The sequence below is a fragment of the Boleophthalmus pectinirostris genome, unplaced genomic scaffold (genome assembly GCF_026225935.1).
Source record: "Boleophthalmus pectinirostris isolate CB_2022bp ecotype Guang Dong unplaced genomic scaffold, ASM2622593v1 HiC_scaffold_4, whole genome shotgun sequence".
NCBI classification, from domain to species: Eukaryota; Metazoa; Chordata; class Actinopteri; order Gobiiformes; family Gobiidae; genus Boleophthalmus; species Boleophthalmus pectinirostris.
The window spans coordinates 18,119,497-18,180,444 of NW_026571353.1; the positions used below are offsets into that span (position 1 = coordinate 18,119,497).

Here is a 60,948-nt window from a genome sequence, read left to right on the forward strand (position 1 = left end):
CAAGTGTAAACTAAAACAATAGATTTACCCAGAGGCAAATTAAATCTGTAATTATGCCTTCCAACATACTAAAAGAATACAGTAATATCAGTAGTATGCTATAGTTAATATAAAGTAAAGTTAAGTTAATACAGCTAAGACATACACAAGTGCTGCTAAGCATCTTATATCTGTGGCAACTGAGTGCAGTGAGAGACTCCTGATGCTTCACTCAAACTAAGGCACTTGTCCAGCTCTTAATATTTCAAGTGTGGAATAATGACAAGACTACAGTACAGTTTGGATGTGTGATGCATTTCCTTAATTTGACTTTAATGTTATCAAAAGGTGTACTGTGTACCTTACATTTCTTCATGGAGCTGTTGTTGTTGTTTTGCTTGGCATAAAACAAAGCTATCTCCATGGAGACAAGCAAGTGACACGACTAATTTCAAGTCTTTTTGGAAAAAAGAAACTGAATAAATGGAAGATAGAACATTCCTGGCAAAGCAATGACATCGCCATGTGACAAACAAATGATGGGCCCTCCACCAGATAAACTTTTTAGCACCTTCAAACCTTTATAGAATAGACAAGCACACTAAAATTAATCATTTGCTCCTTAATGATCCCTAGTGGCTGACCCTAGGCTTCCAATTACCCAAATCATCAGATTTATATCTAGGGAATAAATGCTAAATTCTTTGTGTTACAACAAATAAAGTGAATTATAAACCTGTTTTTTTCTGTCCAAAACACTAGCATAATCTGGTAACAATGAGCAGAGAATAACCAGTCACATCCTTAGTAAAGGCAGTGGAGGCTAATTGCTTCCCAGTGTGCACCCATCCTCCGCTTTCATCTCGCAGCATATCACTGCACACAGAGGATGTGCAGTTAGACTAATAGACAGGGTCAGTGCTAGAGTCAGTATAGAGAGCTTGGAGTGTACCCATTGGGCTACATGACAGACAAACCCATTTCAAAGGCCATAATATGTTCCCCACACAGCAAGATCATTACAAACCTAAAAAGGATTACAGCTAGTGTAGTGCAACGATCTCACCGCTTTTAAAATGAGAAAAAAATAAATAAAAATGCTGTGATTCAGGCAGTGCAGAGAAAAATAAATTAGAAGGCATTTGTGTTAAATTAATTAGTGAGTGGGAAGGATGATTCACTCATATTTAATAAGTTTTGGTCACACTTTGCAGTCTGACACTGTTCATCAGACCAGTGCCAGAATAACCTCAGTCTGACAATCAAAGTGAACTTCTTATTCATTACTGTCAAGACAAAATCATAGTAGTTAATATTATCATGTGGTCTTATACTAGATCAGATCTAGATCATATCCAATCATATTCAAATGAGTATCACTGTTTTTGCACATTTTATAGTTTTGACCACTACTCCTATTTAAATGCTATAATAAAATTTCTATAACAACACAATAGCTGACATTTTAATTTTAACAGCACAGACAATAGACAACATGAGCCAATCAGGTTCTAGAATAAATTATTCTGATTTAGTGCAAAAGCTACATACATTCTGGTGTTTAAGTCATCATTTTAACACCAATATATTTATAATCAAAATGTTGAACTGTCTACAAAGATACGCACATGCAGTAACCGCCATCTGATTTTAAGAAGTATGACTTGACTTGGCACATTTGAAGAGCCATGATAAAAAGTGTGTTTGCCAACTCACCACAAAAGGACACAATATGGCTACTATCTTCATGAACAAATTTCCTGGTGACAGCTTCTTCCATAATCTGCTTCACCTGTCAGAGAGAGACGCTGGTGAGTCACTCTTTAATATGCAAACACTACACACACAGGTCAGAGCAATAGAAACAATAAAAGATAATTAGCAGGAAGTGTGTGTGAGTGAAATTATGAGACATATTGAGAGTGGCTCAGATTCAAAAGTGATGGCAACACAAGAGGAACAAGTGTGTGACAAGTGAAGTTGGAGGATGAGTCATCAGCTCTTAGCAACTCTACGGGAAAGTGCAGAACATCACATGGATCTCATCCTTCAACACAGTCTGTGTCAGGAGAAGGCATTTTATAGAATGTGTATATGTAAATTATTTATTTATTCATGAATCATTTGATGCATCTAATTTATATATATATATATATATATATATAGATATGTAGCAGATCTGGGCCTCTATTGCCCGGGTGCTGGATATATGATCACTGGCAGGGCATAGCTGTTTATTGCCTGGGCGACATCTTGCCATTGAGCTGGCTTCTTAGAACTTGCCTCACTCGTTGGGCCTTTCCTTGTTTTCTCTTCGAGGTTGCCATTTGCTAGTGGGCTACCAAGGTACTTGTGCCTCAGTGTCTGCTATTGTTCCCTCTCGGAGTGAGACCCCCTTTGTGTGGACTACATTCCCTCATGATTTACCATGTTGTGGAGAGAGACAGGTTATTGGCCGATAGTAGGAAGGGACTTTGACGGTATCAGGATCAGGATTGTACGCCCTTTGTGGATCTGCTCTGGTGTTATTACCATGCCATTAAGCATACATTTTAGCAAGTTGGGTTGTGACCTGGCTAAGGCTTGGAGCCTTTGTTTGGCAGTTTCCAGTGCTTCAGGTATGGGCATCTGTTTTTCATTGCACCTTTCAGGGCCTCTGAGAGTTGGCTCACTTCTCTCTGTGCTTCCTTGATTTTTGCCTCCATGGTGGGTATTGCTTCTCACAGCTCCCATGGTTGCTCTTATAACTCAACACCTCCAGGATTACTGCTGCTTAAGTGTGTGCTCATTAATGGTTGTGGTAGGTTGCGGCAGGTTGTAGTAGGTTGTGATGGCATATGCTCATTGATGGTTGTGGTAGGGATCGCACATCATGTGGGAGGGATTCACATCTTCTGGGATACTTTCAGATGGTACTTCACTTAGCCGCTGTAACTGTCTGTTCATCTGTTCATTCATGATCTTCATCATCTTATCTTTCAGGTTAGTCACTGGTGAGCATGATACTTATTGGGGCTTTGTACCCAATCTCTCTCCAACAGAGGTGACGCAGACCTTGTTTGGCCGGGCGATGTCTGAGCCAGTATCTCATAACTTTCATTGTCTCTCATCAATGTATGAGGTGGGCAGTAGTGTGAATGACCCACACTGGCTTGCTCATTGTGCCCTCAGTGGGGGGTTCAAACTTCAACTTCGATTTACCAGGTTGATGTATTTATTTATTTATTTATCATGTGTACATTTTCTTTGTACTTTTTACTTTTTACTGGGACATTTGTATAATTTTTTTGGCTTTTTGATAAAATTTAAGCCATAAAAACTTAAATTAATAACTTCTATGACTTCTTACAGATGCAAATTATTTGTTCAAGTGTTTTATTCTGTTATTTATTTATCATGATTATTTAACCACATTGTACATTTAGAACAGTTTCTGCTCTTGGGTTATTGTGTCAGTGGCATAAATTAGTTTCAATATTATTGTTTATCGTCTATATTTTCTTCAGCAGTATATCGCACTTCAAAATTTATTATTGTGACGGGCCTACTATTTGGCTGATTCAAAGAGAATGAGTGAGGATGACTGATCTATGGAGACTGTGCTCTTGCAGCCTGTTTGGGGACTATTAACCTCCGGACACAGATAGCTGTAATATCCTGCTGTCCAAATTAGTCGGTCCACAATGTCCCATTACACTGGCCCAACAAAAACATCCATCTTCACCTGTCGCATTCACAGCTGTTTAGAGTGTACTCAACCTCAGACCTCACAGATTGTATTCTGAAACAAGTACTATTAAATATGCTGATCTGATGTAATTCATTATGCTGTTTTGAACAATGGAGGGTGTGTTCGGTTGTTAGCACGCGCAGTATGAAAACTCAGAAAATAATAGCAAACTAATATGTTTGTGTGTTTGTTAGGGATTAGTGGATTAATGGACTTTTATCAGTCCATCTGACCGCTGTGCTACAGTTAGTGAAAGTTTTTTGTATTGTATTTACTCGACTAAACCAAATAAATAAAACTAAAACATTACATATGAGACCACTCAAGCCCATTTTACTTAACGGTGTACACCACTGAAGTTGTGTGTAAAAACCATTGTCACTAAGAGAGACATGATGAGATGAGTCATCCTTATTGACTGTTAGGAGACTACTGGGCAAGCAGATAGAGCCACCACAACAGTATAACAGCACACATCGGAGCACTTGTCCCTGGCAGCTTAGATGGGGAATACTGCAGTGAGAAAGACCTGTTATTTTAAACCAACATGAACATTTTTCTCTTGATGAGAAAAAACTATTATGGCTGGCAATACAAAAGGACCTTTTTGTGTTGACAGCCTGTTTGTGACTCTAGTTCAGTTCACAGAGAGGATGTGGCTCATTTAGTTCATTTGTCACCTGTCACTGTATTGACTTGGTGGCTGCTAGCGTCAAACATAAAGGAAAAACACAGACAATTTATGCAAAAGAAATCCACAAATCTGCTACATTATAATATTTTAGGTGCTTCTGTTAAGCTGCTTCTGAGGGATATTCTACTCATTATGCAGAGTTGAGGGTCCAGACAGGAATCTCTGATTTATCATGAGAACACAAAGCTACTTGTTTATGCGAAGGTGCTGAGAATAGTCTGCTCACTGAGTACTGATTGCACCTCAGCTGTTGAAACAGGGTAAAACCTAAGCTGACTCATCTCTCACAGCTGGGAAAGAAACACAATGAATGAACAGAATTGAAAATAGTTGGAAGTATTAATTCACAAATTAATAGGGATGTGATATACTGAGCAAATGTATTGTATAGCAAATATCACATTATAAAACGTCAATGTATTGCAATAATGCTAGGCATAATAGCTAGTCTATTGATCTATTTATTTAATTAATTCATACAGAATTCTTGCTTAGTTTAATTGTTATGGTTAGGGTATTAACTAAGTAGTTACTAATCCTGAATCATTCCTACTAATCTATTTGTTTATTGTGAATCAACTTTCATCATGCTCATTATTGTATAGTTATTTTAGTGTTTGTCAATGTTGTTTGGTGTTTGTTACTTGAAAAAAAAAGACAAAATATAAAATTTAAATTATTTTGTACTAATTAATTGCAAAATTTATACATTAAGTCATGCTTTAGTTTTGAGAGCTCCAGTTTTCTTTTGGTACTGATTTAGTTTAGTTCATTTTTATACTTCAGACTTTTTATTTAGTCCCAATTTAACCTCAGATTGGGTTTGGTAAATTCTATGGTTGATTTTACCTTTGACCCACAAGAATATTATTTATGTGCTTTTGAACACACCGATATTGTCATTTTTTAATATAACTTCAATATTATCAGTATACAACAGTGATTTACTATCACAGCATGTGTCTAATGTGTCTGGTCAATACGGCATATACATTTAATCAGTTCTGTTCAGCCCCTGAGCATCTTGTGTGAGAATATGCAAAAAGTCTCATATTATCATTAATGACTGCCGTTTCTCACCCAAATGATAAGGACTACAGATCCATCCTCTAAGGAATTTTTATAGTCAAGTGTCTCGGCTCAGACAACCTGTGCGTTTCTATGGAGACCGCATGTGTCACACGCTGTATCACTTCCACCTAAGAAGACACGTCAACAACATTTACTCATGGACACAATAAGGAGAGTATGGTCACATTTAACAATGCATTATGAGCTGAATACAATAATGAAGGCATCATAAATGATACTGTGTTTTGTGTTTTATACCTGAGTTAACATATATAACATAGATTCCCATGAATGTCTCAAGGCACAAAGCATGATTAATGTTCTCAATCAAACCACTATAGCCTAAAGGAACTATCCACAGTAATATGGGATCTTGTGAGTCGTCCAGTTAACTTCCAGAACAGCAGAAAAAGAGGCATCCAGGCAGAGGTGGGCAGATTATCAAAATATCAATAATATTGCGCATGTTGTTTTGAAGATGCCATGTGATTTTTTAGTAAATAAAAAGATAATGAAACCAAAATGCTGCAAACAGAGTTGATTAAAAATAAAGGTATAAATTATATAATCTTAGTAATTTCATATTTAAATTATATTTTATGTTTATGATATTTTCATAGCTTTATTTGGTTATTCTGAATCCTCTCTATTTATCCAGGCTCAGTCAAAGTCACTTTTCTCTGCTCTATCTGCATTAAACACTGAAACATCAATGTTAGGGGCATAAGTACAATATTATGTATGTTCTCAGAGATAGATGTTATAGCTATTGATTTTCTTGTCTGTACATGTGAGTATTTTATTAATTTATATAGAATATTCCTGAAAAGCATTGGGACCAGTGAAGATACTTATTTTTCCTGCTCTCAAATGCAACTACCGGTAAGTCAGATTTATATAGGCTATATATCTTCTATTATATTTGAAAAACTGGTTTAGGCTGGTTATATCTTTTGATTTTGATTTGAAGCAATTACTAACTGGTACATATAAATATGTCTTTTCCATTTCCATCATGTAAATATTTATCAAATCCTGAACCTTAACAATAATCACCTGGAAGCATTCGTATTGGTCTCCTACAAGCACACTCTGTAATAACTAATAGCTAATATCAGACCATCAGACCATGAAAAAACTCAATATGTTACATAGCATGAAACCTAATCCTGAAGATATAGCCATTTTATAAGAAACACTAAATGAGCAGCAGAGATGTCAGATAGCTCTATGAAATTGCCTTTTTTTTCCTTTTCTTTGGTTTAATGAACAAACACAGGTGTTCATGCATTTGCATTCACCATTCATGAAAAAGGCACATTTATAAATGAATGAGCTAGACATGGACAGATAGAGTCCAAGGATGAGACCTAATTCAAAGCTATTTTGTGCCAGAAGGTAATTGTGGTTCCAGACGTCCTGTGCTTTCTGGATAATGGCCCGTGTTCAGGTGAGAAGACCATGGCACCAAACCAGCTGGGCAAGCCAAGCGTGAGAAAACACCGGCTAGAGGCACCATATGGTGCATCCCACACACTCATCATAGCACAAATCTGAGGAAAATGACACTTGATTGATTTTAGATTTCTCTTTACAAAACATAGAGACATCCACTAGTGTGTAGATTAACTTAATCTGCACAACATGTAATTATGTCCAAACATATCTTCATGGCATATTTTGTCATATTGTTCTGTACTCTGAAGGTACAAAATATAAGATGAAATCATTGGGTTGATTTGGCCATGCTTTGGCAAAAAGGCGCAAGGGTAATAGGGAGTCCCCAAACCCTGTTAGAGGAGGCGGGGCCAGTATTGGGAAGGGTCTGGTCTCCACTGATAAGAGGTCTCAAGGGAAAACAAATCACAGCCCAGACTCTATGCTGTTCTCTTTTTACAAGATGAAGTGATCATATCTGTGTACACAAAGAACTAGAAGAAGTGTAGGAACAGCTGACCAGATTGTAATACCATAAGCTAAATATAGGCCTAGACTTTGATAACATAGCTTAAAATTATTTTCCAGTCTGTTCCTAATACCCTACCTTTTTCAGATTTTGCTTCATAATCCATTATAAGGCAGGCACACCTCTATGACACTACAAAAGGTCTGGTTAAATGTGGAGAGAAAAAAAAAGGGGGAAAAACAGGTCGCAAAAATAAATTGGAAAATGCAACATCACACAGCGCGCACAAAGGCTTTGCGTATGACACAATACGTGAGTGGATAAGCATGACCAGTTGGGTGACCAGTTTAGGCTAAGCAACACTACAAACAATATGTACAATACACTTAATCGTAGATACCAGGATAATAGTTTAAAATCAATGGCATTTAAGACATTGAAACAAACATAGCTCTGGATAGAACATTAAAATGGTGATAAGTTTCAATGGATTGTGGCTAGCCTACATGTGGGCTGAGCTCTAGTGCTTAATAACACAAAGTGTTTGTTTTTCCATCTCGATAACTGCTGAAGTGAAAACACCCACCTCCTTCTTGACGGTGCGCACCAGCCGCTGACGAGTCTCCGCTTCTGAAACACGCACAAACATCACTGTTACACACGGTGCATTCAAACAAACGCATTTAACAGTTACGGGAATCTAGATGTGCTATTCTTTTCTATATTTTTTGCTCCCACCTGCCATGGTGGTTGCCATGGATGTCGTCCCTTATCTTCGGCGGCACTGCTCCCATCCGCTGAGTCCGGCTCGTGCGCTCAAGCTCAGACTCCACCTCCAAGCCACACACTCCCCTTAAAGACAGACACCTCCTCTGCATTAGGCTACGTGTATGATCTACCCGTAAACGTCTACCCTATGGAGGCAATTTAAACTCAGCTATTGTACACTAGCTTTTGGCACATTCATTGTTTGAGTTGAGACCATTTAATTTCCACGGCATGGGTTAAGCAGCAAAAAAATAAATTAAAAAATAAAATAAAACCACTTGGACTATAAAATACTTTTATGAACATACTTTTAAAATAGGTTACTATGAGAATCTGAAAAAAATCATTATCTACTTTGTGCTTTGTGCTGGGCTATCGAATTTAGGTTACTACGTGAGCGTCTTTTTTATGCCACCTTATGGCGGATCTGGGCAATGAAGTTTCTGTTCCTAAATCAAGGACACAAGATCGTCTTCTATGATAATTGTCTTTTAGGGTACTTACATACATCTTGATGTGTATATGTTGTCACTCCACTAGATCAAAACGTTTAGATGTTTTTTAACTATTCACAATATGATATGAGTCAAATGAGGAAAATACGAGAGACAACTGACTTAATTTAATCCTGAAACATCTGTAACTACAAGGTTTGTCCAGAAGATGGCAATGCAAGTAAATAACCTAATACCAGGGCCTTGGCTCCTTGCTAACTCAGATGAAAAGGAAGTTGTTGGGATGTTTGTTGGAATGCTGCTCCAGATGCCCACAAGACTTTTACCACTTGAAGGCGAGAGCTGTCAGGTAAATTTGGTGGTGAAAGGAATAGAACCAACCAATATGACAGACTGAAGTCATCTCCACTGGTCTCTGTAACACAATCAAAGTTCCTCAGGACTAACACAGAAGACATCTCAGTGTTTTTAGTCAAAAAGAATGTATAACTTTAACAGATTAGGTTAGGCCTATATTTATTTTACTTTTTTATTTTAAATTTTCAATCCAGTGGTCTCTACATCCATATTGATTCTACAAGACCATGACAAAATTTATACTTGACGTACATTAGAAAATATCTCAAGCAGATGAGATGAAGATAAAATAGAGAGAAATCTGCATGAATATGCAAGAAAAAAAACATCTGATGACAATCTAGCCACTACAGTGATGTTTATCACACCCATGAAGACCTTTGTGTGTTAGGAATTATACAGATTAGTAAAACTGGGCCTGACACTGAGTTTGGTCTGTGTGCTGTGTCATAAGCATGTACTTGTTCTCACTGGAGTGAGGCCCACAGGTCTTTATGTGATTGGAGTCGACAGGCTCCACACTGTGATTGAAGCTGCTGTCAGTCTGATGTGCTTCTGCCCATGTGTGCCAATGAACACTGACAGGGTTGTATGTTAGAAAAAGCTGGAGCCATGATTTGTTGTTATGTTTGTTTTGGCCCTCAGGGACCCCACTCACCTTGGCTGAGCAATCAGACTTTCTAACCGTTTACTTGTTTTGGGCAACAGCAACAAGATGAAACTGATGTAACTGGCACTCTAAATGGGACCTCTACTATTGAGAATATGAGACGCATAATCCCTACGACTAGAAAATAATAAGTTCCTGTGTTAGTAGTTTTTCTAATTCATCTAAACTAAACAAATCGGTCGATTTTCCCCAATAACCAGTGCGTGTACGCATGCTTTCCCATGGTGCCCTGTAGCAAACAGGTCCGTGCGCAGTGTTTTCAGATGCCGCCAGGAGCAAAAAAGAGTTCACTGTGGCGTGACGTAGCCTTACATAGGGTAGTCACAGCCTTCCTCTGCATTACTGTATAATATTATTGTATAAGATTGTATAATATATTTGACTAAAGTATTATACAGTAATAGAGAGGAAACCTGTAACTACACATAGAGCAGTGACAGCCTACTTTAGTCAAATACTGATTAGCATAACCATTATGCTAATTTAATGTTATAGTTTTTATTTAGTCTAAATAGGCCTACGGTGCAGTGACAAATCTCAACAACTGTAAGTTAAAGCAATCACGTGACTTGCAAACACTGAATAGGCTAATCACTTATGATTAAAATGTTAAGGCCTTTTATCCGGTTTCACTGTAATAAAGAGAAAAGTGATGTTGAACGAGTGGGTTCAAGCAGGTCCCTATATCAGCCCCTCCCACTGGGCCTGTCTTCAATATAGAAGACCTCAGCTCCGTGAAGCTGGTCCTCTCTCTGACTTTTCCACGGTCATGGCTGGCAGCGTGACCCAGCATGGGTCTTCTCACCCTGGATACAGCCCTCATAGTGCCCCGGTGCCAGTGCCCACGCAAACAGACTCTAGGGACAAATGGAGCAAAAAGATGGATTTTCTTTTATCTGTTATTGGCTTTGCAGTGGACTTAGGCAACGTTTGGCGCTTCCCTTATATTTGTTATCAAAACGGCGGAGGTAAGTATACATAAATGCAATCTATAATAAATATAACTTACTCTAACTTAAAACTTTGAGAATACAATTTGGACCGACATTTCTTGCGACATGAACTGTCCGTGGTGCTGAAAACATCTTCTTGAAGCTTTTCTCAATTATATACGTTTTACTCACTTTACGGGGACATATTATTGTTATATTATTATTCATATAATTCATATTATTCATTGTTTTTACTTTAATATGTGACAAATAACGCATTTAAAAAGTAAAAACACCGACATTGCTTTTTGGGATGGCAGATAAAAATTATTTTCAGATTTGCTTTGACTTTGTTTAGCATATATAGTATATTGACAATTGAGTATTTGTTCTTATTTGGGCAGGAGCGTTCCTGATTCCCTACATCCTCATGGCTATCTTTGGAGGTGTGCCTCTCTTTTACATGGAGCTGGCTCTAGGGCAGTTTCACAGAACTGGAGCTATATCCATCTGGAAACACATCTGTCCCATTTTCAAAGGTACAAATATGTTATATGTGTGTCCTGTGTGAAAAAATGTATGTTATTTGGCCCATGCTACTCGCATAGTATTAGATTTCAAAGTAATCCAGTGGTAACAATTGATATGATTTCTGTGTCCTAGGTATTGGCTATGCCATATGTATAATTGCCCTGTATGTGTCCTTCTACTACAACACTATTATCGCTTGGGCCCTCTTCTATTTCTACTCCTCTTTCTCCACAACCCTGCCATGGACAAACTGTGACAATGTATGGAATACCCCTAACTGCACCAACTACTTTGGCCTGAACAACGTCACCTGGACCAACTTTTCCCGTTCTCCTGCGGAGGAATTTTACACGTAAGTGTGTGTGAATGTGACTAAGCGTTGACATGTATATGATCATAGTGTTGCTTTTGTATAACACCCTTCTCTTATGATTAATTGAATATTTCTGACTCAAACAGGAGAAATGTTCTGGAGATCCAAGAGTCTACAGGCCTCAGAAATGTTGGCGGCATTCGCTGGCAGCTCGTGCTCTGTCTGTTTCTTATTTTTACAATTGTGTACTTCAGCCTGTGGAAGGGAGTGAAAACATCAGGGAAGGTAACGCAGCTCTATTTGCCCCATGAAAGCATGTACAGTTTTATGATGCCCACTCTGGCTCTAAAGGTAGTGTGGGTGACTGCCACCCTGCCCTACATTGTGCTCTTCATCCTGCTGATTCGTGGGGCCACTCTGCCTGGAGCCTGGAGAGGTGTAGTCTTCTACCTCAAGCCCCAGTGGGATAAACTGCTTGAGACCAGTGTAAGTTAAACAAACCTTATAGTAAAGTTTAATACTACTTGTGGATTGTGCTAATCATTTATAATGACCCTGTATCCTTGTTCCTTACACAGCAATGCTTAAATGCTATGTGTGTCTGAGTGCTTGGTTTGAATGGGAATATGGATGAGTTGAAATGAGATGCATAAATAAGCCACAGAGGTGAATAATAAGATGAATAATTAGTTTAGATTTTCTACCCATTAACAAAGGGCTCCCTTTTTGTGGCCCTCACCAGCATCCAGCACTCTTTCTTCTCTTGTAATGCCGAATGTGCGCAGCTCTTCAGATCTCCATGTGGACAGCTGTGTGGCAACAACTCTGTACACTGGCCAGTACTGCCTAACAAATAATGCTATAATATTGTATTCGCTTAAGATTGGCTTTTGGTATATTTTGTTACCTTTGGACAAATGTGATAGTAACCAATTTATTCCGAAATGAGACCATCTGTCTTTTTATAGGTATGGGTGGATGCTGCTGCTCAGATATTTTTCTCTTTGGGGCCTGGTTTTGGGGTTCTTTTGGCTCTATCCAGTTACAATCCTTTTACAAACAATTGCTATAGGTAAGACCCAAGCCTCCAACATGAGTCTTAACCTTTGATATAATAAAGATTTTAAAATAAGTTTTGTTGTTTTTTGCCCAAGAGATGCCATTGTAACTAGCTTGGTGAACTGTTTCACAAGCTTTGTGTCAGGTTTTGTCATCTTCACTGTTTTGGGTTACATGGCAGAGATGAGAGAGGTAGAGGTGGAGGAGGTAGCCAGAGACAAAGGTAGGTTGATTCCAAAATAAATACAAAATCTGTTAAAATAAAACACTAAAATCTGTTATGTTTTGTTATGTTATGTCAGCTATGTTCATGTTTTATTTTCTAGGGCCAAGTTTGCTGTTTATTACCTATCCAGAAGCCATTGCCAACATGATGGGTTCAACATTTTTTGCTATCATCTTTTTTGTGATGATGATAACATTGGGTCTTGACAGTACAGTATGTACATTTTAACTAAAGTCACATAAAATATAAGCTTGTTAATGCATAACAATGAAACAAATCTATGCTGGTACTTGTTTCAGTTTGGTGGACTGGAGGCTATCATAACTGCCGTCTTAGATGAATATCCAGAACATTTCTCTCACAGACGGGAGCTTTTTGTGCTGGGATTAGTAATTGTCTGTTTTTTGGGCTCTCTTAGTACACTTACAAATGTAAGTGCATGACATTATTTTCATCAAAAAAAGTTTGACCAATGATTTACAACAGATCTCTCCACACAGGGTGGGGCCTATGTGGTTAAACTGCTGGAGGAGTTTGGAGTTGGCTGCTCCATTATTGCAGTTGGTTTTCTGGAAGCTATTGCTGTTTCATGGTTTTATGGTAAGTTATCAGTAATCATTATTTCTCTATGAAGAAATGGTGCATGTGCATGAAAACGTCTTTTATTTTCAGGTATTCAGAGATTTAGCAGTGATGTCCAGGCTATGCTGGGCACAGCTCCAGGTTTATTTTGGAAGGTTTGCTGGGTGGCCATCAGTCCAGCATTTCTAGCAGTAAGAAAATTGATTGATGTTTTATGTAATGTAAAATAAACTCAGCTACATTCAGCATTATGCATATTGCTTGTGAAGTAAAGCATATCTCTTAACCTAAAGCGTTAGTTTGGCTTGTAACAAATGACTTCACTGCCTGTCTCTCTGTGTTTACCCAGTACATTATAGTGAGTTCGCTGCTAAAACCTCCATCCCCCACACTTTTCAACTACATGTACCCCCCATGGAGCATCACGGTGGGCTACATTATTGGGCTTTCCTCTTTTATATGGGTGCCAATGTACATGGTCTATAAGCTCGTGTGGACTCCTGGGTCACTCAAACAGGTCAGTAGCTACATTTCACAAGGTAACTATGACAGTAATAGTGCTACATCACACTAAACTCTGAACTGGTTATAATCTACAGAGACTGGCTGTGTGCTTGAGACCAGAACGGACCATCCCAGACATTCACACCGACAACTTGCACATGGTCAATGTACCATAGCAATTCACATGAGCAAAAGGTACACTGTTGCTTTGTATTTATTTATTTATTCATTAATAAGTAGATAAAATCTTGTTTCATTATGGCTGACATCATGTTTTTACATTCTTTGTTGATGGCAATAATCATTTGAAGTTACCAGAATGCTAACTGTTGATAAATTCAGCTAATCATGTGACAGTAAGAAGAAGGCAAAATTGTGATTTATTGAACTGTGAAAGAAATATCGTTTTACCATGTAGTGCTGGGAAGCACTAAATATGAAGTCAATATAGGAAATGTTATTTCTAAATGATTAATTATTCCTCAATACAAATGTAATAATTATTTTATGTGATACAGGATGTTCCACAAATGGCACACTACACTAGATTTTTCCTTTGTCTGTATGTAACAGTATTACAATAAGGTCAGGTCAAATTTTGTTCTATCAAGCACAAAAGAGTCAAGGCTATTGGGTAGGTGAAAATGTGGTGGTTTGATTTAAGTATCTTTTGCCTTAATTTATCAGCTTTACTTGTGAAGAGGTTGTTAAGGTTGTATTAATATTGTGCCTCCAAATAATGAGGACTGTTACACTGTTTTGTGTTTGTTACACTATTGAAAACTAAATGTATGTTTAGTGGATATGATTATGTAATACACACAGCAGAAAATTAAATTTTGTAATCTAATATAAGATTGCATAATTGCCTTTGTATGCTTTTTGTAAAGTTTTTGTATAGGATCGATCTACTGTGGTCACATGTGTGAATGTGAGACACTTGATCAATAGGCATTTTAACAAACCAGTCCGTTACGAAGAAATGTGTTGTTATTTTTGCAGTCTTTTGGAGGGAAGTTCATTTAGGTTCCTATTATGTAATGTTTGTCTGATGCTCACATGCTGATTTTATGACTGATGAAGACAAACAAATGACATCATAGCACCAAGTATAAATGTATACAAGACCATCAAGTGGCAAGCTACAATTACTCATTGAGCAACTATAGGACTGATCAAAGGCCTTTTGTGTTAGTGGCTACCATTGAAGTGGAGAAGCAGGGAACCCTCAGAGGCACATGAAAGAGATGCTGCTAAGCGTGTGTACTGGGTGAACTGCTAATAAGAATTATATAAGAATAAATAATTATTATTTTATAGTATATTATTTATATACAATCATGTGGACAGTCATTTGAGCTTCTATTATAATAAAATTGCTTGGAATTATCCATGAGCAGAGAGCAAACTGTTATTTTCTGATATTTAAATGTCATTGCAAAGTCAAAGATCCTAAGGTTAGAAGTGATTTGAGGTTCACCATTTCTGAAAAGCTTCTTATGTAATGCTCTGTACATAATCAGAAGTAAACAAAATAAAACAAAAGCATGAGTGATAATGGATTACACACTCTGTTAAAGCACATGGCAAAATCTTCTACTTTCCACTGTTACACTAATCTTCTGCTTTTCTTTGGAGCTTAACGTGAGTGACATTTGTCAACACTCATTAAGTTTTCCGGGCAAATAATTAGCAGCAGTAAGTGTTGGTAATTGTTTTCACCCTTAAGTTGTGTAGAGTCGTGAAGTAAAGGCCATAAACATCAGTCACGCAGTAAATACAGTATATAAGAATATAACCTTAAGGATCATGACCTTTCATTCATTGCACTTTGACATTTGAGAAATGGAAATGTGATAACAGCTCTATACTTTTTCTTTAATGTTTCCCAGTAAGGGACACTTGATTTGATTTGCGACATACAAGCAGAGCTATAAGGTCTATAGCACAGGTTGGCTTCTTTGGTGATATATAGAACATGGAGAAGCTCAGCCAACTCCATACATAGTGATTTAGCTGTAAAGCAAGCAAAGAAGTGAAAATACTACTAGATCTACTTCAAACAAAAAACACCTTAAACACACATCACCTGCAACACAATTTTCAAGAAAAAAGGATAGACAGATCAAACAATCACCACTCTGTAGCATGTGTTCCAAAACTGAGTGAAGGTTTTAAGGTGCTAAAATATATATTAAAAAAAAATCTAAAAATTTATAAAATTGGGTACATATTCATGTAAATTAGGTTTTTCAGGATTTCGTCTCCACAGATCTGCAAATCTGCCAGGTGCTGTCACTCACTTATGTCCATGGAGATAGGTAAGTTTAATGCCATACTGGGGAACATGCCAGGTAAGACAATAACATGTTCACAGAGCAGTGATTCCCAAAGTGGGGTCTGGGGCCCCCAGGGGGTCTCAGAGGCACAGCAAAAGGGCCCCCAAAGCATAAAAGAAAGAAAATTGAGTTTTGAAATGAACTTTACATAATTATTAATTAACTACTTTCAATCAGTATTAAGCCTACAGGGATTAATATGTACATTTGAGAGGAAATCATTACATATTGTTTTAAATTGAGGTATATATATATATATATATATATATATATATATATACACACACACAAACACACACACATATTGGCCGATGGTGATGGTGAACCAACCAGACATAGCGGTGGTGGATACGAAACAGACATCACAATACCATCACAATACCAAGCAATGGTAATATCAGAAAAAAGGAACACGAGAAACTAGAGAAATACCAGGGGCTCAAGGAGGAGCTGGAGAGAGCCTGGAAAATGAAGGCATCAGTGGTGCCTGTGGTGATCGGATCACTTGGGGACACAACCCCCAAACTGGAAGAGTGGCTACAACAGATGCCGGGAAAAACAACAGACAGAGGCTAAGTGAAGTACCATCTGAAAGTCTCCTAGACGATGTGAATGCAGCAATGAGAGCAATCCCTACCACAACCATCACTGAAACTAATGAGCTGATATACACTTCAGCAGCAGTGATCCTAGAGGTGCTGGGCTATAAGAGCAACCATGGGCACCATGAGATACGATACCCACCATGGAAAAGACGGTTAGAGGCTAAAATCAAGGAGGCGAGGAGAGAAGTGAGCCAATTGTCAGAGGCCTAGAAAGGTGCAATGAAAAAGCAAGTACCCAAGAGGTACAACCAGAAGCCCATACCTGAAGCATTTGAAACTGCCAAACAAAGGCTCCAAGCCTTGGCCAGCCGCCTAAAGAGGTACACACGAGATAACGAAGTCAGACAAATAAACCGGCTGTTCACAACACAACCGGTGAAAGTGTACAGTCACCATCACAGTGGCAGACATCCAGGAAAGAGTCTCAGGTATGAAAAACTGGACCGCACCTGGCCCTGACATGATCCATGCGTACTGGCTAAAGAAGCTCACTGCTCTCCACAAGCGCCTGGCAGCACAAATGAACCAGCTGCTAAGGGATGTGACTCACCCTGAATGGCTAACCCAAGGGAATGATCCTGATCCTGAAGGATCCCTCAAAGGGTGCAATCCCATCCAACTATCGGCCAATAACCTGTCTCTCCACAACATGGAAGCTCATGTCAGGCATCATTGTGGCTAAGATAAGTGGGCACATGGATCAATACATGAGCGCAGCACAGAAGGACATTGGCAAAAACACCAGAGGAGCCAAGCACTAACTCCTGGTTGACCGAACAGTCGCCAGCGACTGCAGAACCCGTTAGACCACCCTGTGCACTGCCTAGATTGATTACAAGAAAGCCTACGACTCAATGCCACACACATGGATCACTGAGTACTCGGAGCTGTACAATATCAACAGGACTCTAAGGGCCTTCATTGTAAACTCGATGCGGTTGTGGAAAACCACCCTTGAAGCCAGTGGCAAGCCACTTGCACACTCACTGTCCTCACTGCTGTTCTGCATAGGTCTGAACCCCCTCAGCCAAATCATTGACCACACTGGCTATGGATACCGACTCAGAAACGGGGCCACTTCCTCTACATGGATGACATCAAGCTGTATGCTTAGAGTAAGTGAGACATCGACTCACTGATCCACACCACAAGCATCTACAGCACAGACACTGGGATGTCATTCGGGCTTGAGAAATGTAGCAGGATGGTGACAAAGAGAGGGAAGGTAGTCCACACAGAGGGGGTCGCACTCCCAGAGGGAACAATAGCAGATGTTGAGGACAGTTACAAGTACCTTGGTATCCCACAAGCAAATGGCAACCTCGAAGAGGCAACAAGGAAAGAGGCTACGGCCAAATACCTGCAAAGAGTGAGGCAACTCCTAAGAAGCCAGCTCAATGGCAAGAACGAGGTGCAGGCAATCAACAGCTACGCCCTGCCAGTGATCAGATACCCTGCAGGAAACGTAAGCTGGCCAAAGGAGGAGATACAGACCACAGATTTTAAGACACGAAAGCTCCTGACCATGCATAGAGGGTTCCATCCCAAATCCAGCACCTTGAGACTGTACGCAGGCCGGAAGGAAGGGGGTCGAGGACTAGTGAGTGTGGGAACCACTGTCCAGGATGAAACATCCAAGCTCCTTGAGTACATCAAGGACAAGGCCCTGACAGATGAGATGCTCAGAGAATGTCTCAGACAGTGGGGTCCAGAGGAAGAGGTGCTGGAGGGACCATCATGGCAGGACAAGCCCCTACATGGGACGTACCACCGGAACATAACTGAAGTGGCTGATATCAAGAAATCCTACCAATGGCTTGAGAGGGCTGGGCTGAAGGACAGTACAGAGGCACTGATCCCGGCTGCTCAGGAGCAGGCCCTGGGCACTCGAGCAATAGAGACCCAGATCTACCACACCAGACAAGACCCACGGTGTAGACTGTGCAAAGAGGCTCCTGAGACAGTCCAGCACATAACTGCAGGGTGTAAGATGATGGCAGGGAAAGCATACATGGAGCGACATAACCAAGTGGTGGGCATAGTGTACAGAAACATCTGTGCAGAGTACAGGCTGGAGACCCCAGAATCAAGGTGGGAAACACCTCTAAAGGTTGTGGAGAATGACCGAGCCAAGATCCTGTGGGACTTCCAGATACAGACTGACAGGATGGTGATGGCGAACCAACCAGACATAGGTGGTGGATAAGAAATAGAGCAGAGCCGTGGTGGTGGACATCACAATACCAAGCAATGGTAATATCAGGAAAAAGGAACACTAGAAACTAGAGAAATACCAGGGGCTCAAGGAGGAGCTGGAGAGAGCCTGAAAAGTAAAGGCATCAGTGGTGCCTGTGGTGACTGGAGCACTCTAGGCTGTAACCCCCAAACTGGAAGAGTGGCTACAACAGATACTGGGAAAAACAACGGACATCTCAGTCCAGAAAATTGAGGTCTGGGCTCACACTCTTGTGTGTTTTTAGCTGTGTGTTTTGGGTCATTATCCTGTTGGGAGACCCATGACCTATGACTGAGACCAAGCTTTCTGAATCTAGTCATTTTGGTCCAAAATACCTTGGTAGTTTTGAGATTTCATTGTACCTTGCACAGATTCAAGACACCCTGTGTCAGATGCAGCAAAACAGCCCCAGAAGATAACCAATCCTTCTGCATGCTTCATAGTAGGAACAGTGCTCTTTTCTTGGTGTGCTTCATTTTTGCATCTGTGAACATAGAGCTGATGTGTCTTGCCAAAGAGCTCCCTTTTTATCTCATCTGTCCAAAGGACATTCTCCCAGAAGCATTGTGGCTTGTCAATATTCATTGTGGCAAATTTCAATCTCACATTTTTATGATTTGCTTTCAACAATGGTGTCCTCACATGAAATCCACTTTGGTATAAACAGTGACGGATGGTGCGATCTGACACTGATGTACCTCACCCTTTAAGTTCACATTTAATCTCTTTGGAGGTTGTTCTGGGCTCTTTGGTTACCATTCATATGATCCATCTCTTAAATTTTTCATAAATCTTCCTCTTGCGGCCAGCTCCAGGGAGGTTGGCTACAATCCTGTGGACCTTAAACTTCTGAAGAACATGTGCAACTGTAATCACAGGAACATCAAGCTGCTTGGAGATGGTCTTATTGCCTTTATCTTTAACCTGCTTGTCAATCATTTTCTTTCTAGTCTCCTGACACAGTTCTCTTGTATGTATGTATGTATATATATGTGTATATATGTGTGTGTACATGTGTGTGTGTGTGTATATGTATATATGTATATACAGTGTTGGGAAGGTTACTTTTAAAATGTAATCCCCTACAGATTACAGATTACACACCCCAAAATGTAATTTGTAACGTAATCCATTAAATTACTTAAAGTGAGTAACGTAATCTGATTACTTTGGATTACTTGATATTGTCATGTTTTTTTAAACGACATGAATGTAGCAACCACATCCTCAAAATTCTTGTTTGTTGTCTTCAAATTGTCTGAGCCCAAGTCTCCATGAATAAGCAACTGTTTGCTGTAGAGAAACAAAGACCACGATATCTTAATATAAGAGGTTTTGTCTGTTAAAAGACAGTAACAAGATAAGACTTTCCTTCACCAGATTAAAAAATATTATTGATAGAGAAATTATATGAGATCACCTTAAATTATGTCAACCTACTGTTAGGTGTCATGTTGTTTAGACCTGGTTTAGTCCTGGTTTAGTCCTAGTTTAAACCTGGTTCAGTCCTGCTTTAGTCCTGGTTTAGTCCTGGGTTAGTCCTGGTTTAGTCCTGGTGTTAGTTCTGGTTTAGAGGCGCACAGGAGGAAGTGCGGTTTACGCGAGAAAACACGGTCCACACACGGCGCACGAGACGGCGGTGTCCGCGCTGTAACTACGGAAGGAGACGTGGTCCGCGGGTTCTCAGGTTGATGACGATGATGAAGGTGTGTGTTTGTGTTTGTGTGTGTTTGTGTTTGTGTGTGTTTGTGTGTGTGTGTCCCCTCATGTGGCAGGTCACTATAGGACAGTAGTGCAGATATTATAGTATAGTCTATATAGTCATATAGTCTATGCAGGTTGTTTACACCAGTGCCAGTAGCTCCGGTTTCACATTTAAGTTGTAGGCAATTTTATATTTGTTTTTTTTATATATATATCTCACATCGGGAGAAGAATTTCCAAGACACAAATGCGTTTTTACCAATGCACTGCTGCTTCCACTGTGTGACTGACTGACACCGCCAACTTTAACATGACGTTTCCATCGCTCTTATTGCGCGCGTTCTGTTTGGGCTTCAGGCAATGAGTGAAATTACCGAAATAAAAAAATAAATAAATGGGATGTAGCACAAAATGTGAAAACAGGAAAATACCGCCTTGTAATCCACTTATTTCAGCAAAGTAACTGTAATCCAATTACCACTCATTGAAACAGTAACTGTAACGGAATACAGTTACTCATAATTTGTACTCTGCGGTACATGTAATCCATTACTCCCCAACACTGTGTATATATATTTGTATATATATATATATATATATATATATATATATATATATATGTGTGTGTGTGTGTGTGTGTGTGTGTGTGTGCATATATATATAATATATTATATAATATATTATATATATATATATATATATATATATATATATATATATATATATATATATATATTCGGGCCGGGCACGTTAACGCGTTAAAGGTTGTATAGAGGATTTTCCAAGGAATGAGAAATCCAGCGACTGTCGTTTTTCAAATGTTGCGCATGCGTGAAACCACCCCCCTCCCCCACAGCCCCCTATGTAGAAACGCCTCCTCCCGCCTCCTCCTTACGCCAGAAACAGGTTTGTTTCTAAAAAACAAGTACTCATCGCTGCAAATGACTTGTAAACAACTAACTACAGTGTTGGTTAGGCAAGGTGGAGAAGTGAGGAGCAGGGGGTAGAGTGGAGCGGGGAGCGGAGAGAGGAGAGGGGAGCGGTGCGCGGAGATTCCGTGCGCGGAGAAGAAGTGAGGAGCAGGGAGAAGAGCGGAGCGGCGAGCGGAGAGAGGAGAGGGGAGCGGTGCAGAGAGGGGTGCGTGGAGATTCCGTGTGAATGAACTAGCTACAACACGCAGCAGCAAGCGGGCTCTTTCTTTGCATTGAAAATTACGTTTTCAGACATAGGATATCGCATTTGTGTCCTGAAAAACGTTTGTCTAGCTCTTGGAAATAAAGTACGTTTTCCTAATAAGCAGAAGTGACCAGTCCAGAAGTAATTTGGCGACCAATGCATCAGTCTTTAGACCCTTCGTCTGCTTCAGTTGCGCCATCGCTGGAATGAATCTCCAAGAATCACCTTAGTTTGGCTTCGCTGCTTTTCCCCTTGTCTTCTTCTTTCAGCGATCTCAAAAACTGACTTTCTTTTGTGGCGAACTGCTCGTAGATTCCTGTCTGCCATTGCAACAAACTTTGTGCTAACTGCGAGGAAGACATAGGCCAAAAAAAAACGCTAAGAACTGTTGCGTTTTGTAAACAGCGTCTATGCGTCTTGCGTCTGTGGACTGCGTGACAGGCGTACGTAAACCACGTAATGGCAGCGTGCAGGCAAGTCAGTTACGCTAGAAATGTAGGGAGTTTGACTGACAGCCTGTCAGCTAACAGATAACAAGGCAGTCTTGTTATCTATTGGCAAATGTTTAGCTGGCCCCACCACGTCCAGAGTTGATGAATTTTTATTCTCTTTTTTTTGGTCATCATAATTACAAGCCTACTGCATCTCTATAATGCTATCATTGACAATTTGAAACAAAAAAATCCTCCATACAACTTTTAACTTTGCGTTAACTAATTAAGCCATTAACGCCGACAATTATTTTAACGCCGTCAACGCAGTTTTTATTATTTATTTATTTCATTGTAAACGCCTGTTTCTCACTGGCTTTTATTTTGAAAAAGTCCACCGCGAGCGTTTCTTTAAGTTTGACGTCTTTTCTTGACACTTTTTTCACTTTTTTCTGACCACGTGAGATGCAACGTGCCCGAGCCTCCGCGAGCCGCGGGTTCGGCCGCGGGCTCCGACTCCCTTCGCGGCTCCGGCCGCGGGCACCGGCTCTGGCCGGACCAGCCGTGCGCTCTGAGCTGAGCTTATTTCTTTAGTTCAGTGCTGGAGTAACTGATTTACCCAGATACCATTGGAAGAAAATATGTGATTGGTCCATTTCCATTCCATTATATTAACCCTTGTTTCCTAAGAAATATCAGTCCAAGTTTATAACACTGATCTAGAAATTATTACAGTGTTCATTACTCACAGCATAAAAAAATATTAAATAAATGTATTAGTACAAACGTCCATTCAATATTTTTTCTTGAGCCTTCCCTGAATACCTTGAAGGCTCTCTCAACAAATGTATGGCTCTTTCATTTACATTTCCAATAAAAGAGCGCTATACTCTACTTTTTAATTCATTAATTGGCTGGTTTTGCGTAGAACATGCGATTAATCGCGATTAATCGCTCGAACTCATGTGATTAAATTTTATTTTTGCCCAGCCCTAATATATATATGTATATATATATGTGTGTGTGTGTGTGTGTGTATATATATATATATATATATATATATATACACACACACACACACACACATATACTTATATTGTAACGGTCAGTATTACATTTATATTATTATTGATACTGTAATACTTGATTGCGCCATCAGGTGGCGCTCCTTTTATTTTCTATTATACTGTAAGTCACAGGTCACGGGTCACTCGCTTGTTGCGATGCTCTGTAATGTAATGGACACACACCTCTGTGCTCTACAACTCAAGTAATGTGCGGTACCGGTGTTAAACGGACTATTTCCTATTTCATGTATGATTCAGACTTAGCGCCGTGGAGACCTGGCATAGTATGGTTTCTAAATGTGTAATAAACCAAGTATCAGTGGAAATCAGTAAGTCTCGCTCTTCTCTCAGCTATCCCAGAGCACATGTTAAGGGCTATAGCTAGCGCTCTCCGCCGGATCACTACCACACGTTACAATATACATACATACTTACATACATACATATACACACAAGGTACATATAGAATGATGATTTTCTACATCACAGCGTGGTCTACTAAAAGCACTTTGTTCATTAAATTATTTGATTCATGTATTTTTTTAATTCAGATATGTACTATTAACACTGTTGGGCAAGTTACTTTAAAACTGTAATGCGTTATTTATTAATTATTACTGTCATTTCAAAGTAATTCATTACATTACAATATTACTGCATTTAAAATGTAAGGCATTACATTACTATTGCATTACTTTAAAGTTACTCTCACCAAAATAACTGCGAAAAAGCTGAACTTTTGAGCCGTATATGGACTGAACCAGGACTAAACAAGGTCTAAACCAGGACTAAACCAGAGCTGAACCAGGACTAAACCAGGACTATAACAGGACTAACCTCAGACTGATTCCAGGACTGAAGAGGAGGACTAAACCAGAACTGAACTAGGACTAAAACAGGACTCACTGTCGGGACGGGCTCGAAGGTGACCGCAAGAGAAAGGACCGGCTTTGCTCCGCACCTCATGGAGGTAAGAGCTGCTGTCCCCCGATCGCGCTTTATGGACACCCTGCTGCGCGGGCTCACGGTCCTGATTTCAGCAACTATTTGCGGGTACAAGACCCGGTGCAAAACTCTGCTACAGCGCGTAACTTCTACCTTCCTTCAACGTGTCCAGAAGTCCAACTTTTTGTGCGATGGTTTGCATCGTCCTCTGTCTTTTGGGTGTGAGCGCAGGAGACTTTGTCGGTGCAGAACGTTTCGTCGACGTTGTGGATTTTGTCGGAGAGAAAACTTGCAGACATACAGCACTTCAGAATCACGCTGCTAGAGATTGAACATTTATTTAAATTTGGCAGCTGAACATATTCTGTAATGTACTGTACAGTAGACAGGAGTCCCTTAGCCGATCAGGACACAGCGGGAGGAACGCAATACGTGTTCATACACTAAAAACAAAAGGCATGCAAAATTGCACAAAAAAAAAAATTCTAAGAAACAGCGAGACCGCGAAAAGTGAATCGCGTTAGAGCGAGGGACGACTGTAAGCCAGGTCTAAACCAGAAGTGACCCAGGTCTAAACCAGGTCTAAACAGCGTAGAGTTCTGGGTCGGTCCTTTCACCCGCGGTTAACTGAAGGTTTATCCGGCCGCGTCTCCGGCGTTTCACCGCTGCTGATTTCACGGTGATTTTAGCGAATTTCTATGAAGAAAAACCCACCACTTCAATCCAGGTTAAAAAAGCATTGTAACGCGCGTTACTCACATTTGTACCGAGTAAAATATTACAATTTTTCCCCCTGTAATGCCTTACATTACTGCGTTACAGCAAAAATCAACGCATTACTGTAATACATTACTTTTATAATACATTACTCCCAACACTGACTATTAACATGTACATTTGAGGGGAAAACATCACGTAGTTTTGAATTGAGCATGCATTGTTGTTGGTGAGCCCTGTACAGTCTTCGGATAAATAGGGGGCCGCGGCTCTATAGACTTTGGGAACGACTCCCATTGAGAAAAGCAGGTAACAGACCTTCTTGTTTTAATATAAATGTAATACATTAGCAGCACTGGACAGTGGCAACCTCTAAAAAACGACTAGTGAACCCACATGGCACTAGGACCCATCGACAATTATAGCACAGGAGTTGATCTAAATGCGCATGCGTTTTCCACTTACCCATTCATATCACATCGATTTAGTCTTTTTACAATAAAAATGCCCTGGACCACTATACCAGCGTTAATTTTGTGGTTTAGTATGGTAGTCCACGGGGACAATGGTGATTCTGTACTCAGCAACAGAGCCTATGACGTGCTAAAGAAACAGAATTTAGGTAAGCCCATTTTCAAGCCCTTCTCCCAGGATGCTGCCATAGCCTGTGTATGCTGTTGACATTGACTATAACAGGCCAGTTTGCTAATATAACAGAAGTTAGATTGTTTCTGTTCAAAGACCTATCCATTACAGGTTTTAAAGATGAATGCTCATTTTTATATATTATTTAGTATGATTGTCATTGTGTTTTGGTCCACACAGTGACTTTGGGAAGTGTGCTGGCTCTTCTACTGCTGCTCATGATTTTCATGGCCATCTGTGTCTACAAACCACTGCCTCGTCGATAATGTCCCACGTGGTGATGGTCCGGTTCAGCTCTGTGACCCTAAAATATTGTTGACTATTTTGTGGTTAATGTTACTGGAAGAACAGTGAAAACAATAAAAAAAAACCATTTAAATAACATATAAATAAAGTGCTTTTATTTTAGAAATATTTTAAAACAGCTCTTAAAATCACAAAGTAAAACATTATGCAGCCCTGTACATTGTTTTTGTTAGGCTGCTAGTTAAGCAGTTTGGCAATTTGCTTGTTTCCACAGATTTCTATAATTTCCTTAACCCAACAATGCACAAAATGGTTTTGTGGAATCAGTACAAGTGGTTAATAATCAGCACCATCAGCACAAATGTCATGGCAATGTAGTTATAAATTCTCATTTTAGAAATGCTTCCTAAATGGTTATAAAATTTACCTTGAGGGATATGGCCTTGGCTTGATACATTTTAAATGTGTTAATGGCACATGAGGACATATGGCTTAAGTTGGACAATGCTTTCTGTCCAGAGGCCCACAGCTGTTTACAAGTGAAAACTATGGCTAAACATACAGAGTAATATCTGCCACTACAAATGTGTTGCAGTGTTTCCCGCAGTGCTTTATAGTTAGGGCTGTCACCTTGACAACATTTGCCCCCCGCCTTGACTATGTCCCTCTGAACCATGCGAGGATTCATGTGGTTTGGTGGTTTGGAGGACAGTCCTCACTTTCGCCTGCACAGTATCTCTGCCACCTCTCGCCCCATCACCGCCTTGACTAACCAATTTTCTGCGAGAAACACTGTACTGCATCACAGCTTTAAAAACCCAAAACCTAAAATGGTTCCATTTTGAACTGTTATAGATTTGCTGCCAAAATGTTACTGATTAACATTTTATATATGGACACTGGGTCATTATGAAGAAAGAAGATGGTATGTGAAAAAGGTAAGGAAAGTCAAACCCTTTTTGAAAACATAATCAGCAGCTGATTACAGCAACATGCTTTCAATTTCCCAAGAGAAGAGGGTACATTCAAAAAGCACTGGATACTTGCTGTTTATAGTTAAGGACTCAAGGTTATTATGAGCAATACCACAGAATCATTTAGCAAGTGACTGCAAGCTCTATGTTAAGAGCTAATGAACCCTGAGACTTCAGTTTTGTTGAGTGCCAATCACTCAACCTTTGTTGTACACAATGCATAAAAATATTAATCCCATAACGGTGAAAAGTAACATAGAGATCTTAAGAAATACTTTGTATAGGATGCAGTATGGATAAACAATGAGCCTTAAATTGTAATCAGTAATTGCAAATAATTAAATATAAAAACAACAGAACAACATAACTAAGAGCCAGTCGAACCTTTAAGATGAAAACTAGTGTATAAAGCATAAAGAACAGCTAACAATAGTATTGTCTGAATCAGAAAGTTTGCTAATGCAAAAAATAAAAAAGCGATATGAAACAAATTTGTAATTGCATAGATGGCTGCACAGGTTAAGGATAAAATGAGGTGCAATGGTTGCATCTATTACAAACTACATGTTTAATATGATTTGTTAGTCTGTCGTACCCTTTGAAATCCCTCATATTCCCTTGTTACTTGTCAGTAAGTGAGAGCTGAAGTATCCTCTCCAGCTCCTGCTCCTCTTGCTGCCTGAGCCGCTCCTCTTCCTCCTGAGCCTGAGCAGACAGCTCCATAGCCAGGCGCAAGTCTGAGTCTGGACTCAGGGTAGTAAAAGAACTGGCAGGACTAGATGCATCCTCAAGGTCCACTAGTGCCCCCTCTGGAATGCTCCTGCAACAACAGTTTTAATGATTTACACGTTTACAAACATAGTTTAAGAGGCATTTAAAACAATTATTCACTTATTAAATAATGAGAAATTGTCTAACCTAACACTGCGACTTCTAGGCATTACATCATTAAATCCACCATCAACATCCTGCCAATTTCCTTCCTAAAATCAGATACATATTTAATTTTTAGAGAGCATATTAAATGCATGAAAATACCAATTGTGTGTGACCTGGTCAGAAATTCCCTGTGACTCCAGGAGACTCTGGTGGATTGCATACTGCAGAAGTTCTTCATCGTTGTTGGACACTGGCGTGTGTCTGCTGCCCCCGCGGCGATGATAGTGCGTAGGAACCTCAAACACACTTGCATTTACCTGAAATGCAACCAATGCTATGCAAAAATAAACAGTAAATAATAAGATCTAAAAAATGTACAACATTTAACACTAGCATTTACACCTTCAGAATCTCCTGTTGGGGTTCCTGCTGGAGTTGGTGTTGCTTCCTCCTCTGTACTGCATTTATTTACATTACCAAAGGTAATCCTGGCATTTAGTACATGAAATAGTGGGATCTCTATAAAAGAGACATGACATGTGTAAAATAGTATTATATGAACGGGAAAGTGTTTATTTAAACTGCACAATCCAGTTATTGTTTGTGCTATCAGAAGGGAAACCTCTGGTCCACCCCGGAAAAAAAAAAAAAAAAAACATTTGTAAAGACGAAGTAAAAAAAAAATCTGTAAATCTGTAAAAAACAAAGATAATATTTCTGAAGTTTAACTAACTTGATCCCAGTTTTTCTCACCAATTTTAACAGGAAAACCAGGAGGAAATTTCAGCGTGACAAAGTCCCGTAACCTGGCAAAATGTGAACTTGTCCGAGCCATGAGGTCAATAATTGGGGTCACCTGCTCCACCAGTGACAGCGGGTGCTCTTCACTCATCCACAAAGTGCCTTTGAATCTGTGACACAAGTGTTAAACCATTACATTGAGGATATAATTAAAAAACAGACTAATAATAATCTTAAGATCAAAATGTCATACTTTTGAGTTCGAATGCTAAGTTCAATAGGTCGACCAATATCTCTGTTTTCTAAATCAAACTCTGGGTTAAAATACTCCTCAGGGGTGATGGCAGTAGGGTTGTTTGCAGTAGCATACTCTAGAGTAAGGTCCTGCAAATAAAAATGTTTATTTTTTTCCATTTCTATTTTCTAAGAAAAAAAAGAAAATCTCACAAAGTTAAAGCATATCACATCTTACCCCCTGTGCCGTATTGTACAGCTCCACAGTGCCCAAGAGAGATTCTAGAACATTTCTTTCACCTGCATTTTAATCATTAGTTTAATTAAGGGTTATAATTAACCATAATAAATGTCTAATGTGCTAATAATTTACTAACTTTTAATACGAGATTTCTCCTCATCCGTAAGATGTTCTGTCCTTGTTCTGATTACCACATTGACATTGTTTACGCTAAAAACCTATAATAAGAAGACAAAATAAATGCAGTGAATCATTGAATAACATTCGACTGATTTGATGTGATTACCCACTTTGGCTTCAAACCCATTGACAACTTCATTTCTCTCAGTTCTCCATCCCCAAATACCAGACTTAGTCCTGTGTAGGAACAAAAAAAACATTATGATCTCTGAACGCATCATACATTTGTGAAAGGGGTTTGAAATTTTAAAATGTAAAACATGCCTCTCAAAAGCAATATCCTTGGTATCCAGGTATGTGTTAACAATAGGAGTAGTCAGTCTTTTGGCAATTTCCTGTTCAGCTGGCTGCATAGACTCTAAAGTCACATCCTCCATTTCTTGAGAAATGTTGAAGCGTTCTGTGTCCACCACTTTATCATCATGGTTTACTTCCATCAACTCTGCATGTGAATCTGTCACACACAATATAAATATATAAATAAAAAAATATCCACACTGACACACAAGACACAAAGACTGCCTTTTTAATATGGAACATACCATCTCCTCTAAAGATGTAGCTTCGCTTCCCTCGGATCCAAGTCATATTCTCAAACCCGAGCAGTGTAGCATCAACCCGCAGGTTTGAGCCACTTTTCCAAATGCGACAAACATCGCTTGGACAAACCCGGGATACAAGAGGGACTGGAACAAAAAGAAAGGACTCATTTATGATCACAGAAATCACTGACAAGAGTTACAATGCATGTCATTTTTCCAGTTTCACTCGCTCACAGCAGATGATAGCTAAAAAGGTAAGATTTAAAACTTACTCCAACTTGTGAACTCCCACTTCATTTCCATATAAAAATCTGGGGACTAATGCCAAGAAGAAAAAAAAAGTCAGGAAAAACAATATAGATACAGGTACCACAAGTTCAATGAAAAACAGTCCAACCTCTCTTATCTTTGACAGCAGCTCAGGCACTCCCCCAAGAGCAGTGGAGGCTTTGAGGTAGTCTCTGCGTTGAAGCACAAGCTGAACCATTTCTGGATCTCCTGTACTAACTGCCTCCTGCAAAACTACACACAAAGATAAATAAATAGTACAAATGTATTAATTTTAATTGCACATCTCCCCACTGGTGTTATGTCCATCTATAGGCCTAATGTGTGGTCTTACCAGTCCAGTTTTTGGCATTTTCTTTTGTTACTTGTGCACCATTTCTCAGAAGGACTCTAACAGATTCCAGATGACCAAGTGATACAGCCAAATGCAAAGGAGTCCGCCCTCTGGGATCTACTGCCTCAATGTCACTCTAAAAAAGTAGCAAGCACAAGCTTCATATTAAAATACATATTGTACATATATTTGTGTTAGCAGAACTGTCTGAGGCACTGACTAAATTGAATTATTGATGAGTGTATGTGAATTTGGGACATCACAAATCTCTTACTAACCTTTGATAACCGTATATTTTCCTCCAGCTGCCTAAAATCATTGGTCCAAACAGCGGAGTGTAGGGGAAACTTCACCCGGATCCCTTCGCTAACGTTAGCCGCGGACATTTCTACACAGCCTCAGCGCAATTTTAGCCAGCTTTACGTGATTGCAGCCATACGAGGTCGTCAGTAAGGAAAAAGCATTAAATCCATGGCATTTGCACTTCAGTAACTTGACAAATATAACAAATTCCACTGCAGCGAGAGTCAAAGTTTTGCTAAGTCTTCCTCAAAATGAAACTTTTGAACAAGGAAGTGTCAGGAGTAGTAACAGAAATGAAGGGGTGCCGTGAGTAAATACGTATCCCCTCGTAGTTTAACCAGCACTATTGTTTAGATCTCATTTCTAAGTTAATGTCACAAAATACATTATTTAATACTGTAGTTATACAAGTCAGTTAGGAAAATTCGTAACGCAAACTATTTATTAATGTAATAATGTTACAGTCATCGTCTTTGAAAAACGGGTGGTCAAATCCAGTTTGGACGCATGCATTCATCTCCTCGGCATAGGGGTGTGTCTTTTATTTTTTCCAAAACATTGTGCAAATCACGTTCATGTGACGACTCCTTATTTAACATATGTGCAAACTTTTGCCTAATTAATAGTAATTAAAATTGCAAGAAGAAAGAAGTCTGCATTATTTTGCAATGATTACGCCAGGGTAAAAAAGGTAAACATGAGACCGTCCTTGATGACGCGGTTGTCAGAGGGAGCGTTCATATAAAAATAGTAGTATATTATGTTTAAATTTAATTTAAATTGAAAAGCTGTATTAAAGATGGTCATTCAAAATGAGCATTACATATAGTATTATATAGTATTATATTCATATTAGTCAATATCAATAATATACATATATAAATCTAGAATAGCAATGGCTGCTGTTGCTGTGGGAATTGCGGCGGCCATCTTGTGATTGTCAGAAGAGCAAAACTCTATAAAAAAAAAAAAAAAAAAAAAAAAAAGCAGAAACAGGACCGTGAGCGTAATTAACTAAAAGCCTAAATTGACAAGATTGTAGTTTTTAAGTCCAAGTAATGCAGAGAACCCCCGAAAATACTGTATTTATTGCATTTATTATTATTATTATTATTATTATTATTATTATTATTATTATTATTATTATTATTATTATTATTAATTAATAATAATAATAATAATAATACAGTGTGTGGACACAACCATTTAATAAAATAAATACATAAGTCACATAACTGCTGGAACTGCAGCTTTTTTATAAACTGTTAGGCAACTATGGCAATTATTCCTTTTTTTATACAGTTACACAAGAAATATTATATTTATATATAATATTATTAAGAATAATAATTAAGAAAAACAAGAGAGAAACAAAACAAAAATACAAATAATGTATAATTTACCATTTTCGTTGAAATGCTTCACAGTTCTTATGCTTTTTCATTATTGATGTGTTTTAATTTTATCACTGTAAGCTATACATGTATTATATTATTATATTATTAAGAAGTTGTTAAATCTGGGGTGAATTTGAGTGAATTTAGCTTTGTGAAAGTAAAATGGCTATATTTCCTATTGTGTTATAATTTGCCCATGTCACACATGTCATTGTTTATATATATTGTATATATATATATATATATATATATATATATATATATATATATATATATATATATATATATATATATATATATATATATATATATATATATATATATATATATATATATAAATGTATTCAAAAGGAGAAAATACACAGTGAGAGTTCCTCTAGCTTTGTTTATATCGCATAGTCTCCATGTAAATTCGCCCTCGGTAAAGTCTTAAGGGGTCTACAATTATTTCATCATTGATCATTTTGCGTACACAAAACCTTATGTCATTGGTTCTGAAATTAGACTTAATAGGTAGGGAGAAAATGCACTTTTTTTTTTATAACAGTACGTTGAAATAATTATGTTTGCTCTGAGTAAAACAACAGGCCCTTTGAGGGTAAACTCAGGGCATCAGTACTTGGTTACAGCAGCTGCTTGTGCATTGACCACTGCCATATTTCGATGTAGTACTAGTCTGAGAAGACTAAACTACTATATATGGCTAGTTACATTGTCAAGACCTTAATTTAAAATCTACTAATGTAACGGCAAGCATCATAACCTTGATGTCGGCGGGAAAGGATTTTGTGGGTTCTGTTCATCTGCTAATTCAAACGATAGGCTAATTTAGCAACAGTAAAATGTAGCTGGGCGTTATTTTGGTTATAGCTGATTTTGTCATTCGTTCGCAAGTTGGTCAATGAGATATTTCTGGGCTCAAAGTGGATTTTATAAGATTTTATTTCAGTAAAGGATGTCTAATCGCCTGCGAAACACCGAGGTCTGTGCAGACTGCAGTGTGCCAGGTAAGCAGATTATTATTGGTGCCCTTTTTTGTCTAATGAAATTTTGAGGAAATAAGAGAACTTGTTCTAAGAGTTTTGATTTCAACATGCCTGTGAAAGATACACCTTTATAATCTATAATGAAAAATAAGTCGTGATCTTAGGGAGGAGTACTTTGTTTAAAAGAAGTTCTGGCTTTACATGTTGAAACATGTATTAGAAAAAAAGGAAGTTATTACTGCTTTATAAGTTTGTTTGGATATTGTGATTTCTTTTTCAAGCACAGGAAGCAAAACAGGATGCTGCAGACACATGCTTTCAGTGCACAACATGTTTCTTTTGTTATACAGCAGATCACTTACAGCAATTGAAAACCTAAGTTAAATCATACACCCGAGCCTAAGGTTGCACCACTCTATCGTTTCAAATTATAAATTATAATCAAATGCTCTACCAGCAGTTTTGTCTCACATCAGCTGCTCCAATAGCAAACTAGTAAACTTAGTAGAAACTAGTAGAAAGTTTTTTAAAGATGGCGACTTGACAATGTTATTGATGTTTGTAAAAAAGCCTAATATTTATTTAGTAATAAGTGTATCCTCATAATGATTCTTCAAATATAGGATGCGACTCTTTCCTCTTTTAAAGAGGAAGGTACTCTATTTCTTAACACACTATTTTAGACAAGATATTATGTATTATTTCTGATATTTAGTGACTATAATTTAAATCCCAATTTTACGTTTTGTTAATTAAAAACTGTGATATTGACCTAGAACACTGTAAAAGAAATGGGTCCCTTAACTTCCGGTTCAAAACTGCAGAACAGATTTTTTGCTGCTGGCCCCCACCTCTTCATTGTGGCATTTCACTGTCGCAAGCAGTGGATTTTAAGTTAAGGTGCTTCCATATTACTATGCAACATTTTTAACATTGCATATGACCTGGTGTTTTAATTTTTCAAATTATTGTATTGACACAGAGCTGTGGGCAAGGACTAGGTGAAAACAAAATTTTACTGAGCACTTATGCCTCAATTGTAGAACAATACAGCATTAATCAAACATACATGCACTCTTATTTTATTTGTCCAGACCCACACTGGGCCTCTGTGAATAGGGGCGTTTTGATATGTGATGAGTGCTGCAGCGTGCATCGAAGCCTAGGAAGACACAGCTCCCAAGTCCGCCATTTAACACACACACCATGGCCTTCTGCTCAGCTACAGGTAATAACACAAAATAATGAATTACTTTATATGGTTGCTTTATATTGGCACTCATTAATTTCTCATTAAAGTCTTTATGGGTGTACTCTGGTTTTGGTTTAATCAGTGATCATCAGGAATCTGAAGATATTTGGTTACACTTAGAGGCTATTACTGAGTAGTTCTATTCATTTTGTCTCATAAAATTTCAGTCATTTTAAACACACAGGGACAGGTCTCTTGCTGGTGCCTGGACAGGTGCAGCTAAAATCTGGGAGGACATTTGGCAAATCTTCTGATCCGGGAATTGGTCTCACAATGTTGAGGCCTGCTCAGAGCCTGACATATGTGCTATAGCCTAGTCCACTCAAATATCAAGCAGCACATGTCTTCTTATCTTTTGATAGTTTTTTGGCGAATAGCTGTCCATGGAATTGTCCTTGTCTATTGAATTCAGAAGGAATGCAAAAAAAACAACTAACTACTACACGATTAACCAGGACAGAAAAGGAGAGAGGACACAAGCCTAAAATCAGCCATACCTGATCACTGTAAACTGTAGACTTCTTTCATGGACTGGGAAAACTTAGAAATAATTGAAACAGAAGGACACGAGTATATCCAGTAAGACCAGCTGATAAAAGTGACATGTCATAGCAGATGGAGGACTGTTCTGTTTGTGTCTGACTGCATTCTTCTCAGTTGTTTTAAATCTACATTGTTTTAACTACTGTAAATTATTTTGCCTTGTGCTTGAATTAATGTAGATGGTGCAGACTCTATACAGCAATGGTGCAAATTCTATTTGGGAGCACTCACTTTTAGACCCAACATCTGTGATGAGTGGAAAACGCAAGGCCAATCCTCAGGACAAGCTGCAGTGAGTACTAAGAGTGGACAGATGAACTTTTAACATACTTGCTTTATTTTTTTTCTATATATTAACAATGTTGTTATTTCCTCTTTTTGGTTCACACAGCCCAAACAAATCTGAATTTATAAAAGCTAAATACCAAATGCTGGCTTTTGTCCATCGTATGCCATGTCGAGAGGATGACAGCAACACAGCAAAAGATTTAAGTAAAGTGGGTATAATAAGTACTGTTTTTTTCCCGTAAAATAGTGTAACTTGTCTAACTTTTACTACTTTGAGTTTAGCAACTTCACTCAAGTGTGCGAACAGGAAACCTTGAGACATGCTTGAGATTACTAACATTGGGAGCTCAAGCTAATTTCTTTCATCCGGTAAGATTGAACCTCATTTTCTGTTTGACTTAAAATTATCTAGCATTGCTATTTCCCTATTTATATGTACATTGATTTAAACAGGAAAAAGGAAGCACACCTCTGCATGTGGCTGCAAAGGCTGGACAAGTATTACAAGCTGAACTACTGACAGTTTATGGGGCAGATCCAGGGGCACCTGATAGTAATGGCAAGACTCCAATTGACTATGCAAGGTAACTCAAATGAAGATATCCTTTATTTTAATTTGTTTTGTTATATAAACTGATCAGTTTAACTTACTGTATATATGTTTAGAGAAGCTGGCTATAATGACTTGGCAGACAGACTGGTTGAGATCCAGTTTGAACTTACAGATCGACTGGCATTTTACCTTTGTGGGAGAAAACCAGGTATTTTAGCTCTATATCATATCATATCATATAATTTCAAATACACATACTTTATTGTTGTTATGATTAAAACTTGTACAATATTAAAGAGTGGGCTGTACAGTTCTTAGAGGATTTGGTTTGCCCTCATTCTTCAATATTCAATATTCTTTTATTTATTTTAGATCACAGGAATGGACAGCATTTCATCATACCCCATTTAGCTGACAGGTGAGTGTATATTTATTTAAACAGGAAAATAAGTAATATTGTTAATTGTTGTATTGCAAACATGTATATTTGTTTTTGTTGTTTTATAATTGTTTTTTATGTATTACCATATTTTTTGTGATAATAAAAAGGATTTAAATAAAATGTTTTAGTCCTCATGAATTCCTATATATTGTTTACATGATATTACCCAACATTTTATTATCATTTTGCATCAGTAAATTCATAAGACAGAAACTTAAATACTTTATGTGTGCTTTTGCATTGCTCTCTTATAATGAATGGATAAGAAATGTGTGAGTATAATCAGTTGTGCATTGAGCTTGCTATCATTTACTGAGGCTATGTCCTAATCAAGTTATTTTGTTTGTAGCAGTTTGGATTTATCAGAACTGGCCAAATCTGCAAAGAAAAAGCTACAGTCTGTGAGTAATAACTTTATATTTCACTTTTCACTTTATTTAGGAGTTAAAATAGTTATCAAACATATCAAAGATTGACTGTACTGTTTTTACAGCTCAGTAATCATTTATTTGAGGAGCTTGCGATGGATGTGTATGACGAGGTTGACCGGAGAGAGACAGATGCAGGTAACTTTTTGAATACACTGGCCCAAAGAAACATCTACAGGAAGTGCTTCATTTCCACTGCAATAACTGTCCTAAATAGAACTAAGTAGCGCTGTTCTGAACCTCTGATTTTATATTGTTGGTCTATTGTGTTCTCTAGGAGTTGTGGATGTTGTTTGAAGAGAAAATTCTGTTCTATCCTGGGATAGAAAAATAAAATTCTATTCTGTTTTATTTGATTCTATACTTTCAAGGAAATCTCAGTGTACTATTTTTTAATAACTATTCTGTTTGACGTTTTCAGTGTGGCTGGCTACACAGAATCATAGCACCCTTGTGTCTGAGACAACTGTGGTGCCTTTTCTTCCAGTCAATCCCGAATATTCCTCCACTAGAAATCAGGTGCAGTTTATTCATTTATTCAATTAATTATTTTGGGTCTATCATATTTATTGAACAATTCTGTTGTTTATAACAGGGACGTCAGAAGCTTGCAAGATTTAATGCACATGAATTTGCAACTCTTGTCATTGATATATTAAGTGATGCTAAACGTAGACAGCAAGGAAATTCAGGAGTCAGTCCCCAAGGTCAAAATTATTTCATTTACAACATCTGTTTTGTATTGTTGTGAATCATTGGTTAACTGTGTTGCATTATTTCTTATTCTAGATCATTTAGATCTCATTTTCAAAAATCTATCTGTAAAGAACTTTGGTGATAGTCCAGATAATGATCAACCTGACTATGACAGTGTGGCTTCTGATGAAGACACTGATCAAGATATGCTCGCCAGTAAAGAAGACAGAACAAAGGTAAAACTGAAATATGTAGGACTGTGTTGTGATAATTTATTCACACTATTGTTATTCTCTAGAGCCTGGATTCAGACCTCTCAGATGGCCCAATTACTATGCAAGAATATATGGATGTGAAAAATGCTCTCACTGCTTCTGAGGCAAAGATTCAGCAGCTAATGAAAGCCAACAGTAACCTGAGTGACGAGTTGAGATTGATGCAGAAAAAGGTATCTCCAATATTGTGATTACTAACCTATGGGACAGACTGGCTGGTTGTGTGTCTATCTACATCTAATCACAAATATCAACATGTGTATGCCTGTTCACTTTTATTAATATGTCCAACAGCATGTCCACATTTTCAAGTTTTATTGTACTCTCTGTTTTTTCACCACTATAATGTCTGTGTGTGTATATATATATATATATATATATATATATATATATATATATATATATGTTTTTTTTTTTTTACCCAAGCATGAAGAATGTTTAATGTAGAGGAGGTGGACTAATTTGAAGTGTCTGCATGGTTTATTTTCAAGTCTGTCACATGTTTTGTAAAATAGCACAATTTTGTGAACATTTCTAGTTTCGCATGCTTGTTTTATGTTGTAGTTCTCCCCAGTGTTTATAATATTTTTTAAATGAATTTTTTTTAAAATAATTTCTACTGCACTTAACACAGTCACATACATTATATTGACAGCCACAACCCACCCACTCCTGTTTTATTTCCATAAACCCCATCTATGTAGCTTTCCAAACTTTTCTTGATGATCTTGGGTAAATCTGTTTGATTGATCTCAAGTATCTGTCTATAGCTTTTTCTATGATCTAAGCTGCTCATTTGCCAATCTTGCTTGCTCACCATTTGCTTAGCCTTGTAAATGAAAATCAAATTGCCCAGTAGAAAGTACATGCAGTATCAGTAATTAGCTTTTTATATGTATTTCTTTGGTCCTACTCAGATAATTTTAGCAACAGCCCCTTGTATAACATTGACAACAAGTGGTCTAGTAGTAAAGTAAAAATTCTAATCCAGGTTTTCCCTCTAAAATGACATGTAGAAACTCTTGCTTTTCTTAGTATATGGCATTTCTTCCAGCTTCAATCTCTGCAAACTGAGAACTCCTCTCTAAGGCGGCAGGCCAGTCCCAGTCAGTATCAGAGTCCCAGCAGCTCAGAGCACCCTGACCCCTCCAGCCCCTCCGCCCACAAGCGGAGGCAGTCTTCACGAGCCAGCCGGCCCATGTCTATGTATGAGACTGGCTCAGGCCTGAAGCCCTATGTCCCTAAAGGGGAAATGCCCTATCCCGAGGAGCCCCTCCTTACCTTGCAACCCTTTACACCTTATGTAAGTAAGACCTGCTCCTGTGTCCACTATTTCTGCTCTGGACCTCTCCCTCTGTCTTTTCCATTCCCAAACCCTCTCCTCTGTTCTTTCATCCGAATAACATTTTATCAAATACAAATACGTTCATTCATTAGTTGACAGACAAATACAAATACATTCATTCATTAGTTATCACAGTGTATTTTTTGTTAATTTATAAACACTTTGTACTGTTTTTAATTTCTTTTTAAGAAACATTAAAATCTTCGTACAAGTGATGTGTTTCAGTAGTACATTGTTTATGAAGTAAAGTAGACTTTGTTCATTATAGGCTGAGTTACATTTCCAGCTAAGGAGCACCATGGTCTCCTTTTTGTGCTGCTACAACAAAACTATGCATTTAGGGATATAAGCTTGCAATTTAATCTACCATATAGACTGTTGGTACTGAAATATAGCATACTATGTAGAACACTGCAGTTTTATGTTGTATTTAAGGAATAATGTAAAGTCCTAGCACTTAATTTGGATATACATATGACTGTTGTTAAGTTCCACAGAGTTTAGGGGCATTTATAAATTTTATACATTGTTTTGCAACTATCACATTTGATTTTAACCCTGTCCTCAGACGGAAAGGGGTGCTTTTGGTGTTACCTCCTCATCTCTGCCCTCATTTCCATCCACCTTGTCTTGGTTTAAAGAAGACAGTGTTGTGAAGGTCAAGTACTGCCTGTTGCAGCAAAAGACAGAAGTCTTTTAGCTAATGTTAAACTGCACAGCTGCATGTTTGAGCAATCTCTCTACTGCACTGCTAATCAGCACAGTCTCCTGTTTGACCACTCAGCACTCATGAATTACACTGATTATTCTTCTGTCTTTGCTTAGAAAGCTTTAAACAGCATGCTTATTATTCACTCCATCTCAAAAGTAATCAAGCGAAATTTATTGGACATAAACCAGCAGTTATTTTACTTTAAGTATTTTATTAATTTGACAATTTCGTATTCACCGTTTGTTTCCTGAAAATTACTTCCATCAATCTGTCATAATTCAAAAGGTTTTGTTCTTTGTCCATGTCTGTCCATCTATTTGAGTTTGGATTAGTTATATTCGAGAGAGGTTACATTTGCAACAGACACAGAACTCACAGCTTATTTAATATCCTATTTTACTAAAATAGAAATTAATGTCTGCTCTTTTCAGCTGCTGCACTGCTTCCTTTTTAAATCATGGTTGTGGTCAACCCCTGCATACACTCCTTTGTGATACAATACTGTTCCTTTGCTCTTCCAGGCTTCAAAGTTGGATAAGCAGATGAGCATGCCTGAAAGTGATTATGATAATGCATTTAATGACTCAGAGATGGATGACCTGAGGTAATGTTATTCCATTAAATTATTCTACACTGGATACATTTGTCTGAAAAACAAAAGCAGATTTTGGTCTATGGTTGTGACAGCCTTTGCAGGAGAGGAAGGTTACGCAGCAGTGGCTGGCCGGCAGAGGGCAACTCGATCCCAGAGTTTGATGATGTAGAGATGGAAACAGACCCCACACTTCCCAGCACTGAAGATGTCATCCGCAAAACGGAGCAGATAACCAAGAACATCCAGGAGCTGCTGCGAGCGGCCCAAGATGGCAAACATGAGAGGTTTGAATGAATTGTTCAGATCCTTCACCTCCACCACTGTCTTTTGTCTTGTTTATGCAGTTATTTTCTTCTAGAAGCTTTCATTTTGGTTCATTTGATTCCTTTTTGATTCATTCTTTTTCTCTACTTCTTTTGCCTCTGTGTTTGTACTGTGGTCTCCATGTCTCCATCACCTATATGAGCAGGGCTGTTGAGCGTGAGGGCACGCGTCGCCTTAGGCATAGTTTGGGATGTTTCAGCAGTTTGGTTCCTTGGGCTGAAAAGCCCACCTCCTCTCTACAGCTACTCAGCCTTCGCTCCCCTGACCCCACCTCCTGGTATTCTGGCCTCTGTCCCTGCCTACCAGGCACAGTCTACTTCCTCTCACTCTATGCTATGCTCTTTCTTCAAAAACAACGCTTTGTTGCGTGTGGTTTCAACTATTTGGTTTGGTGTGATTAACAAAAACTATAATATATAACCTGCAATTCAAGAGTCAGGAGTATTGAAATAATCTACGCATTTGTTCACACTACAGCATGTGTTACAATTTATTATCTTCAAAGCTATGATGAATATCAAATCAACTTTGATGCCATTGTATATTGCAATGTTTATGTGAAACTTGCATGGAGTAGTTCAGTTGCCTTTTCTCTCTCTATCAGCTTGAATAGACTTTCCATAATGAGTGGTAAATAATGTAGATAACTCTAACATTTGCTGTTTGTTAATCTCTGTCTCTACAGTTTCATCCCCTGCTCAGAAAGAATTTATGTGGCTGTAACAGAAATGGCTGCCCTTTTCCCAAAGGTATTTGATGATATTTTTGAAAGTGTAGATCTCATCAACTGTATTATACATTATTGTATTTCTATTCACTTGTAGAAACCTAGTTCGGAGACCGTGAGAGGCTCTTTGCGCTTGTTGACGTCCAGCGCCTGTCGACTCCAGGCTGAATGTAAGAAGGTGGTGCCTTCAGACGGAGGCCAAGCTCCGGATATGCAGCTGGTCACACAGCAGGTCATACAGTGTGCTTATGACATAGCCAAAGCAGCCAAGCAGCTAGTGACCGTTACCACAAAGGAGAACACCAACTAACAGCACTTCTTATTTTTGTAGTGTTTAGTTTATTTTTGAAAATTGTATTTGTGATATATGCATGTTTTTATTTATTTTGAGTAAAAGCTTACAAATGTATATTAGATATGTCAATAATTAATATGTGCTCAAGAGAAAAAAATAGTATATATTGCACATCTACAGTCCTGTAATTTAGACAATATACTGGAGATAGCTAGCAGGCCTAGGAAATATGAATTATGTAAATTGTGTCAACACCTGATAATGTATCATAAATTTGTCTTTTGTGGTTTAATACTACATGTATCCATATGCATATGGATCATCCCAAAGCATCAATGAATACTTAAAGCCATAAATGAGTGAACATTACTGCGACAAAATAGTAAGTTAACACTCATGTATTTAAGAGCTTCCCTTTATTTATTGCACTGTGCAAGCTTCAACTACTGTATATTTACCCATCTAAACAGAATGGGCCAAGTCTCATTGTTGTGATTTTATGTACCTGTAGTTCTTTGCTTCAGTGTTGGATGAAAAAACGCAAGGCTGGTCCCCCACATACTTTAATTTTGTTTATAGTTCATGTATTGAGTGTTTCTTGTATTGTGTGTTTGTTCTTCAGTACAAGTTCAATCAACAGTGAACCGTAAAATGTTTATATTGATGTGTTTTCATGAAACTCTGGACTATATTAATCTGTGCCAGTGCTGGGGCTAACATACAAAACAAAAGCTACTAACTATGTGTGTTCAGTATTGTGTTTTTTTATGTGCAACAAATGGGTTAATACAAGTGTTAAAGGTTATACCACATGTTCTCTGACATTTCAAATTAATGCCCTTCCCTATGCTACAAATGTGTAGCAATGTATGGGAGGCAGCTGTGAAATATTTTCTTAATAAACTTGATTTAATCATATCTATTATCATTTATGTTTATGCACATTATACAAAATGTTTATTGAATGTTTGATACCAAATGGTAAATTGCAAATATATGTTCAAAAATACATGAAACTGCTTTCTTTTATACACATTAAAATACAAAAATGTATGGCATCTAGCAAGTATGGCCACAAAGTGAATTAAATAGATATTAAACCTAATTATTAATAGAAAGTAAACATTCTTTTAATTGTGATAATCATTTCTCAGGTCCATACTGTTCGGGGTCTGCTGCGTATCTGGAGGCAGAGAAACATTTATTAGATCCCTGGGAACTATAGACTGTACAGAGAAGAAGATACAGTCTATGCTGGCAACCCTAGTAAGCCAATGTAAGTAAAAGAGCTCAAATCTTGGCTCACCCTCTCCTCATAGCCTCTCTGGGCCATCCTGTGCACCTCCAGCCTTATCTGCTCATCTTGAAGCCGGCGGGCCTCTTGTTCTTTCTCTTTCAACTGTTCCATTTGCAACTGCTCCTCCCACTGCTCCTGACGCTTCTGCTCAACCTAAAACAGTGGTAATACCATAAGTTTTGTTTACTGACAAAGAAAAGACTAATTACTTACTTGCATTGCAACATGAGGCGTATCATTCTTACCTGGGCATCTATTTCCTTCTTTCGTGCTGTTCTGAGACCTTCCTGTAGTTCTTTTTCCTGACGCTGTAACTCTTTTTCTATCTCTAATTCTTGGATCAGCTCCTCGCGTCTCTTTAAGGACTCTTCTTGAGCCTCACGGTTCTGATGCATTTTTAGTTCAAGTTGTTGCTGTCTGCCTGCAAGTACCTTTTAAGGAAGCACAAAAGTCAAGACAAAATAATACTGCATGTTCAACATTTTACTTTTCACTTGTGATTTTTAAAATTTTTTACCTCTTTCATGAGTCGTTCTCTGGCTATTCTCTCCGTCTCCCACTGTGCTTCCTGTTTTTCCCACATCTGTTGAGCTTCTTCCCTACAACAAATTAAATTATATCTTACACTTCTAACTGTGCAGTTGATAGTCACAGACTTAACTTGCTGCTCACCGATGTAAGTAGTCCAACTCCACCTCCCTCTCTCGCTCCAGCTGGAGCTGCTCTTCAATAACTTGCTTCATCCAGGCAGCATCAGCGATGGCTCGCTGTCTTCGTTCAGTCTCAAGTCTCTTGTCTTCTTTCTCACCCTCTAGTAAAGCTGCCAGGATTCTACGGTCAGCCTCCTGGTTTAGAAAAAAATTAGCACATTCACAGTTGTAGCGGCATCTTTTGACTGTCTTTCAGCATCTATGACTGTCTAGAAAAGCTCTTTATCAATACTATTAAAAATTATTCCATTATTAGGACCAGAGACAAAATTCTTTTAAAGACTGAAAAGGGAAAGTAACACTCACAAGTTCCTCCTGCACTTGCTGAGCTCTTCTTTTCAATTGAGCCCGATACTGACGTATCAAAAAGTGCCTGTAATAACAAACATAATACACATAAAAATATACAATTAGATTAAGTCCCAGTTCTTGCAAAACAGTACATTTCTCACCTCATCTCAGATTTCTTTTTTTTTTCCTCTGCTCCTCTCCTTTCTTCTTCTATCTTCTCAAGTTCCCATTGCTGGGCTATTAAAGCCTCTTGCTCCCTCTTAAGACGTGTTGCCTAAAATTCCATAGATTTAATTAAATCTATTTCATAAAAAAAAACACACACACAATTGATAGTTCACAAAAACTGATGACTGTACCTCTTCTTCCCTCAGTCTGAGTTCCTCCATTTGTTTACGGAGTTCTTCAGCTCTTTTCAGCTCCTCTGCCTTCTTCCGCTCCTCCTCTTGCTTGATCCGCTCCAGTGCCTCTTTATGTGCCCTCTCAAATTCATTTTCAAATCGTCGCTTCTCCTCCTGCTCTGCAGCTTTTTGCTGTACATTTGTTAAATGAACTAGTTTAAGAAAGGTGCTTAATCTTGTATGTAATTGAATTAAATATTGATATGTCAAATCATTAACTAGTCAATATTTAATCATCCAGCCATTTTCCGTTGACAGTATAAATAAAACATTGACCACTGGCTGCAAGACAAGGGCAAGATTACATTTAAAACTTGTATTTTTCTTACCTCTCTCTTGTCAGTTATCTGCTCTTTCCAATGTTTGATTACATGATCTTTGTGTAAGGTAGACTCAAGCTGAAGAACACAGGCAAACAAAGCAAGTCTTAATGCACTAACCAAAACATTTTATGCAAAGTCCAAACTGAAGTCTGTAAAAGGTCACAAAATATCAGTTTCACACGCCTGGTGTGTGTGACTCCAGAAGCCATTTATCACTTCTACAGTCAACATTTTGAGTAAAAGATCTGGAAATGTGTCCCTGAAGCACTAATTGTTTAACGATTACTACCTCTCTCAAGTCAGGATTATTTTTCCTCCAGTGCTCCTTCAGCAGCTCATCAGCAACCTAAGAAAAAAAACACAGAATAAAGCTGCTCGCGGCAATGGTGGCCCTCGCCCCATTGTTCGCAAGGAAAAAAAAAAAGAAGAAGAAGAAACCGACGAAGAACAATAGCCCTCGCCAGTTACTACATTACTGGCTCGGGCCAATTAACACAAAGACAAGATTTTAAAGTCAGTTTAAGAGTCAATACCTTTCTTCTGCGCTCCTCTCTTGCTGTGCGTAGCTCTTCTGTTTTTTGTGTCAATTGACTAGCTAAAGTGCTGCTGTCAAGAGCAACTTTACAGAGCTCCGCCTCCAGACGGCTTTGTTCCTTTTCAAGCATAGCCCTGAGCCGAGCCCTGCGCTTCTCTAGAGATACTCTCTGTTCCTCCTCCAATCTCTGTTTATGATATGCCAGCATGCTGTCAAAAAAACCCAAACAATTCCAATAACTAATTTATGGTAACATTTATTATTACTTACAGAAATCTTGTTATCTATCTCAAATATATTTCATCCAATGCTAATATATATATATATATATATATATATATATATATATATATATATATATATATATATATATATATATATATATATATATATATATATATATATATATATATATATATATATATATGCCATTTATTGCCACTATTAATCAAATAAAGTTACTTTAGTTAATATCATAAGCAAAACTATATTCGTACACTGGAGCATCTCAACAGAAAGTTTTAGAATTCACTGTATTTGCACTGTAATGGTTACATTTCACAAATAATAACATATTAAACAGTTACATACAAAACACTGAATCATGGATGAATCTGACCTCTGCTGGTGGGACTCTTGAGAGCTCCATGCCGCCTGTTTCTCACTGCGGACGCTCTGCTCTTTGAAATACTGGGCATGGAGCTCCCACTGCTGCCTCCACCGCGCTTGCTGCTCCCGCTGCCGAGCCTTCTGCCCGGCCCAAGTACGGGACCGTCTGGGAACATACGCCGACAGTGTTGGCAACGCCATAATGATCCTAAACAACAAGAAATCAGGCACTCTATCACAAGAACTTAGCTTAACAAGGGGAACGGGTATCAGTATTTTTTAAACAAAGCAGTTACTTATTAGTCATGAATACAGTATGGATTATATAAAAAGAAATACTCAGAAAAAGACTTGTTTAGCTTGAAACGGTGAATGATCAGATAAAAAGAGCTATTTGAACAAAAAAAAAAAGCACCTCACATAGACTAGCGCTTTTTCTCTGGTGTCCCTTAGTTACCGCTCGACTTCCTAGTTACTCCCCGCTATACGGGCTAATGTTAAGGACAAACTTCATTTACAAAAACGCGAAAACTATTTTTATTGTATTTTTATAGAGTAGTTAGGACAGACTAAATTATGGGTGTAGTCGGGAACTTTGTTTTTCTGTTTTCTGTTTTCTTTGTTTATTCAAATTTCGGAAGATCATTAGTTCATCCATTAGGCTACACAGGAATTGTTGTAATCAATCTTTCATTAGGCCAGTGAAAAAAAAATCTTGAACTTGAGCTTTTTTTTTTTTTGCATAAACAATTGTGTGTCCCCAAGTGATGCATTTGTGAGTGCGTGTGCTCAGGTCACACTCAGTTGGAGTCTGCCACACAGTGTTAGGTGCCACTGAATCTGCAGTAAAGGCTGGAAGCCTGTTACTATCTTTTTCAGTGCTTCACACTGTTGACTTAAACATGGCCCTGCTGATGGAGCATCAGTTCAGACAGCTGCCAGCTGACAGACAAGTGGAAACGAGGCCATTTCTGGAGGCAGTGTCCTATCTTCCACATTTCTTTGGTAAGTCTTTAATTCAGTAACATCAGGACAGAGGTGGGAAAAGTATATGACATTGCTGAATCTAAGATATAAAACAATTATCTAGACTAATATTTCAGCCAAAACAATACTGGCAAAGAGTTTTTTGAGTTGATTTAGATTTTAAAGTATTGCACTTTGAGGAAAATATTTTTGGCTAATTTTGTTTTGTATCACATTTTCTTTTTATTTAGCTGTCAGCAGTTCTTTAGCATGCATTATTTAATTTGGTGGCCTGGATTTTTAGTTGTGAAAATTGATTAGAAGGGTGTTGAGTTCCCTATGCCCATTCATTGGTGAGATTGTGCTCCTGGGCACTTTTGTGCAACTTCATTCGGTATTAATATACCAAGGGCTTTCTTTTAAAATGCCACACGAAACCCTTGAGGGCACCGCATCTATTGCCCTTGTATTTAAATGATCATGGCTATTTTTTAATTGATAATAAATTAAAACTAAACATGTTTTATGAATGCCTATACTTTCGAACAAAATAATATATTGACATGGTGTGATAAAAGCTATATGCACTGCTACTCTTTGTATTTAACTGAGGAATAACACTGTTGCTACCTATTCTATCATTTAGATGCTTTCCGTTTTTAGGAAGCAAACTATTATAAAGCAATACAAGCATCTCTCAGAAATAAGATCTGAACATCAGATGGGCACAATAGAGCAGACTTTGTCATGAGGAGTTTCCACTAACAGCAGCTCTGTAGCTGGTGACAGTCGGGCAAGCACGTGTGTGTGTCAAGCCTCTAGATGTCTCTTGCCTCACTGCGCTGTCACCTAATACTTTGCTCACCTAATTACCTAACAAGACTCTACTAAATGCTGTTGAGTTCCTGTTTGTCTTAATAACTACTCACGTTGCATTATTCATCAACAGTACCTTTCTGTACTCTATTGACAAATCTCCATATACCAATCTTTAGACTGCCTTGGACCCACTGTTTTTGCACCAATAAAAGCAGACTTTTCAGGAAATCTCACAGTAAGAAATTTGTTCTACCACCCATAAATATCACATTATTATACTTTGTTTATTAAAGAAACATTTTATATTTTATAGAAAATCAAGACTGTCTATGACACCAGTCCATCACGTTTCAAGACACTGCAGCAACTTTTGGAGGCTGAAAAGGAAATGCATGGTTCAGAATGGCCCAAAGTTGGAGCAACATTTGCACTCATGTGGCTTAAAAGGTATGAGGTCAATGAGTATTTTTAAAGCCAAAGGTTTCGTAGTTTTAATGTTTTGAGTATTATCTATTGCAGGAGTCTACGGTTTATCCAGGTATTTCTCCAGAGTCTTGTAAATGGTGAGAAAGATGACCTAAATCCAAACCTCATTCGGGTTAATGCAAACAAAGCCTATGAAATAGCACTCAGGAGGTATCATGGTTGGTTTGTGCAACAACTTTTCAAGGTGACTCTTTTTTGTATTAGACAAAATAAAATATATAAACTACAAATGTCAGCTGATGTATTTATCTTTATGGTTTCAGGCTGCTGTGTTTGCTGCACCTTATAAATCTGACTTTCTAAGGGCTCTGTCGAAAGGCCGAGATGTCAAAGAAGAGGACTGCTTAGAGAAAATCCGTAAATTTCTAATAAACTTCTCTGCGACTGTGGATGCAATATATGAGATGTACGCTAAGATGAATGCTGATGTAGATTCCACAGCATGACTGACAACATAATTTTGGTGTGACATTGTTTACCTTTTGAGTTTGACAGCACTGCTTGTTTCCTTTTTATGTTGAGGTAATACACATTTTACATTAGGTTGCAAAGATTGAAATGGTAATTTTTGCTTTGCAGTAGTGTTATCAACATCAATAAAATATGGTTTTAGTCTATTATTAGGCTTGAGTTGTTTTTTTGGGGTTTTTTTTGTGAATCACTGAGTAAATACATTTGGAATGTTTTTTTTTTTAAAGGATTCTTTGACTTTAGTTAATGTAGAGTGTCTGTCTCACTCTTGGTTCACTTTTACTACTACCTCTGACCAGGGGTGGAAGACGTACTAAATTTTGTTACCTCAGTAAAAGTACAGATACTATAGCAAAAACATACTCAAGTAAAAGTAAAAGTGCCACATGAAAAAATCTACTTAAGATAAAGTATTAAAGTACACATAACAATTTGTGCTGAAGAAACAATTAAATGATTTTTTTTTTCTTAGTGGTTTTGATTTGTTTATTGGTTGTTATATTTTTGTTTGCTTAAACTACAAATGTGTTTAGAAATAACCCCCTCAGACTTTTCGGCAGGTCTCAAACACTTTTCAGCACAGTTCAAAAACGTAGAGGAGCAGAAAGTACAAATACCTCCTCTCAAATGTAGGGAAGTAAAAGTAAAAAGTATCCACAACAGATACCTAACATTTTTACTTAAGCGCAGTACTTTAGTACTTTTACATTGTTACTTTCCACCACTGCCTCTGACCTCAGGAATCTGACAGGTAAAGGCATGTCTGCTTTCCTCAAGTACCAGAGGTCAGATGTACCGAAATGTTGTACTAATAAAAGTGTATCAAGACTGAGGCAGAGTTTACACAGAAACGAGTTAGTGTAGTGTAAACATATTTTGTTTTGTCCTCAAGACTCACTTCAAAAAAATTTTAGCGCGTTTGAATGAACTGAATGATTTGTAAGAGGGTCATCAACAGTAATAAAAAAAATCAATTTCTAGCGCAGCAATCTGTGCTAGAAATGTAAATATTTCAGATTTTTTTTATTTATCTGACAGGTAAAGACATGTCTGCTTTCCAGGAATCAATGAATGGCTTCATGGAAGAAACCTTGTCACGTCACCCTCTTGTGGTAAACTCTAGTACTGCCCTGTACTTCCGCTTTGGCTCCAGACTCCCAATTTTGGAGGAAAAGGTAGTGACCACACCGTCCCACCCAATCTGTCTCAAGGCATCCCTTGTTCTGGTAAACTTCTGGTAAACTCAACGCAGCAGTATGAGCTGTTTCACTTTGTGGAGTTAAGAAAGACAGTTGAATTTAGAAGCTTCAGAAAATGGAAAATCAAGTTGGGCAAACTTAGAACAAGTTTCAACAACTATCAAGTAAGTCACGTTGCTATTTTTTCACTGTTAAATTCAAGTGAATGTTGTGATATTTGTCCCTGTCTGTCAGTGATAGAGCTATATACTGACTAAAAATGTTTATAATAGTCTACATTACTGTAGTTCATACAGGCTATTGTGAATATCCAAGCTGTGTTCTTTAAAAATATATAGACAAATTATTGACATTTGGCCTTCCTCTACGGACTTGTTGGTGTTGTTTATTTTAACACTCATATAATCAGTGCAATTTTTCAGTATATACAGCCTATATTTTTGTTAGTAAGTATTACAGACTAGATTATGTAGGGTATTTTTTTTAATTATTATTAACTTTGGCTTTTAAAGATTATTGGCAGCTAAATTACTTTGTTAATTGTTTTCATTAGTGTTTATGGGTATAAAACTGTACTTTTTTCACTATTTAGATTAGTGGCTCCAGTTTAAACAGTCATATCTCTTTAGTTCTGGACAGTGTCACATCAGCAATGACACAGCCGGAACTCCCATGTCTCTAGGGACATTCTCATCCATTACTATTGGAACAACAGTACGCATCTTGCCCTTGTCCATCACTATGAAGATTAATGAAAAGTGGCTGATTAATCATTGACAAATGACCTCTACTCAAACTAAAGAACTATAATTTAATGCAGCCTAAAGTTGTTGTAGTCTGGCTTCCTGTATTAAAGCTATCAAATGTGCAGTGAGGAGAACTGGCATGATAATCCTGTGTGTTAAACAGAGCACTGACTCATGCCTGCCTCACATGGGGCCCCGTATTTTGTTTGTGTTGCCTCTTTTCAGTGCAGTCTGGCTTAGATAAGTGCCCAAAGTCAGGAGCAGATTCAGGAAGCCATACAATTGAAGAGGAAGCCATATGTGAAGGTGTCTATCCTTGTCTATTCAGATAATAGAGTATAGCAAATACTATTGTTCTCATATGTCCAAGTTTACATAATGAATATACAGAGTTTTTTTCTATTTGTGACTAATAAATCAGGGGTCTATTTAGCTACTGTGTAAGAAATTTATGCTGAGGTAAAATTTGTTTCTGCATTTTCAGGATACTCTCATGTTTCATCATTACTTCCAGTTTCTTCTGAATAGGAATTGGGAATTTCGTTGTGACAAAAGCAATGAATGAGGTATATTTTACCATGCAAGCTTAAAATTACTGCTAAATTACTATGTAAATAAAAGTTTAACAGAAAACATTACCTGCTCGATAATCCTAGAATGACACATTTAATTAACTTACAAGTAAAATATAATGTTCTGTCTGCTCCTGTGTTTTCATAGAATCGTTCGGCCACTACACTTTTCAGAAAATATCAGCTTGCCTTGTCTAAAAATGGCACTGTCTCCCTGGATTCTGGAGATGTTGGAGCAGCTCAGAGCGACTCCTTATGTGAGCTGTCAGACCTGGACAATAGCTCTATCCCGCCTGAAGACCAAAGTATTGAGGGGGGACAAGAAGTGGTCCCACCCGGCCAACAGCCTGTGGACAGCAGACAAAACTTGAGATCAAAGTTCCAGGGAGCATTTAAGAAGGGCATTGGTAACCCCATGGACCGACTGGAAACTACCATCTATGAGTCTAATGTGGTTCCGGGACCTAAGAAAGCTCCTATGGATTCACTGTTTGACTATGGAACCTACAGAAATCCAAATGACCAGAAAAAACGTAGGAAAAAGCTCCCAAGAGGGTATAGATGTTGTTTGTTTCTACAAATGAATAAATATTCATTATTAATCATTTGTATTACCGCTGCAGAAGTAGATAAGAGGAAGTTTTTCTTTTCAGATAATTCAAACCATTACTGTACTACTAAAACCAATAAACCATTTGGAGATAAAGCATAAATACTTGAAAAGCTGGACAATTTTTATTGTTCAAAAATTACATACACATAGTTTACATATGATCTGTAACCTGATCTGGTGCTATCATCTGCTTGTCTCCATGGAGACAGATAACTTTTATTTCATACTGTGGAACATTCTAGCCAAAGCAATAACATCTCCATAGATACATTGATTGCAGGCGGGGGACCCCCACCGGAAAGGGTACATTGAGTACCTTTAAATATGCAATAGAAGTACTGTACTGTAGTAATACTGACCTTTGTAAAATTGCACCTTGTTTAGGAGTTCTTTAAGAGTATTAGAGATGGAAAAATGTCATCATAACAATCTCCACAACTGCCACTTTGTAGACTAAGGTGTGTCTGTTAGACAAACAGACAAACTTTCCTCCAGTCAGTGATCCAACAGAGGCCATGTTGTTGGTTTCAAACGGTTGAGGTAATATTTGGGCCCCTGCGTGTTAGGTACTATGCCAGAGTCATACAGAGGGGTCATTATGGAGCTAGTAGAAGAGTTTGTGTATGTACACATGAATGAATGATAAATTGACCTTGTGTCCACAGTAAAGCTGAGGTTTCCTGTGATGATGGTGCTGGTGCTGATACCCCTAAAGTAGTGAAAATCTTCAACCGCACTCTACTGTTTGAGTGTGTGTCACGTGGGGACCCTCAGTCTCTAGAGGGCCTCCTGGAGTTCCTGCAAACTCATGAAAAGAGGCTGACCGATGAGGAGTTTAGAGGTGGGTCTGTCAACGTGAAATTATTGGCCATTGTGTAGTCAACTACTGCTATTTTTGTCTTTCACAGTGTCTTTGCAAATAGCCAGCCTGTATGATATAGAGTATGACTTTTTGCATTGTCCGTTTGCATGTCTCAAAGGATATGGCGAGGAAAAGGTGGAGTATAGACTTTTTGACTATGTAAGTTAAGTCACTGGGAAAGTTTCCTTTGTGTGCCTGAGTGAGAAGTCTCTACAACATCACACACCGCAGAGAAAAATCGCAGCAAACTGTTGTTAACCCACCACCCCTTTTCAAAAGTACACACTCACTAAAGTGGACACTGGTGGTTCAGAATACTACAAATATTCTCAAATATACTATATCTCTTTTTGTTCAGAGCCATCAACAGGTAAGACGTGCCTGCCCAAAGCCCTGCTGAACCTGTACGGTGGACAAAATGACACCATCCCTCTGCTGGTGGACATTGCTGAGAAGACTGGAAACCTACGAGAATTTATCAACACACCATTTAGAGATGTTTACTACAGAGGTACAACAATGCTGTCATTCTTGCAGGAAGAAAGATAAGTTTGAGTTATTCTCACTAAAACTGAGGTAGCAAAAGAACTTAACAGATTGTTGTATTTCACTCTGCCTCTAGGCCAAACTGCTTTGCACATTGCGATAGAGCGCCGCTGTAAACCGTATGTGGAGCTCCTGGTGGAGCAGGGGGCAGATGTCCATGCTCAGGCACGGGGGCGCTTCTTCCAGCCCAGAGACGAGGGTGGTTATTTCTACTTTGGTAAAGACAAACTGTTAACATGCGGGTTTGGGTTTAGAGCATTTCTTTACCTGTAGCTTGTCTTAAAGCCCTTCATAAAGTACTGCAAACAGCTCAGTTATTCAGTTAACAGAACTTTTTCCTGGAGCACAACTTTCCATAACATAATATGTTGAGGTGGGGTGACATTGAGTGGCCCGCCCTGTTTTCCTGGTGTGGGATTAGACTGGACAATATAAGTACATTTACTTGTCCAGTTCTGTAGCAGACACATGTGAAGCCTTAAGGAAAGGTCCACTAACAAAACATAGGTTTTAAGTTTTATGTCAGCAACCATTCATTGATTTTAGCCTACCAATACAAGTACATATCTAAATAATAATATAATTTTCTACAATTGTCTTTTTTAATATTCATAATAAATTAAACAAAAACAAATTATTTGAGCAAAAACTGTAAGATACCAGTGTTTTCTATTTAGTACTGTATTGGTGCTGGTATTGTTAAGCAGTGTTCCATGTAGTTGTTATGATTTTTAGACTTGTTGTTCTTGTTAGACTTGCTGTTTCAAATTATATTTAGTTCTTGTGCCATAACTTCTGGAACACAAGTGGGGATGAAGTAAATCACAGCCCCAATACAATTCAACCCAACCCAGGACTGCCATCTAGTGGCGACTAAGTGGTTTCTCGCAATTCAAACTGAAGTTTAATACTGTACAGATGCCATATATACTGTATATGCAACTGATAATGACAAATTCTTGGCTCCTAGTTTTGTAGGTATTTATTAAGACTCTGTTGGCTTTAATAATGTGGACTCATTACAGTGGATATAATTTCTGTTTGCTGTCATCACATCATCGTTTCTAAATCCCTGTGTCCTGATTCACTGAGGATAATTTTACGCAAGCTTTGCACAGAGGTGAACAGGAAGCTGGCAGGCCCAACGTACCACAGCTAATGAGATTTAGACTTAGCTAACAGTCTGCATGTGCCCGTGCAAATCCATGAAAAGGATCACTTCTGTCTGAGATGACAAAGTAATCTGTCACCCATGGCAACAGCGCATCTCAAACAGTTGCTTTGGCACTCCGGCCCCTCTGCACCCCTCCTTCAAACCACTGCTAATTGTGTGTGTTTTTTTTACACTCATGTCTTTGATCCTATTTAATCCACTTAGCAAAAAGTCACCCACATTTCTCATCTCAGTCTTTTCTTTAGAAAAGGTCTTAATAAGAACAACCTGTTTCTATAGTGGTGGGTACAGTGACCAAACAAGGTGTTAATTCAAAATAAGTAAGTAGTGATTAATGTAAAGATGAAGAAATGAAAGGTTGGCTTTTACTTGTTGTATTGCTGGGCAAGACAGTTCCTCATCCTCCCCTATGTATAAGTGTGTTTGTAAGGGTTGGCAGCCATGCTTTTGTCAGTATGGCCCAGGGCAGCTGTGGCCACAGGTGGCTTAGTGTGAGGATCCACCATCTGGTTGTCTCAATGGAGATGTTATTGCTTTGCCATTAGGCCTTGTCTGTACCTGTTTTAAATCTATTTTTAAAACACACTTGTTCACTTTGGCCTTTGACTTGTTACTTATTTCACTTTAAAGTCTCAAGCATATGATTGAGAAATGCTCATTCATGCTCTCAATCAATAATATATATAAGATTGGTATCAGAATGAGAGCTTTCTGATTCCCAGGTGAGCTGCCTCTGTCCCTGGCGGCCTGTACAAATCAGCCCGACATAGTGCACTATTTGACGGAGAACCCACACAAAAAGGCTGATCTACGGCGGCAGGATTCACGAGGAAACACAGTGCTCCACGCTCTAGTACGCATCGCAGACAACACTAAGGACAACACTGGCTTCCTCACAAAGATGTACGACCTGCTGCTGATAAAGAGCGCCAAACTGTACCCAGAGTGCAGCCTAGAAACAGTGCTCAACAATGACGGCATGTCACCACTCATGATGGCCGCCAAGCTGGGAAAGATCGGGGTAAAGTCAAACACATCTTTAAAAGGGACATATTGTGTAAAATAGACTTTTATGAGCTCTTAGCCATGTTATAATGGTGTTCCATCATCATTAACTTAGTTTGAATAAGTTAGATTTCATTTGATTCCTGCATGCAAGGCTTGAGTGCTCAGAAAAATTCATTTCATTTTCATTTTCACCTTCCCCCTATCTCCACCCACTGGTCTGTACTCTGCAGTTATTTAAAAAATGCATCCTGGATCATGCATACAGGCTTCAAGAATGCGTCATAGCAATATTTCTACATTATAAACAAGTTATTGAAAATCTCCTGCTTGCTTCCAGTGCAAATAATCATATTAAACAATCTATGTTCTCTACTTTTTTAACAATTACTTCTGCCTTTGGCAACTTTAAATATGTAGAAAGATTTGTACTTTTAATAACTAACAGTTTGTATTTGCATAGGTTTTTCAACACATTATTCGACGCGAGATCAAAGATGAAGAAGTCAGACATTTGTCCCGAAAGTTTAAGGACTGGGCTTATGGTCCTGTGTACTCATCCCTCTATGATCTTTCGTCACTGGACACATGTGGAGAGGAGCCTTCTGTGCTGGAAATCCTGGTCTACAACAGTCGCAATGAGGTGACTATCACAAAAGTTATCCATCAAAAAGACGACACAACAAGGTTGCTGGTTTTCTTCTTTCTTGTCTTGTCTTCTTCTTTTCATTGTCATGTCTAGCATAACTAAATATATAGCCCCTACAGTGAACTAATTCTTGTAAGAGATTAATTCAGTTGCTGTGATGTTATCATTGCCAGAATCGTCATGAGATGTTGGCTGTGGAGCCCATTAATGAGCTGCTAAGAGCAAAGTGGCAAAAGTTTGGAGCTGTGACATTTTACATCAGTGTCGTTTCCTACCTCATCACTATGATCATCTTTACTCTAGTGGCATATTACCATCCAACACAAGGCACGGTGAGTGGCGTAGTTAATTAATTAAAATAATGATGATATATTACTTGATAAGTTAATAGTAAAATAGACTTCAGGTGGACTGGTAGAAACATGACTGTCGTTTTTAAGCCAATGTTACATAATATGCACGTATACTGATCAAATTACAACAGGAATACCCCACAGTTTCACTTGTTTGTTTAGATTTTGCATTAATATTATCTACTCTATTTTATTTCCATGTGCTAACTGCTCTGTAAGCTTTGGGTACAAATAATGTTTTTTAATTTTCTAGATTTTCTTTTTTTTTTTCTAAAAAAGAATGGCTTAATATTTATTTCAGCTTTCACTGCTCATAATGTAATTCCTAACAAGTGTATGTAAATAATTCCAGTTTAAATTGTTATTAACTTTAGTTTACCTTTTCTGCTGCTCAGCCTCCTTATCCATATAAAACCTCCTCAGACTACCTGCGTCTGGCTGGGGAGATTGTGACTCTTGCATCAGGGATCTTCTTCTTTCTCACTAATGTATGTGTCTACCACCCTAATAGGATTTGATAATCGTGTGTTGACTCCTATTGCACACTCTTTAATCAACTCCAAACTGTTGTTGCAGATAAAAGACCTGTTCCTGAAGAAGTGCCCTGGAGTGAAGTCTTTATTTATTGATGGCTCCTTTCAACTGCTGTAGTACGCCTCCATCTTGTCTCTTTCACCTTTGATGTTGCTCTTTAGTGACTTTTGCCCAAGGCCGATTTAGCATTCACTCAATTGAGGCATCTAATTAGCTCTATGAAAGTCTCCATTTACGTGTTTTATAGTTTACATCACTAATTACACTTCTGTTACAAACAAAGGGCGTTGAATGTCAAGCTGTTCCTTATGTTGGTTTAGATCATTAGTTAAATTGCTGTCTTGTCGCATCTTTTAATAACATTATATATGATTTTATTTGTAGCTTCATCTACTCAGTCCTCATTGTTGTCTCCGCTGCTCTGTATCTGTCTGGAATCAAGGCGTACATTTCGGTCATGGTATTTGCTCTTGTCTTGGGTTGGATGAACACACTGTATTTCACTCGAGGACTGAAGCTAACAGGCACATACAGCATCATGATACAGAAGGTCAGACACTTAAACTAATGAGAAATCACAGATCACTTTTTCATGTGCTGTATATCACCATTTTGCTTGCTTTGTAGATTCTTTTCAAAGATTTGTTTAGGTTTCTGTTGGTGTACGTTCTCTTCATGATCGGATATGCATCAGGTACATTTATACATGTATCAGATTGCCTTACTGTTGAGCAGTGTTTTCCAACCAGTACAAGATCTCTGGGAGTATACTTGCAAGGGAGAAGGGAGAGGGCTGATTTCAAGTCTAAAAGAAAAGTGGAAATTAATACTAATTTAATGTAAAATGTTATTGTATATAATACACTCTCACTTGCTATTGTTTCTGTTTGGGCCTAACTATAACAAACAAACAGACAACAAAATGTAATATTTATTGTTGATCATACAATTGTGAACTGAATAGTAAGATTAAAGAAGTACCGTTAGGATACTTAAAGTGTGAACTCATACTTAAGATAGGGTACTCAAGATAAAAAGGTTGGAAAACACTACTGTAGAGAACGTTGAAGTTTTTAAAATTTTTATTACCAAAGCAAATACATATAGTTAGATTTTCTGGCATAAAAACTAACTTTCACTAATTTGTTGTGCAGCTCTGGTATCCCTGCTGACTGTATGTCCTCCCCCGGGCTCCGAATGTGGAGATGAAGGCTGTCCCACATACCCAAAATGCAGAGACCAGGATACATTCAGTGTCTTCTTATTGGACCTCTTCACACTTACCATTGGAATGGGTGAGCTGGATATGATCCACAGTGCACAGTACCCAGCCGTGTTCCTCATTCTTTTGGTCACTTACATCATCCTGACATTCGTGCTGCTGCTCAACATGTTGATTGCTCTGATGGGGGAGACAGTGGGACAGGTGTCCAAAGAGAGCAAGAAAATCTGGAAACTCCAGGTAATTCAAGGGTGGTGATCATAGAAATTGAATTGTGATCTGAGTCCTGTGATTATATGCTATTTTGCTATTATTGTCATTCTATAATTCACTATTTACAAATTCTATATTTCCTAACAACTATAGTGGGCAACCACCATATTGGATATAGAGCGTTCATTCCCAGTGTGTCTTCGCAAGTCGTTTCGAGTCGGTGAGATGGTGACAGTGGGTAAAAAGTGGGATGACACACCAGACCGCCGCTGGTGCTTCAGGTATTTGAATGATAAGTATACCCTGTTGTTCATAAAAAGAATGTAAAATATTTGTTTGTCTAATGTTTGTCATATTGATTAGAGTGGATGAAGTAAACTGGACTCACTGGAACCAGAACTTGGCCATCATTAATGAAGACCCTGGAAAAAACGACACCCACCAAGTTGAAGGGCTCCATCAGAGAGGCCTGAGGCGAGGTGAGTGTGATGCTGCTGATTAAATATAATATTGTATGCTTCTAATATGATCTCCCATAACCCATAGAATTCAGTTCAAACTCACACTTCATAGCTGGTCTCCTCTCAGTCCCCACTGTTAAAATGGCCACATTGAGGCATTCAGCCACTCTGTCCGCAAACTCAAGTTATCCATCAATCTGCGACAGCTAGACATTTTCAAAACGTACATTTTCAAATCTGCATATTCACTGTAACCATTTTGTCATCACTATTTCTTACTTTAATCTTAAATATGTTGTTAATGTGTGTTGCTGTTTTAAATGCTTTTACTGTAAGGTGTCCTTGGGTGTCTTGAAAAGTGCCATCAAAAAGTGAATTATTAATGATTATTATTTTTATAATAGTGTTCAGTCCAGATGGATAAGCTCTCTGTTTCCCCAGCAGACCGTTGGTCCACTGTGGTCCCTCGTGTGGTGGAGCTGAGCAGGGGACCTCGCTCTCGAGACCTGGTTGTGGAGATGGAGTCTCTGACGCCCAGACACTGACCACTTTAAAGATTGTCCATCTTGTACAGACAGCAGAGCACAGCAGCATTAGACAGACTGCTCTGTTGGGGACTGTTGGGCTTTAAGTGCACTCATTAACACACATCTCCTTATGGACCTTATAGAGAAACCAGTCAGAGCAGCAGTTAAGAAAAGGACAGTGAGTATCAAGCACACCACTGGATGGACTATTTCTCTCTAAAATTATGTGATGTTAAATGTTTCATATCCATGGTTTGCAGAATGAAGAAAAGTCATAACTGTTGCCATAACATTTAACATTTTAAACAAAGTATAATTTCTTCTGAATGTTGAAAAATCCTCAAAATGTTGCTGAAAACAGAAAAATAAAACCCAAGGATAAGATCCACATAAACCTACAGGATACGAAAGCTGCTAATAGCCAAACTATTGTTTTCCAGAGCCAAGCCTGGAAGACATCAAATCACTGCCTATGCAAGTTTCTACTCTGGAACTAAATTACACCAGCTATTTTGTTTTTTCCACTCAGGGATTTAAAATTTGCTTTGCCAATCAAATGTATTGCTGAACAAGCTGTACATGTACTGATGGTTGATTGTGGCATATTTACAGTATTGTTTATTACATTAGTAATATACATTAAGTGCATATTGACAGATTTGATTGCACTGGAACATGTATTTATCTTCCTAATTATATTTAGTATGTATATATTGTTTCATAATATAAATACATTTAAAGGAATTATATTCTTGCAAGTCTGTTGTATATTGTTTGTATAAATTCAAATGTATTTAGGAGTTTATATTCCTAGGAATATGATTGCAAGTGTTACAATATTTCAAAATGATGTCTTCCCATTATGTATTTAGTATATAAATGGCATATTTTTGCCTATTATCAGTAGAAACAAGGCTTCCATTTACTGTAAACTAGAACACTGCATATAGCTATTATTATAAGAATACAAAGACATTGTTTGGAGTAAGATGGGCATGATGAGTAGGTTACAATTGTCAAGCATAAATGCAAATATAAGACAATAGCCCTCTATTATGGTCTGTCTTTGAATTTCCATGTTATTGTCTCTTTGCAGCTGGGGTATTTGCATAATCAACTCTGCCCATGCCATTATATACTTTTTCATATTTGCTGCAGTGTTTTCATTGCACTTGGCTCCTTGCCCTAGGTAGTATTTAGTCGAAATGTGCATCAACTGTAGTCTATGCATTTTTGAGGCATTCAAGAACAGCTGTACAAAGCTAGATTTTTGCTTTTTTTTACCCATGATGTTTAATAAAATCTATTTTGCAGATCTTCATTTTGTTTCCGGATTACTTTAAATATATGTTGTTTTGAATAAAAAATAGAATAAACAGTGGTTCTATTTGCAATACCCTTTACGTCCAGCAGGTGACTCTACACCCTAAACTTGCTTTGTATTGCTCGTGTCTTGAGTTTACAGTTTCCACATTAGTAGAGTTCTGTGTAAGTGTACTTCTGGAAACAGCGTGACTCTGTGTTAAAAATGATAACATGGGACTGCCAATGCGAATTCTTTCAAGTGTTAACAGCAGCCCCTGTTGATAATATTGAAGGTCACAGTGACCTCCGTGAAACACCTGGCCAAAGTAATTTACCTCTGAAATAGTCCGTCTGCGTAAGAAACACCAAATATAATCTGCCTATTTTCTTTACACAACACTCCACATTTAAGACACTAAACGATGTGATATCAAATATACTCCTTAACTCTGATTGGGTATACATCTTTTAGTGTCTTGGTCATGATTTAAAAACAAGCATTCAGAATTATATCTTGGGATGTAGCCTATAATATTAGACAGTAAGACCATAACAGAACTGCAGCTGAGTCAGAATTAGCTTTTTGTTAAATGTTTT

The 60,948-nt window shown here is 38.1% G+C and overlaps 7 protein-coding genes across 15 annotated transcripts in view; 4 read left to right on the top strand and 3 right to left on the bottom strand.

Annotated features, from left to right (window-relative positions):
* sgsm1a (small G protein signaling modulator 1a) overlaps positions 1–8,172 on the bottom strand; it is a 23,419-nt gene extending 15,247 nt beyond the window's left edge. For both annotated transcript variants that reach the window (XM_055161535.1, XM_055161534.1), the window contains exons 1-3: positions 8,119–8,172; positions 7,967–8,010; positions 1,696–1,771 (exon numbers count right to left, since the gene is read on the bottom strand). In XM_055161535.1, coding sequence (XP_055017510.1) covers positions 1,696–1,771; positions 7,967–8,010; positions 8,119–8,137 — 139 coding nt within the window. In that variant the 5' untranslated portion in view covers positions 8,138–8,172. The remainder of the gene's footprint in view (positions 1–1,695; positions 1,772–7,966; positions 8,011–8,118) is intronic.
* A 2,227-nt stretch (positions 8,173–10,399) lies between these two features.
* Positions 10,400–13,953, top strand: slc6a4b (solute carrier family 6 member 4b). The gene is made up of 13 exons (XM_020935450.1): positions 10,400–10,598; positions 10,967–11,101; positions 11,226–11,445; positions 11,553–11,691; positions 11,758–11,892; positions 12,375–12,478; positions 12,561–12,688; positions 12,792–12,904; positions 12,991–13,122; positions 13,192–13,291; positions 13,364–13,464; positions 13,623–13,790; positions 13,873–13,953. The coding sequence occupies exons 1-13, from the start codon at positions 10,400–10,402 to the stop codon at positions 13,951–13,953; spliced, it is 1,755 nt and encodes a 584-aa protein (XP_020791109.1).
* Positions 13,954–26,021: 12,068 nt separating this feature from the next.
* Positions 26,022–31,122, bottom strand: ankrd13a (ankyrin repeat domain 13A). Of its 2 annotated transcripts, XM_020920930.2 has the most exons (15): positions 30,580–31,120; positions 30,302–30,437; positions 30,077–30,201; positions 29,952–29,997; positions 29,680–29,823; positions 29,402–29,591; positions 29,248–29,314; positions 29,094–29,175; positions 28,955–29,016; positions 28,736–28,866; positions 28,495–28,652; positions 28,144–28,260; positions 27,915–28,075; positions 27,781–27,845; positions 26,022–27,682 (listed from the first exon to the last, which is right to left on the bottom strand). In XM_020920930.2, exons 1-15 carry the CDS (start codon positions 30,685–30,687, stop codon positions 27,484–27,486), a joined length of 1,791 nt encoding a protein of 596 aa, XP_020776589.1. In that variant the 5' UTR covers positions 30,688–31,120; the 3' UTR covers positions 26,022–27,483. The 2 variants fall into 2 exon arrangements, with proteins under 2 accessions (XP_020776589.1, XP_055017785.1); XM_055161810.1 differs by having other exon boundaries at positions 29,248–29,591; positions 30,580–31,122.
* Positions 31,123–32,625: 1,503 nt separating this feature from the next.
* Positions 32,626–42,380, top strand: git2a (G protein-coupled receptor kinase interacting ArfGAP 2a). 6 transcript variants are annotated; one of them, XM_055161317.1, is made up of 21 exons: positions 32,626–33,008; positions 34,082–34,215; positions 34,962–35,074; positions 35,174–35,279; positions 35,353–35,439; positions 35,524–35,654; positions 35,737–35,831; positions 35,996–36,041; positions 36,415–36,466; positions 36,559–36,631; positions 36,915–37,012; positions 37,089–37,200; positions 37,283–37,425; positions 37,488–37,637; positions 38,519–38,767; positions 39,378–39,467; positions 40,043–40,125; positions 40,209–40,400; positions 40,586–40,717; positions 41,126–41,189; positions 41,265–42,380. In XM_055161317.1, exons 1-21 carry the CDS (start codon positions 32,957–32,959, stop codon positions 41,475–41,477), a joined length of 2,415 nt encoding a protein of 804 aa, XP_055017292.1. In that variant the 5' UTR covers positions 32,626–32,956; the 3' UTR covers positions 41,478–42,380. The 6 variants fall into 6 exon arrangements, with proteins under 6 accessions (XP_055017292.1, XP_020776546.1, XP_055017289.1 ...); XM_020920887.2 differs by lacking the exon at positions 40,586–40,717 and having other exon boundaries at positions 32,627–33,008; XM_055161314.1 differs by lacking the exon at positions 40,586–40,717 and having other exon boundaries at positions 32,627–33,008; positions 36,418–36,466.
* A 10-nt stretch (positions 42,381–42,390) lies between these two features.
* Positions 42,391–46,110, bottom strand: tchp (trichoplein, keratin filament binding). Of its 2 annotated transcripts, none has more exons than XM_020920958.2 (13): positions 46,049–46,110; positions 45,639–45,836; positions 45,018–45,228; positions 44,774–44,830; positions 44,491–44,559; positions 44,120–44,293; positions 43,922–44,034; positions 43,776–43,842; positions 43,432–43,604; positions 43,277–43,358; positions 43,005–43,190; positions 42,769–42,912; positions 42,391–42,645 (listed from the first exon to the last, which is right to left on the bottom strand). In XM_020920958.2, coding segments are annotated over exons 1-13 (1,509 nt in total). In that variant the 5' UTR covers positions 46,051–46,110; the 3' UTR covers positions 42,391–42,612. The 2 variants fall into 2 exon arrangements, with proteins under 2 accessions (XP_020776617.1, XP_055017293.1); XM_055161318.1 differs by having other exon boundaries at positions 46,044–46,084.
* Positions 46,111–46,530: 420 nt separating this feature from the next.
* Positions 46,531–48,345, top strand: gltpa (glycolipid transfer protein a). Its single transcript, XM_020920981.1, has 5 exons — positions 46,531–46,633; positions 47,590–47,648; positions 47,727–47,860; positions 47,933–48,083; positions 48,163–48,345. The coding sequence occupies exons 1-5, from the start codon at positions 46,531–46,533 to the stop codon at positions 48,343–48,345; spliced, it is 630 nt and encodes a 209-aa protein (XP_020776640.1).
* Positions 48,177–60,367, top strand: trpv4 (transient receptor potential cation channel, subfamily V, member 4). The gene is made up of 18 exons (XM_055161313.1): positions 48,177–48,256; positions 49,432–49,733; positions 50,800–50,881; positions 51,036–51,442; positions 52,166–52,341; positions 52,721–52,873; positions 52,985–53,125; positions 54,805–55,103; positions 55,551–55,730; positions 55,910–56,068; positions 56,485–56,577; positions 56,666–56,739; positions 57,008–57,173; positions 57,251–57,317; positions 57,778–58,085; positions 58,212–58,339; positions 58,422–58,537; positions 58,964–60,367. Exons 3-18 carry the CDS (start codon positions 50,873–50,875, stop codon positions 59,062–59,064), a joined length of 2,577 nt encoding a protein of 858 aa, XP_055017288.1. The 5' UTR covers positions 48,177–48,256; positions 49,432–49,733; positions 50,800–50,872; the 3' UTR covers positions 59,065–60,367.
* The last annotated feature ends 581 nt before the right edge of the window (positions 60,368–60,948 follow it).

Coding starts and splice junctions, on each gene's coding strand:
- slc6a4b (XM_020935450.1), top strand. CDS start 10,400: ATGGCTGGCAGCGTGACCCAGCATGGGTCTTCTCACCCTGGATACAGC. Junction 11,446..11,552: donor CCTGCGGAGGAATTTTACAC/GTAAGTGTGTGT, acceptor TGACTCAAACAG/GAGAAATGTTCTGGAGATCC. Junction 12,905..12,990: donor CATTGGGTCTTGACAGTACA/GTATGTACATTT, acceptor TACTTGTTTCAG/TTTGGTGGACTGGAGGCTAT.
- ankrd13a (XM_055161810.1), bottom strand. CDS start 30,687: ATGTCCGCGGCTAACGTTAGCGAAGGGATCCGGGTGAAGTTTCCCCTA. Junction 27,846..27,914: donor CACAGGGAATTTCTGACCAG/GTCACACACAAT, acceptor ATCTGATTTTAG/GAAGGAAATTGGCAGGATGT. Junction 27,683..27,780: donor CCTAGAAGTCGCAGTGTTAG/GTTAGACAATTT, acceptor CTGTTGTTGCAG/GAGCATTCCAGAGGGGGCAC.
- git2a (XM_055161317.1), top strand. CDS start 32,957: ATGTCTAATCGCCTGCGAAACACCGAGGTCTGTGCAGACTGCAGTGTG. Junction 34,216..34,961: donor GGCCTTCTGCTCAGCTACAG/GTAATAACACAA, acceptor GAATTAATGTAG/ATGGTGCAGACTCTATACAG. Junction 35,075..35,173: donor AATCCTCAGGACAAGCTGCA/GTGAGTACTAAG, acceptor TGGTTCACACAG/CCCAAACAAATCTGAATTTA.
- tchp (XM_020920958.2), bottom strand. Junction 44,831..45,017: donor GAGAGGAGCGCAGAAGAAAG/GTATTGACTCTT, acceptor TTTTTTTCTTAG/GTTGCTGATGAGCTGCTGAA. Junction 43,359..43,431: donor GAGTTGGACTACTTACATCG/GTGAGCAGCAAG, acceptor AATTTGTTGTAG/GGAAGAAGCTCAACAGATGT.
- gltpa (XM_020920981.1), top strand. CDS start 46,531: ATGGCCCTGCTGATGGAGCATCAGTTCAGACAGCTGCCAGCTGACAGA. Junction 47,861..47,932: donor GCACTCATGTGGCTTAAAAG/GTATGAGGTCAA, acceptor TATCTATTGCAG/GAGTCTACGGTTTATCCAGG. Junction 48,084..48,162: donor TTGTGCAACAACTTTTCAAG/GTGACTCTTTTT, acceptor TTATGGTTTCAG/GCTGCTGTGTTTGCTGCACC.
- trpv4 (XM_055161313.1), top strand. Junction 55,731..55,909: donor TCTACAACAGTCGCAATGAG/GTGACTATCACA, acceptor TATCATTGCCAG/AATCGTCATGAGATGTTGGC. Junction 56,069..56,484: donor ACCATCCAACACAAGGCACG/GTGAGTGGCGTA, acceptor TCTGCTGCTCAG/CCTCCTTATCCATATAAAAC.